The sequence below is a fragment of the Coturnix japonica genome, chromosome 2, assembly GCF_001577835.2.
Source record: "Coturnix japonica isolate 7356 chromosome 2, Coturnix japonica 2.1, whole genome shotgun sequence".
Taxonomy (NCBI): domain Eukaryota; kingdom Metazoa; phylum Chordata; class Aves; order Galliformes; family Phasianidae; genus Coturnix; species Coturnix japonica.
In genome coordinates, this window is record NC_029517.1 from 28,072,099 (window position 1) to 28,144,187 (window position 72,089).

The window sequence follows — 72,089 nt, forward strand, 5'->3', positions numbered from 1 at the left end:
TGCATTTCCTTGCTTAGAGCGTTAAGTCCAAACATGACTAATATGAGCTGTGTAGGAACATGGAAAAGGTGTAGCTTCCAGCAGGACTATGTATGGTTTGCAGGCTTGAAGGTGTGTACCGCTGCTGTAGCAAGAACACTTGTAAGAATCACACTAAAGGGATGTCAGATATCTCTAGGCTTCCTGTTAATATTGCTACCATATCAAGGGCAGTATGTTGATGTAAGGAGGTGGCTGCTAGAGGGAGAAGAGGAGAAAATGAAGTGCCCCGAACATCAACGTTTTTTGCTATGTGTCTGATAATATAACTTTAGAGCTTTACCAGAAAGCAAGGTGACATGAATCAGAGAGAGAATATCTAGTTCAAGAATGTATGGCGTAAAAGAGAAGAAACTTCTGAGAAGTGTCCAGCGTGTCTGACAATCCTGAAACACCTGCAAACATATTCTTCATTTACATTACTTCTCTAGTTCAGGCATTTGGAGTGGAGACTCTTTATTCTTGAACCTTTTTCTATTTCTGCCATTTGTCTTATTTTCTTGAATGCATTCAAAGCAGATAAGGTTTTCTCTGTACAATAGGCCACCTTGCTGATCGACAGGTCTTTGTGCTGTTCCTGTACAAGCTGGACTCCATTGTCTTTTTGCACAGACATAGACCATTGGCTACATTTCTGCTGGCACTCAAAGACAGTGTTGGACATTCTTCTTTCAGGCGTGAGAACGTGTACTGCTGCTTGTAATTATTGCAAGAGTCAAAGGTCACAAATGATTTAAAATCATTGGTTTCTATTTCTGACTTGTTCTCAAGTACTTTCTAGGCAGTGTGCAAATCACCTGTGGTTAGAAAATCTTTAGGCTGTAGAAGATTTAGAGAGGTATTTTAAGCTGTTTCATAGTAAAATATATCAGCTGAGGGACTAGAATTACTATGGCAATTCAAAACACTGTTTTAACAAGAAATAGTCATCCACATCCTGTTCTGCAAGACAGATTAAAAATGTATTATGAGAAGCTGATAAGCATATTGGAAATGGAATAGGTACTAGTGAATACCCTCCAAATAGAAATGTAAAGATATAAATGAACTAAATAAAATTGGAACACGCAGTTAGCGCACAGTGCAGTCTAAAGCACAGTCTTGGGGACTCTAATTTATTAAATACTTATGGTTCACCAACCAGGAAAGATTTCAATGAATTCTTCTCTATTTTATGCCCCACTTAATATTTTAGTCTGCAGCATTTTCTCTTGGTGTTGTTAGAACTTGGAAAATCATTAGTTCTGTTTGTCTTCTTCGGGTGGATGGAAAGACAGGCACAAGCCAAAAGTGTGGTCTTACAACCCAGAAGGCCAACTGCATCTTGGCCTGCACCAAAAGGAGGGTAGTCAACAGAGAGAGGGAGGTGATTATTCCCCTTTTGCTCCACTCTGGATGATCTTGTCTAGTGCTTGGTTTAGTGTCTGGCGTCTCTGCCCATGACAGATTACAAGATGATCTTTAAGGTCCCTTTCCAATCCAAGTCATTCTATAATAAGACTTGTAAGGCAAAAGAACACTCATCTAATTAGAAGTAAATAGGAAAGAGTCCAGTCCTGTCTTAAGATCTTTATGTCTCTCATTTTGCTTATTGAACAAGAGTAAACACCAAGGCCATAACATGCATTAACTGCAACAAGTAAGTTAATGGATATCAACAGGGAGATGGAGTAATTCTTCCTTTCAAAATGTGAGTTACTTTGGTTGGGACTGGCAATATTAGTGGCCAAATACAGTCTTATTTTCCTCTGACTATTTTAGTCTGGTTTGGACTTTCCCCTTTTGTTAAAAATTGCCTCTAAATATTCATGTAGAATCAAAGATCCCAAATTCATTTCATTTACATTCTTTTAACAGAGTTGCAGTGCATCTTAAAATGGCTGGAAGTGGCTTGAATAGACTTAGAAACCCAACAGCTGGTTTGATGTCACAGGGACTAGGTGAATGTGCGCTTCATTTCTGTGCAGCTGCTTTCTTACAGTTATCAGAGTGGGAAAACTGCTAGTCATGTGGACAGAGGGGTCAGAAATGGTGAGTGTACAGTGGAAAGTAAGTAAAACCTATTTGCCCAAGGTACCATTCTAGCTCACTAAGTCTCATAGCTGCCAAATTGGTTTGGAGCCTCAGCTGCAAGCTGGCTCACCCTGGCATGGGGTCATGGTTCACTGCACACCCTTTTTTCCTGGTCTCCATCACTGTATAGTTCTCCCTCCTTCCTTCCCTGCATATATTCTCTGTTTCTGCTCAGCGGACTCATGCTGGGAGCCTAGGCTGGAAAGTTCCCAGCATCACTAACTATATGTAATTGATAGACTCCCTTTGTGGCTACAGGATGCCCCATGCTGGGCAGCGGGAGGCTCACTGGGAGAACCAGGGGGGGAGATCAGTACAGAGCCTCCAGCTTGTTAGCCATGTAAGGAAGCAACAGAGCTATGTGAAAGACTGATAACTGAATAATTTGTAAATGGAACAATGTTCTTTTTCAGTCTTTCTTGCATGCTTGCTCTCAATGTTGTTCAAGCTCCCCTCTGCTAGAAGCTGCACTTTGAGTGTGCCACATCCCAGTTCCTTTAGAGGAGTGGTTGCTCTGGTTGGACTGATGATCTTAGTGGTCTTCTCCAACCTTAATGATTCTGTGATTCTAATTTAGGGACATCTGTATAGTGAAGTCAGGAAAGAGATCAGAAAAGGGAAGTGTTCTGTAGCTCACAGCACCACTGTCTTTGCAAAGTCCTTCTATCCTAGGCTGTTTAGGAATACCATAGGTACAGAATTCATTTTGCCCTGCTCAACTCAGTTGGTTGTATTCACTTAGATTGCAGGCAGGCTGAAATTTTACAGTACGCACTCCAGGCTGATTAATACAAAAGCTGTAAGTGGAAAACCTCCCGTGTGACATGACAAATGCTTTTAGAACTTTGTCGCCTGGATAATTATTCGCTCTCTGGTTCTGGTCAGGTTGGGAGGTTAGAAACCAAGATCCCTCCGGGCGGGCGGGTGCTGCGGCTGCCCGGAGCCGCCCGCTCGCGGCGTGCTGCTGTCCCCTATAGGGCAGGCTGGGAAGCGCAGCGCCTCGGCTCTGTTACTGCAGCATCACCCGCGTTATTCCAGCAGCTCACGGTGCGATCGGGATAGTTATGTCTGGTGGGATATTTGGGGGTGGTCTTGTGCTTTTCCAACGCGTTACCGACCTACACGTTACCATTTATTTTTAAAGAAACAGTGCTATGCAGAGATGAAGAGAATACACATCTGTTTTAAGTTCTGTTTTAAGTTCTTTTTTAATCAGATCCTTAATTATATCTTGCTCTTTTGAAAGTACATCTGGTCAGCAGATTTAGGTTTTTCAAATGGAAGTTATCGTTTACTTTAAGGACTGTATTCCTATGTAATTGCTTTTTAACTGTTTAGAAGAACTGCTAAATTTTAGACACTGAAAGATGTTGCCCAGAGCAGCCAGTAGTGGATACCCCATCCTTGGAGATGGTCAGACCAGATGGGGCTCTGAGCAACTTGATCTGACTGTAGGTGACCCTGTTCATTGCAGGTGAGTTAGACTAGATGGTCCTTAATGGTTCCTTCCAACTCAAATAATTCTATGATTCTGTAATCCTATGAATTCTCTGATCTCAGTCTTTATGATTGCACTTTGCACACTGGTGCTGATTGCTCCCAGTAAATATCTTTTCAGTTCCCAGCAATTATGTTGGGGGGAGAAGGCAGATTGCAAAGAACACAACACTTTATTGCTTGCGAATGAAAGTCCACGCAGCATCGACACAGGTTGGGCAGCGCCTGATTTAAGCAACAGTCAGGAAATGAAAAATCTGAATAGGAGACAGGATGGGTTGGGAAGTGAGAAGAAAAGTGAACCCAGAGCAAAGGCATAGCATAGAAAGGTGTGGAAACATAAGAAACTTTGACAGTGTTGTAAGAGAAAAGAATCAAAACAAAACTAGAAAAGTAAGAGTGGTGTTTAGAGTTCTGAAACATAGTGCAACTGTGCTGGCATTGTGAAGAGCAGTGAAAGATCTGTAATTCAGTTATTTTGTCATAATTAGCTTTTAGCCTTCCTGTTTCACTATTTAGGAAGCATACTGAATGTTACTGCTTGTTACACATTACCTTTAATGTTCTATAATATTCTATGCAAATATGGCATTATATCTACGTGATGGGGAACAGGGCATGGAAAATTTCTGAGTTTAAATGCTAAAGGAAATCCAGGGAAAAAATCAGGGTGATTGAGACCCAGGGTGGAAGACTTGAGTTCCCTGTCTATTTTCAAGCCAGCTTCAAGTGCTTTTCTGTAGGGTGCAGTTCACCTGGGGGAGGAGGAAGGTGAGCTGCAGTGCCAGAGTGTGCTATGAAGGCTGGTGTGAGCATTCCATCTGCACTGCGTGGGATTTCCTCTTCCTACAGAAATCCCCACTTATTCCCGACCAATGTGGGGGTGAAGGGCAAGACAGGCAGTGAGTCCAGACATAGAGGGAAACAGAATATTAGGAATGTAATTGTTTTGGATGCCTTTGACTGGATGTCACCTTGGCATGAAAAAAAAAGGAAGAAAAAAAGAGGAAAAGAGCCCTCTTCTGTCTCAATACTCAAATTGCTGAACTTGGATACCCAAAGATCACAAGCAAAGAACACTGTGCAGCAATACCAAAACCTGTATTCTGAGCTGAATTAACATCCAAGAATGCCTTTGTAGCTCACTTGGCATAAAACATCATCTAAAGTATTTTAAACTAGTTTAAAATTACTTTATAATCATGTCTATCTACATTCAGTGGCAAAAAAATCTCTCTTACTTTCAGCTGGTTTCATGTATCACCAGAGCACAGGATAAAGAAAACAAATTAATTAATCTATCTCTTTTATAATAACTCAAAGTACGTCTGTGATGTATGTTTTTTGTATTTATTTTGCTAACACTGTTTTTTACTCTGCTCCTTCAAGACACAACACTAAACATCAAGTAAGCATACCAAGGATAAATTAATTACGCTTTTAGCAAATCATTCTCCAAAGTATTTTATAACCGTGATATGGAAAAGAAGCCACAAATAACTTTTTACCTTCTCCTCTTGCCTTTTATACTCTCCCCCTATTTTCAAGTTGAGGTGCACCCAGTCTTGCTTGATTTAACTGTTTAGTTAGTACGGATCTACACCTCAACGAAAGGTAAGAGGGAGGACTCAGTAAAGCTCCTGTTGAAGTTCTCCTCATAGCAGGCAGCGCTTGCTTTTGGCTGCTTAATGTCAGTCAGCCAAGGTCTAAAATAGAGACTGCATACAAACAAATGACATTGCCCAAATATGTTCTTTCACATTTAATGTAGGCTTATTGTTCACTCATCTTTGGGACTATTGAATTTGAATGGTGACAACCTGTTCTTCACTACTGGTTTCAAGCTACTTTATGCTTTCTAGTGAATGGCAGTTAAATCAGATTTTGTTGCTGTATCAACTCATTTTTATTTGATTTTTTTTTGTAATAAGGCTAAATTAGCAGGAATATTTTCCATTGCCTAAAACCCTGAATAGGCATATATTGAAAAATACAATGTAGCATTTAAAAATAAAAAATAAATTAAAAAAAAAAAAGAGATAAATGAATGGCAGAATAAATAATTTATGCTAATGAAATTACTGCAATTAGTAGTTCCACAATGACCCTTTTAAAAGCCACAGCTGTTAATGTCAGGAAGTGCTGTCACCGCTGACCTTATCATAAGAGAAAGTGACAAATTGGAAATGCAGGGAAGACCAATCATCAAAGAGGTCTGTTCGGGAACGATTAGTGTTTTCTGAAAAACAGCATGAATTACAACCAGCTGCTCTCTGGCTCAGCGTGTCTCCCATGCTGTGCCATTTTGTTAAGCTCGGTAACAGTAGTTATTTTGCCCCATTGAGACAAGTTGTCTCGGGCCACTTCCAGCTCTACCGGAACCCACTTCTTTCCTCGCTGATTTACAAATGAAATTGTTGTTAGAGGGCTTTCCAGGGCTGCTGAGTAGAGAACTCTCATAAGGATCATGTGTGAGAAGGTTATCCAAGCCTAGGAAGATCCGTACGGCAGGGTGCGCGTGTTGTACACAATGGGAAAGGAGAAAAAGGCTGTATGGGATGTCAGTGTGAAGCCAAGTGCTGCTCAAATCTGCATAACATGCCCATTCCTGCTGACCAGCCTTGCTATTATAAACATGTGTTGCAAGTGCATGTAATATAAGTTGGATTTAAGCTGGCTTTGCTTCAACTAATGTATTTTTTTATTGTTAGTATTTACAAAGCAATTTGTTTCTGCTTTCCCAAAGTGTAAATCATTCTTTGTTTAGTCCTTGCATTAATTTCTGCTGTAGTAATTGCAGGTGAAATGTGTATTCTTTTAAACTAGATTTTTAAAGTCAGAAGCAAATAATGAGGTTTCTCACTGAGAAAAATGGCAAGCCTTTCTGCATCAGCCTGATTGTAATATTAATGATGTAGGCTTAAAACATTTTACTGCATCAACAACCACTCGTGAGCGATTTTCCCAAAGTTCTCTAAGCATTATTGACAATGCTTTGGTAAATTACGTGTGACTTTCCTAAGAGTTGGTGTAGCTCATTTAATTCATATTAATTGATTTTTAGGCTTCCCTTGATTAATTGAACTGGGTTAGTCTTGTACAGAATGCAATAAATAATCATTAAAATGAAGGAGATGTGACTCCACAAATTATAAAGTTAAGTATGCTAGAAGTCACAGAGGACAAAATGGAACTTGGTTGCAGTGATGGAGTTTCCTAGTATTTCCCTGTTAATTTAGTATGCAGTATCCTAGCTTAGACCTGCATATGGATACATTTTAGTAGTCTAGGTAGACAGGATCCTTTAAAATGAAGAAAAATGGATTTAGAGTGTTCCTTTATCCCAGGAAAGTATACTCTTAAAGCTCCTTTTTCAGAAATCTAAGGAAACGATCAGCCTGTAGCAGGCAAAGTTACCAACCTGTTTTCCCCTCTGCTCACACTGGGCTGCCCTGAGGCCCTTTTGGTCTGAGCTGTGGGCATGCTGCAGGGTAATGGATAGCATCAATGGAAGGGAAGAATGCCCAGTCCAGTTCTGTTTGATCCAAAGTTAATGGCATAAAATAAATAAACAACAATTTTACTGGGAATTTGGCAATATTTCAAGTATGTGGAGATCAGGTTTTAGGGTAGCCACCGTATTTCCATAAGGATATCTTTTTAAGCAGGATTTCCAGAGGTGGAATAGAAAATTCATGTATTGTATACAGAATTATGAAATAGTTAATGTTGGAGAGATCACTAAGATTATGTGGTCTAACCATGACTAACTTTATTAATTCTGTATAAGTAATGATTGACATCATCTCTGCTTTTGGATTTTAGGAGTATTTATTAAAAAGAAAAGTACTGAAGAACTTTGCTCCAATGGGGATGAAGGGCGTTATGAATCTCAGCACAGGATTAACTAATTTATATGGAAAAAAAAAAAAAAAAAAGTTGGAGGAGACTCATTTAGGTTCAATGTTTTTTATATGCTGAAAGAATTACATTTTAGGTGGACTTGGAAGAATATTGTTATGATTGAGCCATTCTTAGCATCTTCTGTTGCTTTTGAGACCTTTCTTTGCTCTTTTTCATTTTGTTCTTGTTCCTTTAGTATGTTCAGCCACTCACTCAGGACTCCATTTGCAGTTTCAGGGCTTACGCCGTGCAGTGAGAGGATGGTGGCGGGATGTCACATAATAGCTTCATCTTCTTGTGATTTGGCTCTTTATTTGGGTGTTTTTGTGCATGGCCCATGACCAGCTGAAGGATAACAAAGACAGGTGGAGCCTCTATATCAGCAGTCCTCTTGAGTCAATAGCTCAATGTCCAGGTGAAGATCAATTAAGAGTGGGATTTTCAGGGGTCAGTAATGGGTCAGACACAATTTAACATCTTTGTTGGTGACATGGACAGTGGGACTGAGTACACCCGCAGCAAGATGGTGATGACAGTTGTGGTCAACATGCTTGAGGGAAGGGATGACATTCAGAAGGACCTTGAGAGGTGGGCCTATGCAGACCTCATGAAGTTCAACAAGGCCAGGTGCACGTGGGTTGAGACAATCCTAGCACAAACTGGTCACAGATTTTATTGAGACTGTATTGAGGAAAAAGAAATTGCAGGTGTTGGATGATGAAAAATTCAACACAAAGCCAACTTCTAGCCCAGAAAGTCAGTGTGGGCTGTGTCAAAACAAACATGACTAGTGAAGTCATGATGGTGATTGTCCTCCTCTACTCTGCCCTTATGAGACCCTACCTGCAGTACTGTAGTCACTTCCAAGACCCCCAACACAAGAAGGACAAAGAGCTGTTGGAGTGAGTCAAGTGGAGAGCCACGAAGGTGAGAGGCTGGATCACCTCTCCTGTGAAGACGAGCTGAGAGAGCTGCAGTTCTGCAGCCTAGAGAAGAGAAAGTTCCATGGAGACTTTATAGCAACCTTCTAGTAACTAAAAGGATCCTGCAGGAAAGCTGGAGAGGAACTTTTTATGAGGACATATAGTGAAAGGACAAAAAATAATGTCTTTAATTTAAAAAAGGGTATAGTTGAAATAGATGTAAGGAAGGAATTCCTTACTTGTAGGGAGGTGAGGCACTGAAACAGGATACTCAGGTAACATGTTTATTCAATGCTAGGTTCAGTGGGGCTCTGGGACACCTATATCCTAGAAGGTGTCCTTGCCAACAGCAGAAAGGTTGAAACTAGATGTTTTCTAAGGTCTCTTCCAACCAAAACCAGTCTATCATTCTATGCTGAAACACCTGGTCACAAAAACAGTTTCAGCAACTGGATGGACATTTGAGCACCTGAAGGAGCTGTGCAGTAGGTGCAGTTATACTATTCTTATGCAGTTCTCAAAGTCATCAAATTCTGTGAGCTATAAATATGGAGCTGTCATACAGAAACAAAAGGTGATGCTTTTAATAGAGATCAATGAAGTGTACGTGAATTTTGTTTGTAGTTTCAGCATCTTGGGGCACATATTGTTGGAATCTCTCAAGAATGATAGCTAATGATCCTGACTCCTGAATAATGCATTATCTTTTTCCCTACAGATAGAAGATCTAAAGTTCAGACTTACTTCACAAGAGGCAGAATTGCAACTGAGAAATCAAGACACTGAATCTTTGATCCCTAAGATAGGGTTTCAGACTAAGAAAGTGAGCCAAGAAAAGGCCATTGTCAAAAAAAAAGAGGAGCAAAAGGTCGGTCTAATTCCCCCGTTTAGTGCTGTTGAGCTATATTTAGCAGAAAATAAACCTTTTTAGGTGAATAGTTTTGAACAACTTCCTCTCCAGGGAGCATAAAGTCTAAAGAATTATTATACTTACACATGTAACAGCATTTCACACCGTGATTACCACTTGACCTTTCTTTACATTATGCCTTTTCCCAACCTTTTAGCTGTTTTAATGAGATGAAAGAACAATAAATACTGAGCTCATTCAAGCATTTAATGGATGTGGATCTTGAGAATCAGACCTATTTGTAATACAGTAAAGGTCAGAGAGTCATCTCTGAGCACTTCAGATTTCTAAAGGCTTTGAGGCTGTAGGTGAATTGAACAACTCGTTTGATACAGAAGTCCATTCCAGTATATTGCAATATTGCAAGGTGCAAGCCTTGCATTTTAAGATTATAATGGAATTTCTAATTGAATGCGTCATCAGTGTTGAATCTTCTTCCTCCTCCTCTCAGTTCAGTCTATAAATATATTAGTAATCAACTTCTGCTTTGGAAAAATTTAGTGTATAAGCTCTCATCACAGGCTTGATAGAAATGCACAGTTTCATCTTGATTCAAATATTTTAATCTACAGTTGAAAGTGTAGTTTTTGAAATAAAAAACCGAAGTATTGAATGCTATAAACTGAAGCTCCTCTGCCTTTAAATCTGAAAGATTCTTTCAACTCTGGCATTTTGCAATAGAACCTGATGTCCATTGTGTTATTTATCAGTACTGCAGGGAGAAAATACTAAAGAACTCACAATAGCTGTTCACATCTGATTTTGAGCTATGGAAGCTTTAAGTTGCCCAGAAAAATTGTAAGCCTTTTTCAGATGCTGGTGAATTGGGAAAGCTATGCTGCTTAATAACAATCAAAACTTTCATTCACTTCTGTTTTGTTTTGTTTTTTTTTAAACATTAGCTGATATTTAGTACTTTCAATAATAACCTTGTGCATCACCCTAATGTTAATGAAGGAAAAGTGGTTTTTTTGCCACTGACATAAATGAGGACTGGGTCAGGACCTTTATATTTTTCTGCATTATGCTGATTATGGACTTCAGCCTTTCACTGGTCCATATCTCCTGTAGGGATCAAATGTTGCTATGAAGTTTCAAGTCAAAACAGTGCAATTAATTAAACTTAAGCAAATTGGATCAAAAAGCTCAATGTCCTAACAACCTCTTTTCTTTTGTGCTTTTCCCCTGTTGGTTCTACGAGCTTATGATGTTATGATTTAGGATGATCAAAAAATAAAGCATTCATTGAGCAACTAGGTGAAACACACAGAGTGACTGTCATGGGATAATAGTACCTTTGGGGCACTTTGTTTCAGAGACGACGTTCAGCATGTAGCATTAATGATAACCATATTCTCCTGCTCATTGCTTTATTGCACTTGTGAAATGTTTTCACTGGAATTAAGGTGTCTTTTGTACTACATTATTATACGGCTAATGGAGGCTTCTAAATATTAATCTTCTCCTATAATTTTTGTTACCAAAAATCCCCAAGATAATAACCCACCAGCTAAGTAATTTGTGATTATTCTTTAATTGATCAAAATTCACTGCCCTTTTAAGAATTATTTGGCTTTCATGTTCTTCAGTTTCAAACAAGTTTATAAGGATTTGTTTGGTTTTACAATATTTGAGCCATTAAATGTCCTGAAAATATTCCCCAAAGTGTTGCATTACATACAAAAAGATGAAGAGTGGAAGTCGCTCTAGATCACACTCATCGGGAAACATGGAAACAGTTTGGATGCCCTGTAGACATGACTGAGCTACACACCCGTATAGTGATCAACAAGTGTCTGACTACGAATGTTGCACTACTGAGGTTTAATATATATATCTATATCTATCTATCTATATAACATAATAAAGAAATAACATTGTTTCCATTTTATGGGTAGTTTGTGTGCTTTAATGCTTTCCAGCCAGAGAGATTCACAGAGGAAAATGCATATGCCATTGCCTTTTAAGATGGGAACCCTTCCAGAAGAAAAAATCAAACAGAGCAAGTTGCAGGTGGGTACAGGACAGTGATATTAGCTGGGGATTAGGAACAAAGATGAATCCACACTGACCATCTTTTCTGTTTTACCTCTCTCAGTTGAAGTATGCTGTTTGCAACTGCATGTTTGAGGTGCTATGCTCATGGTCTGATTGCTAAGGCCACATAATAGGGCTCGTTCATTCCAGCTTTTCTAACAATTTGGCCAATATTTAATATCTCTGTAGTGTAGAAATTATTTATGTGAAGGGGACTAAACTTCTGGAGAAAGAGCGAAAATCTCTTTCATCTCTTTGCGAAGGGAAATAGATTTGAGTAATACTTTTCTAAGTGTTACCTGCAACCTTCCCTTAAGAAAATGAACTTGTCCTATGTTTGATTTGAGTGTAAACTCAGTAAATAACTAAGAGTAAGGGAAAAGAGAGTCAGAATTGTAATGGAATTTGTGTGACTTTTATTAACTGTTTGTTTTAATGGAGAATTCTGTCTCATGTAAGAAGTGCTGCCTACTTGGAGTGATGCTTTTTCACCTAGTTAAATCCTAAATTTAATCAAAGGAGCATCTTGACTAAGATTTAATTTTCTTCCTTAAAGTTAATTTTGATAGCATGGGCCTCAAACTGTCTTAGAGACCATACAGATCAATCCAGAGCTGCAACTGTATATGCATTATTTAATTATAAAAAATACACTGTCACGGAGGTGCAAACCAATAAGTACTGGGAATTTCATCCTAAAAACTACACCAGTTCTGTTCAGCACTTATCTTTCACAAGAGACAAAGATTTAACTTTATTAGTAACACTTGATTGATTTTTAATCCTTGTTATTTCCATGGCTAATGTCTCCTTGTGTCCCTTCTCATAAGCATATACATGGAAAGTGCCCCTGACAGTTGTAAAAATAAATTTTATAAGGATCTTACATTCTTATTGAGGCTTGTTATTGCTAATGCACAATGCTTGATCCAAATATTAACATCTTGATTGTTGTGATATCCTCTTTCTCTCTAATTACACTTTGTTTAAGCAAGACCCAACAGGAAACATGGCTGCGAGATGAGCATGAGGTACAAGGATAATGATAAGCTTGTATAACCAACGTCAGCCCCAGGCAATATGTCCTGAGAAATATGCATTATAATCTCCCAAATATGCAACTGCAGATGTCATAACGCCCTTCAGGGAAAATCTACCAGATAGATTTGCACCCATGGAATCATAATCAGCTTTTAAACTGCTAGTTAAGTCAGTGCAGGAAGTTGTGGAAGTGCCCAGATTTCACTTAAAACTGAAGCAAAGTGATGTAAAGTCTGAGCCACTGCTCAGCAAAATAAATAAATAAACAAATACTTTTGATAAATCTTCTTACACTGATATATTTAATTTCCAAGCCTGAAATGAAATAAGTATTGTTTTCATACAGGATATGTTTTTTTTTTTTTGTTCAGCCCCTTATTTGAGCCCTGCAATTTCAGATTTAGCACAGGAAAACTAAAGGAATGAAGCAAGTTTACCAAAAGATGGAGGCTGTTTTGACAAGTCTGATGCATTTATCTATGCCCAAGAAATACAGAGAATGTTTTACTTTGTAGGGAACACCACAGTGTATGGCTAGGACTGACTATTGGCTCCATGCTTTTTTTTTATACAGAATGAGGTAATAATAAACTCAGTAAACTGTTGACTTGTAGTGATTGTAGACAGCCAATTTGTCAGCACATCCCTCTGTCTCCAGCTCTTTATCACCTTACACCTGTTAGGTATGAGGCTTCCTCCTGAGCACTTGTTTTGCAAAAAATAAAATAAAATAAAAAAATATTTTAAAATCTTCAGTTGTAGCTTTTAATACAAATCATAAAAGTCATTGTTTTAGCAGGTGGCAGCAATACAAGCAGAAATCTCTGGTAGTCTTTATGGGAAACTTAATGGCCAGTGGGGTATATAGGACTTGAGATTTGAGGGGAAAAAGGATACATAAAAACTGGTAGCAGACGAGGAGAAACTAAAAGGATTTATCTTTTCACAGTTTAATTTTCTGGGGATAAGAGCTGATTCTGCTTTGTTCTCTTCTGTGTGAGTTTGGTGACAAGTCTGAGCCACACTGAGCACCATGAGAATTTATTAATAGGAAAAATAGATTAAAAGACAAAGGGAGAGAATTTTCATGATATTTATCTCACCTCTAAAAATTTCTTACACAGTCACAAGATATGTTTGTGAAGGCAAATTCTTCAGGATTTGGAGGGAAATAACATTTTTCCTTTTACAGCATAACGTTTCTAAAACAATAACTTTGTGCAAGATTTCAGATTTGCATTTATGATGAAAGTAGCTTCTGGTTCTTTGAAATGGAAAAGAAATAATGCACTGGAGCTTCTTTTCTTGTGGACTGATAACTTCTTAAAAGCTTTAATTAACTATGATAAGGAGTGTATTCCTGGATTATCAGTAGAGTGAAGTTCAGAAACCGAAGTCTAGGAAGTTCTGCACAAATGTGAACAAGAACTTCATTATGGTGAGGGTGACAGAGCACTGGAACAGGCTGCCCAGGGGGTTTGTGGAGTCTCCTTCTCTGGAGACATTCAAGACCCGCCTGGACACCTACCTGTGAGATGTGGTGTAGGGAACTTGCTTTGGCAGGGGAGTTGGACTCGATGATCTTTGGAGGTCCCTTCCAAACCCTATGATTCTGTGATTCTGTGGAGTTCAATTAGTTGTTTCTGTATCAATTCCTCTCTCTACTAGCATAAATGGGGAAATTTCTGTTATTTAAGGTCTTTAATATCTTAGCTGATTTTAGTGTTCTGAGGAGGAATGCAGCAGCAACCTCCTTCCAAGGAAGATACTTAATACTTAACAGAATGGATGTGTATTCATTTTTAGTAAAAAGCAAGACAAGAGGTATGGCTGTCCAGATCTTTTCAATTTTCATTATGGTTCAACAGTTGGGAAATATTCACCTCCAAATGTGAGTGTTTAACTCAAAATGTCCATCCAAGTCTAGCTGTCTAGAGTGTAAGACATAGAGTTCATCATCTGTGAATCCCCTGAACACCTGGCAGCAGGATTCCTCCATTTCTCCTAGCATGACAGCAGATTATCATTTAGTTAAGAGATAGTATACAGATAATCAGTTTAGAAATCTACTTAAACTTAATGTCTGTCTTACACTTGTATTCTAAAACCATGAAAAAGTTACATATAGATTAATTTAAGCTGAAGAATAGGCCCTCCTGAGAATGTACTTTGTTTTGCTTAAAATATCCTTATATAAGCTATAATTTCATATCCTCTTGACTCTATGTACATATTGAAAGCAATCTCTACATGTTTCACTGATGTTCAAAAACAAATATATCTAATAAAAGACTAACAGGAATATGTGTAAATCTTTCATCAGAAGTTATTTGCAAATTTGATCATGAATTTGAAACCAACATTTTGTCTGATGTATTTGTGTATGTCTTGTCAAGGTGTATGGTGAAGTAGAGCTGAAATGCTGCACGTTGGTCCAGGCCAATACTAAATTAGCAACAGCTAAAGAGAATCTACGTACAGTCAGGAAGAAGCTTATTGTAAGCAATACTTATAATACTTCTCTAATATCTTGAGCCCATTTCATTTATCTATTTTATTTAGTTAGTTTTGTTTTTAATCAATTTTATTTCATCCTAGATAAAGTATTAAGGATATATTTACACTGAGCATTGTCATTATTTTTTCCCACTGTGCAATATTCAGTGGTTTTGGTGAGAGAGCATGAAGCTGCTCCTAAGAAATGGCTGAATATCCTGAAAGCCATCTGGACATGTTATACCAAATAGATTAGTAAAACAAAATGAGAGTTGGTACAAATAACTGGCTATGATTTTTTACTAGATATGTATGCCCGGTGTTTATAGGCAAGCTAATGGACTATTAGAATAACTACTGTAAAGGACTATGGCACCTCAAGCTCATCTGTGCTCATGTTTGTCATTAAAACTTCATCAAATTTCCTCTGTTGTTTTTTTTTTAAAGGCCTCCAAACACATACACATGTGCACACACATTACAAGTGGAAAATTTGACTATGCACTTTTACTGAAAAAAATCTTTTCTATTAAAGACTGAAGAGAAGATCATGATAAACAGCAAGTACCCACTGAACATTTCTGAGGGATTATTTGTGGATGTTTGTTAATTATTCATTTAATGGAGTAACTGCAGCACAAAGCGCTCTTGAAACAAAGACACTTTTGGTATCTTGGGAGATGGTGGGTGGAAGGAGTTCCTCTTCTGCAAGCTAATTACTCTGATATCAACACAACTTCAAATGATTCAGAAGACATGGCATTAACTGAGTTTAGAAGGCACTGGCTTGACTCTTTCTGTTGTGAGTATTTAGACCTGGAATCTCAACAATTTAAGGGATCAAGAAATAAATGAAGGCTGGTTTATTTCATAATATGGGCACTGTTCTCAATCTTTTCTCTTAAGGTATAAATTTAAGAGAATGAAAAAGATTTGCTTTCATTGGAACTCCTAGAAATCTGCAGATTACGGTTACTGAAAGTTTCATTTTTTCTTTCAGCAGTTCTCAGTTAGTTCTCTTGCTATCATGGTATCCAGCTTTTCCTGTTCTGGAGATGCAGATTTAATGGTTGAAGAAAAATAACATTCATCAATCTTCCTCTTCTGGTCTTCTCTGCCCCTCACCCCCAAAATCCCATCAGCTGGTACAACATGTATTTTGGCCTACTTGTGATATAACCTTCCTGTGACCTGTTAAGATTAAAGCAGCTCTACCCTAATAGATATTTACATTAAAAAATATCTTGATTGAAAAGCCATTTTTATTACTGCATATACGTACACCAACGGATGTCAATTAAATGCAAATATTTTTTGGACAAAATTGCCCTTAATTACTTTTTGTTATTAATTTTAGTACACAGCAGTCAGGATTTTTTTGTTTGTTTGTTTTTTAGTGTCCCTCAGAGGAAGCACTAATATATTCTTTGTCTGACAGTATCTCCAAGAACCCTTTCTTATTTAAGGTAATCTTGCTGTTGACTAAGTTTCCAGCTTTAAGCCTAGTCCTGTCTTTATTTATTTGCTTCCACTTCCATCTCTTCATAAATTTTTTGGAGTTGATTAGCAGCAGTTTATTTTCTCAGCTCTGCTGGGTTCCTGGTGGGAAGAAAGTACTGCACAACAGAAAAAGCTGCCGTTTCCTCTGCAGTTATCTGTTTCCTGTGTTAGGATGACATTTTTCACAGCCATTTATTATGAGTTTGGTTTTGTTTTTGGTGGTTTTTGCTAACTGCTTTATACAACCCATACTGCATGTTCTGACAGGCTTCCTTTTGCAAGGTGAGAGGATCCAGATAACTGATTCATAGTACAGCTGACAACTTGATGAACATTTTTAAGTCTGTCCTTTGCTTCTTAACTTGTGGTTTTCTGGTAGGTATTATTCATAACGGTATGAGCTCCAGAGCTCACAAGGCTGTTGAATGGAGAATGTTGCGGTAGATTAAATTCTCTGTTGCTTGATGCAACAGATATTGGAATTAAAATAATGAGATGTTCAGGAATACTTCTTGATTGCTGAACATTACTTATTAGATGCATTTGTGGGCAAATGCATCCATAAATAATCTCTCAGAAATGTTCAGTGGGTACTTTCCGGAAAACATACACAAGACCCCTATGTTCAGCCCACAGGAGAAGGTACTCGACCAGTGTAAATCCTTTTGCATTTGCACCAAACCAAGCAAAACAGAAAAGAGAGGTTCTGTCTGTCGTTAATGAGTGTTAGCTTCTCGATAGTCCTTTCCAATCTGGAGCTAAAAAAACTGAGTAAGAGCAATGAGTCAACTACTCTTCTATCGTGTTTCTTTTGATTCAGCACATTAAAGTGACATCAATGTTTTCTTATCATTATCCACACATCAATCCATATGTTCAGTTGCTCCCTATTCTTCAGTTTTTTCCTTTTCCTTTTCCCTTCTGCTCATTTATTTACTTGTCTCTTTCCAACCTTCCTCTATCTAATTTTCTAAAGAATGGAGATTGGGTCTGAGTATCAGTTGTCATCAGTGATCTCTGGTCCTGCACTCACTGCTGTGCTTCAGTTTCTTTCTGTTGGTTGAAAGAGAGAGGAGGGTTGTACATATCTTTCATGGGGAAGTTTTTGTGGGCAGCAATTTTCAGTTATGATAATTGGTGCAGCTGTTGGTAATCAATAATACATCTTCAGCAGAGACAGCACAGTAAAGTAACCTCCCTTCACTTTTCATGGTTTCCAGAATATATCTTTAAATGACAAAATAAATTATTATCAAACGTGGGCAGTATTGTAATGAGTATTGTCACAGTAGTTTTTTTAAACCCAAATACATGCAATCCAGTACTACTACTAATGCTGTATGTTGTTTTAAATATTTACAGAATTTTAAAGATGATTGAAAAAATACTCTTTGTATGGTAATAACTGCAGATCATTAATGTGTGGATTGGCACTCAGGATATCTGCCCTCTTTCCTGCTACTTGTAAAGCCATCCTGTCTGCCCAAGAGCAAATTGCTGGATCTTTCACCGCTAGGCTCCTTTTAAAAAAATTAGCTGATGATTTTTTTCTTGCATTTTTTTTTCTCTTTGGTGCAATTTTAAATGATCTGAAGAACTCAGGAGATAGTTACAATGTCCTCGGACATCTAGCCTACTAAACGTGAAGTTCTGTGGGGACTTCAGAACCCACAGTAATACAGTTCATTGTCATCAAGCAGAAACTTTTCATTTAAAATCATCTTCAAGCACCTGCTCTCTTTCATTTAAACCAACTTTTTGTAGGGGATTCCAATCTCTTTCTTTTTTTCCTTTTTTTTTCTTTTTATCCTTTGAACTTAAAGGTGCTATCCATCATTATTATTATTAATACAATATGTTATTTGAAACAAAAGTAAATAAAACAACAACAAAGCAACCTTACACTTTAACATTTAAAAGAATCCCTTCACTGATTAAGTCTTGGATAGCAATCTGTATAAGCTCACAGCTTCATTTGAGGAAGCAGTTGCAGAGAAAGACAGACAGAGATTATGTCAACCATCCAAACAAACAACTCTACTGAGGTAGCCAATGGGTTGGTCAAGGGATGCGAGGGAAGAAGACTTTGCCTGAATGTTGTAGTTGTGTGAGTTTTGAAATATTTGAAACGTTCTGTTAAACATGGAAGCAAATTTTGTAGATGCTGTAATAACAAAATGCTGGGAGTTACACCTGAGATGACCCTCATTAGGAATCTTTTAAATGAAGGGGAAAAAAGCAGCATAATAAGATCCTGAGAAGCAAAATGTGCTGCACTGCAACTGTAGAATACTAATCTGCATTTCCTAAAGGAAAAAAAAAAAAAGCAGATATTACTGAATGACTGATACTGGCACAATTGCTAAGGGGAAATCTTAATAAGTAAGGCACCACATTTATACATAACTGAGAACACATCGTGACAGCCTGGGCAGCCTCTACTTAATGAGCAGAAAGACTGAATAATCCTCTAGGTCAGGATGGAGTCACCCTTCATCTGCCTTCGCTGCACTTTTGATTGTGTGTGTGTGGCAAGCACCATTCAGATGTTTGCTGCTTGCTTCTGTTTTTCCCTTCTGCAGAAACCATCTATTTTTAAATAAGAATGAAAAGCATTTACTTTAGAATTGTGCATATATTTCCTTGTGGTTATTGCCTTTATTTCTAGACAAACATCATCAAAGTTAACACATGCTTCTTTAATGGTCACTGACCATTTAAATCAGCCGCAGCATTGATGTGCAGTCACTCCTAAGTCTTATGCAAATCGTCTGTCTTGGTTCATCCTCTAGAGTTTTATTTATTCCTTTTTCACAAATATGTGTAACAGTAAGTAAGAGCTACAAAGAATAACTACAGTACTACACTTCTTTCATAAATGTTTTAAATTGGATTTCATCAGATCATTGTGACCTTTCTTTCCAGGATCACAAAAAGAATATTTTTGTTTCTGCAAATCTCTCAGCAGAAACTGGCATTTAAAAAGATCAGGTCAGTTTGTAAGAAATGTGCCACTGAAGTATAAAGCTAACAGTATTAAGAAAGAAGAGAAGAGAAGAGAAGAGAAGAGAAGAGAAGAGAAGAGAAGAGAAGAGAAGAGAAGAGAAGAGAAGAGAAGAGAAGAGAAGAAGAGAATATTCAATTAAAACAGGTCCATTTTTGTTCCCAGATTCTAAGATTAGTTCAGTAAGAAACTTGAAGTGTGTGAATAATCTTTGCGTTGCAGAACAACAGTGATGTCAACAGTGTGTACCAATGTTATCTGCATATGAAAATTCATGTTTTTCCTAACATGCCTGAGTCAGTCTCTGCAAACTTAACCCAGCAGATTCTCAAAGCCTTTGGAGACCCTATGGAAGCCAATGTGCATTGCCGATAGGTAGTACTCTGGATTGGATTTGAGGCTTTATGCATAGCTTTTTTACAACATAGAAGTTTTTATTATTGATGTTTATGTGTAAGTTAAGGGGGAAAATATTTGAAACAATTAATTGAGAATGTCACATCTTTTCTGCTGAGAATAAATTCTTTTTGACTAGAACAGGAGACAGTTATGTTCTGAAAAGCATCAAGACTGATGATTTTGTCTATATAGCATTGACCTGGAAGCTCAGCCATTCAGACTAATAAATCAGGCAATTTATATTTAATCATTAACTAACTCCCGAGCTGAACAGCTGTTCAAAATTAGAAATGGGTCACCCCAGCCAGGATGACATTACAGGCAATCTATAATGCATTAGAATAAAATTATAGTGATTTTTAACTGTCTGGAAATTTATTACACTGCATGTTCCAACTCTTAAACCCTTGTTAGCCAGTGTCACTAGTGATTTATGGTGCTTGGGAGGTACGGTAAAATTACTGAAGATTTAAATAGACAATCATTCTATGTTTAGTAAATCTTCAAATTCCAAAGCTATTCTGGAGAATGAGGTGGGTGCTCTTTATTGTTTATGACTTTCCAGTCAGTAACAACAAGAGGAGAGAATGTATAAATCAAAAAGCTCTTTCGTAAATGAATGGATTTTTGTCTTGTTGCCTTCATTTAATGATTTAGGGAAGAATCCAGTGACTTTTGTAGGAAAAAAAATGGCTGTCTAAAATACTTTGAAACAAAACTCTTTCATACAAATACTGGTGTTATAGATTTCCATGGAAGTAGCCCTTTACTTGTCCCTGGTTGAGTGGCTCTTACTAACATAACTGGGGCTTGGGAGATCTTCACACACTGACTTGCTGCATTTTCATTTTTAAAAATTTCAATGCTAACAGTTAAGCACTGTATTTTAGTGATAATTCCATTTCTTCATGTCTTCTGTACTTCAGTAATGTGTTCCTACTTTAGTAAATATTTCTGACTGTTTGAAAAACATGGAAGGAAAATTATTTATAAAAAGCAGCTGTAACAGTTGTTCTGTTACTTTCTTGTTTACACATACAGATTAATTTTTTAAATTGAAGACGCTATGGGGGTTGCTATCTATTCCAAGGTTCTCTTTGATTAGAACAAGTAAATGCCTGGAAAAAAATACACTTTGATTAAGGCCATCTCTTTGAAAAACAAACGTCTGTACTGATAGTGGGTAAAGGACAGTTTGTTTCCCTTCTTTCCTTCTGGCCCTTGGTTTACATAAATCATTCTGTTCTCTGTAATATGGTTTCCTGATTCCCCTGATGCAAGAGAGCAAACTGTGAAGCAACTTCTGTTTTATCCTGGTTTCTACTTGTAGGAAAAATGTTTCTACAGGTGTTTCAAACAGTACAAATCAGGAAGTATACTTCAATTTTACATCTAGAATTTCATCAGTTTGAAGGCGACTCTAATACATCTTCAAGAACCTTGTATGTGTGGCACTGAGGGATGTGGCTCAGTGGGTATGGTGGTGATGGGCTGAGGGTAAGACTTGGAGATCTTAGTGGGCTTCTCCAACCTTCCTGTTTCCTCTCCCCTTCTTATGTTTCTTTTCTTCCTGATAGCCTCCTTTTCTTACACTGCCCTCTCTGAATCTGTCCAGAAGTGACTGCAATTGACTCAAAGCACCATCACCTTGTTGTATCTGTCTGCACATGCCAGATACTGCCAGTGATGTAGTATGCCTGCCACACTGTACCTGCCCTAAGCAAAAGCACTGATTACGTGAAGGAAGGAAAAAAATAGGGGGGGAAAAAAATAAAATGCTTTTAATGAAAAGTTCTATCAAAAAAATTCAGACTCAAAGGGTTCAAATTACCAGCAGAAAGCATGAATTTTCTCAAACCTCAGAGCCTTAGGAAATTTTTCCCTGACTGGCAGAGTACATTCCCTGTAGTACTTTAGTTTTATTTTCAGTGTGAAGATTGGATGTTCTGTCACTTCCAAGTTGTTCAGGAGATGATATTTTCTAGACTTTCTCTGCAGTCTGAAAATGTGCATTGGAGCCAAGCTGTTGAAAACCTCAAAGCATAAAAGAAAACTGTGTGGATGTTACATCAGCATCAGCATTTGCGTCTGTCTTTGGAGTCTTCACAAAACCATTTAGTCAGGAACAGATTTAACATTTCTAGATTCTTTTTCTAAAGTCACAGAAGGCAAAATTTTACTGTACAAATTGGCAGGCTCCAGTGAGGAGTCTGATTTGCTAAAGTCACAGTCTCTCAAAAGTATCTGTAATACTGTAGTATACTAGTACTAGTATACTGTAGTATACTAGTATACTGTAAAGTATCTGAAAGTATCTGTTCGTGATTATTGATCGTATTTAAAAGAGGCTATAAAATACCTGTTACAGTATGATTTCCAATGTACACATTCCAGTACAAAATAATTTCCTCAGTATTTTGAGGATAATGAGGAGGTAAGAAAAAGAAAGTTCCTTCCCTTTCCAATTCTATGAGAGCCTCTAACCTTTGGAGCTGTCACTGCAAATCTTTCTCACTTGGCTGCTCCAGTATTTTATTCTGTGGCCTACTAAATATAGGAGCCTTGTATTTCACCTTTTTCTGCTACTTCATTCATCTCTCAAACAATGCTCATACAGGGTGGCTGTAGCACGATGTGGTGTGACAGTCATAAACTTATATCATGTCTGTGTTGCTGCACACTCTGTACTGGGTTGTTCCAATGTCACTAATTTCTTCGCAGCACTGCCACCTTGTCTTTTTTGTCCATCTTCACTCCTTTCTTCCTCACTGCTGTAGGTGCTCCCGACCTCTTCCAGCTTGTTCCATATTTCATGTTTGCCACAAATCTCAGAGCTGTACCTCAATTAGTGCAGCTGAAGATGCATGTGAAGAGTGGAATGCTTTCCACTATTTTAAATCACCAAGCTAAGGCTCAGATGAGCTCTGAAATACACAGTTAAAGCTGAATCCTGACTTCCCAAGGTCAGCACTCAAAGCTTCAGTGTCATCTTTTTGCTATTAATTGCTTTTTAAGAGCTTAACCACAATGAGTTTGAGTGGAGCAATGCCTTGCTTCCCAACTAAAACTCTGTCTGCAGATAAAGTCCTTTCTAAGAACTTCCTTCTACCTTGCAGCATAACACTGATAAGTAGAAAAAAATACCCTCACTTATAATAGCAGGACCCTCAAAAAAAACCATCATTCTTTATTTTTTTAAGCATCCCATAAAACAGATGGAAATTTTAAAAATAAAAATATACCGTAACACTGTACTTTTTAAGAAACCTTCACTGAACAGCAGTGAAATAAAAAAACTCTTATTTCAGATTTGATTATTTTCCTTCAAATAGGAAAGAGTGGAAAGGAATGAGAAGTGGTATACCACATTATATATAAATGTGGTATATGCAGGAGATATGTACGTTAAATGTTTACAAGGATTTGTGTCTGTCTGGTCCTTCTGTGCTTCATCAAACATGAAGTTTAATTTGAAGTCAGGGCTTAGACACTTTTAGACAGAAGTTATATATTTTTCCTACTCTGGCAGCTGTGACATTTCTGCCACAGAAGCTTCACTGGATGTACTGTATTTTTCTTTTTAATATGAATGTGCAAATTTGGCTCAACTTATGTACATATGTAATGATTTTTGCATAAAAATTTTGCATGTTCTCTGATGTTAGGGTGTATTTTTAAGATAATCTCAAGTCTACAAGCCAGCTCATAGGACTATATATGTCTAAGGAGGAGGAAAATTTTAACAGAAATGTATTTAAATATTTGAACAGGGCAGATTTTAGACAAATACTGATGATACTTTGTTGTTACAATTCAGTCCAGGCATGACAAATAGGAAAACCTTGTATAACATGGTGAAGAAACTGGTGGAAATTTGCCCTGTATTTCACTATGAAAAAATTATACACTGATTCCAGAAATACAACTCAAGAGCATGTTTGAGCATTGAATTTGCAATATCAGAATACATACACGCTGAAATTTATGATGTATGGCTTTACTTTCTCAAACATAAATGAATTTTATGAAGTAAACAAATAAAAATGCATTTCTTAAAATCCAAGATTAATATATTAAACTGATCCATTTGTATCTTGATTCATCAGGGATCTTCTTTAATACCCTGCCAGGAAAATCTTTAACTATTTCAGCACAGTTGTCATTGCGCTGAGTCCCAAACAGGGAATCAAATGGACAAGGAATAAATATAGAGCAGACTTTAAAGTTACACTTCTAGGAAAGAAGGGTTATGTGTGTGCTGAATGGCTGGCTTTCATGCTCACTGAACTTCCTCTAAGTTTTATGTTTGCTCTGTGTTGGAACGCGTTTACTTGACTACTTGGAATACTAAAACACTGCGGCTTATTTACCCATAGTATCATTATCCATTTCAAATGGTGCTTAAAAGGAGGCACTTTGTTGTACTGTGTTCAAGTGCTGAGGAGAGAATAAAAAACAAGCTGGGAAGGGCAAATCAATTTTCCATGGTAAAGTGCAAATCCTGAGGGTATGACATTGCTTATTCTGTACAGTGTGGTCAGCAGAACCCAGCACGTGCAGCTAAAGGAGGCGAAAATTCAATCCAGAGTACTGCATTCAAGGCATGAGGCAATATCTGGTCCTTTGCAGATACACAAGTACAGTTTTAATTCTTGTTGCTTTTATTGGATGACGCATAAGTTGACAACACTTCCATGCAATTATCTGTTCATGTCTTTTTTCATATTTACTTTGATTTAGGGAGATCTAAGTCTTGAGCTGCTCCAGTTTAAAGAGTTATCTGAGTTTATTTTACTGAATTTCAGATAGATAAAACACAAAATTACACAGCACAGCAAATGGTCACAGTAATGCCTCATGTTAATCATTTATCCTGTCTGCTCCTCTTTTTGACCACCTGCCCTAGTTATTTCCCCTTACCCAAACATAAATGTTTGTGATTTTCACTCAAACTTTGCAATACACTTCTGCATAAAGCTAGCTTGTCCTAATTACTTATCTTCCACAATTATCTGCCTATTGAAGCAGAGCTCTTTCAAGTTACTCAGTCTAACCATTTGAGAAAATGTTTATTGTGTAGAAATCTACAATAATTAAGTATTAACAGATATTAACATGTCAGTATTTGCATCTGATAGGATAAAAAAATAAAATCTTCTCTATTCTTGAACTGGACTTGAAATATAATGCAGATATGTATGAGATTTCCTCAACTCAAAGTGCAAATGTATATCTCTATATTTTCAAATAGATAAATAAATAAATGAAAGAACTCGAAGAACAGAAGCTGTCCCAAACTCTCAGTGGAAAGACAGCAGTGCCCCGACACGGAGATGGGTGTACAAGTGGGAGATTCAGATTCATACCAGGTAATTCAAGACTGATTTACTGTGTCTTCCCTCTCCGAAACTACTGCATAGGAGATGTAGATGGCACATGGCAAGCAGGAAAACAACGTGTTCTGACCTTTTTGGGATTTGCCTATGAATTTCAACTTTTGTTTCTACACCTTCCTTTTTTTCCCAGATATTTTGGGGGAAAAAAAGCTATCAAAATTAGGCAATATCATCAAAATGACTTCCTATGATCTAGTTAAGGTGCCTCTGGATAAATTTTCATGAATGATAACAGGAAAAGTCATTGTGTTTATCCACAAGCACTTTGTAAAGAAACATGTTAGACTGTGATGTCTTCTATCACTTTACATGAAAGCTTCCAGTGTAATTGTTGAGTCTTCCATGCACCTGTCAGCCTAAGGACAATACTGATTTAAGTGACATGAGTAAACCTGGTAAACCACACTGAATGTTTGATCTGGCTGACAGAAATGCCTTGTTATTTTCTCCACTCAGTTGTGAATTTATTTTTAAGTCTTAAAGGCCTCTCCTACTCTATTTCTGTTTTCCGTCAAAGCATTCACAAAGTAGACTTTTCATGTTTGAAAACACAATCCTATTTCTGGTAAAAATTAGAGATATTCCTAAAGCATTTCTTGAGAGGCCTCAAATAATACCCAAAGAACATTTAGACTGCTTGCACAGATTGAGATTATTTAAGAAAAATATGTATGTGAAAGATAAATAAATCCAATATCTAGTTTTAGACAGGTCACTCAAGATTTTTTCTCCCCCCTCCACCATCCAGAATTTCAAGCATTGGTGCCCATGCTGTAAATTTAAGCAACATCTCACATCTACTTGAATATATGAAGCCACTGGAAGGTGCACTCCTGCCTTGTGCCAAGACTTGAAAAGAAGTTCTTTGGGTGAGTATTTTAGCAGCACTACCTGACCCGGTATTCCACAGCTTGCTGAAGATGTGGCAAGTCTCCTTTGTGAGACACCAGTAATACATACACTCCTGTATTACCAATGAAGGGGAGCTTTCCTCATTCTGGATTAATTTCTGTTATTTGTTTATTTTTGTAGTTGTGTCAGGCACTTTGGTATTTTTTTTTCTTCCTAATAAAGAAAGACTAGAAAGGTATTTGTGATAGATATTGCGCAGTCCAGCAGTTGAAGTTCATTAATAATTGGAATGTTGCAGAGTATGAAGTAATGAATACTAATTACTCCTTTCATGTCTGACAGCACCCTGTGGACCAATACATCAGTCCAGACTTTAATTTGGTTCTAGTAATGGTTTCATCAATAGTACATTAATTCTGTGTTTGAAAAGATATACAGTTGAACCTGACCCACACAGTAGATACCACTGTCATAAAATGGCCACATACTGACAACAACTGGATAATTACAAATAATTAAATCCACTGAGCTTCAGACAATCCTAATTTTAAGTAAAATATATCTTATCGTATCAATCGACAGAAAGCATAGCCAGGGAGATTTATCAACTTGTACTCCTTCCAAAGCAAATTTACTGGCCTGCATATTAGAGAACTTGCTGTTCTGTGAAGCAGCTTCATAAAATTCTATTTCTCCCCATGTTGTTTACCAAGATTGTCTTTGCATCAGGCTCAGATATTTTGTACCACTTTGGCCATCCTTTTTTAATGAAGCCAAAAAAAAGAGACACTTACCTTCTGGATACTTCAAATATATATATACATCTGCATTTTCTTCAAAACATGGGTGACTATAGAGTGAATGGCAGGTACTTGTTACCTCTGAAAATTAGATTTTTTACTGAAGTGCCTTAGCTAATAGTCAGAAGACAAAATAAGTTAACTTCAGACCTTATTTGTCGCAGTACATGGCTCTATGTAAACACAGATCACACACGCACACACAAAAGGTAAATTTTAGGTGCTACTTGGCACTATAGAAACATATGCAAAAGTGATTTGGAATGCACACACTGAGTTTTGTTGGAGCAAACAGCTCAAGGCATGGAAGTAAACAGGTGTTAGTTCAGTACTGTGTTGTTGGGTTTTTTTTTGGTTTTTTTGGTTTTTTTGTTTTGTTTTGTTTTCTTGCTATAGACTGCCAATTCCAGAAGAGAAATGATGCCAGTGAATAGGTTTGGTCTGGACAAACTTTGATATGAAATGCTTATCTGCGTATTTCCTAACCTGCCTCCCCAGATCTACTGTTTTGGAGATAACTGTATGTAAATGTTAGCTAGAATAGATCAGTGTCATTTTCACTCGCAAGGGAGATGATAGAGGAATAAATTCATTGTTCATAAGACCTCTGTTTGCACTCATATGAGCTGCTACACCCACTCAGATCCTCCACTCTTTCACGTAGTAGTCATGTTTCTTCAGCTGTAAGACTGAGCTATTCAGAATTGTTCAAGATGTCTTGAAATTTGATTTATGTGCAAATGTTGTTTGAATGAATAACTTTCCATTCTCATGAGGCATGACTATTATCCACATGTATGATCAGCAAGACATTTCCTTTGGTTTCACTACAGGGATGGCTCTCTTTGCCTTGTGCATCTTGCTAGCTGTGCAGCTCTAAGGCAGCATTCTCCCACTGAACAAGTTTGACCAACTTACACAGTGTGCCTACTGAGACTGCCTAATAGCAGCTTCCTTCTGCATTTGTTTTCATCTGATTTGTTCAACTACCCTCTCTATATTACTTGTTGGAGTTTGCAAGTCTTTTCCAGAAGCTTTTAATTTTAAGCAGCTGGAAGTGAAAGAAAGGTTTCTCTGGAAAATGTGTTTATCCCTCTTTCTTCATACTGAAAAGTACTGTTTCCCTTTCATTTCCCTTTCTTTTCCCATCCAAGATTTTATCAGTTATTTTCTGTTGTGGTTTAATCTGGCAAGCAGCTGAAAACTACACAGCTTTTTGCTCACGCCCTCACCTCCCAGTGTGATTTTTTCCCAGTGGGTAGAACTCATAGGTTGAGATTAAAACTATTTACTAAGACAGAAAAGAAAGAGAGAAATAACAGTAATGATAATAATAGATTATATAGGCAGACCTATATACAAGGGATGCTCTGAAAGCACTGCCTCCTGTCTCATTGTGTTGATCCATGATGCCAGGCAGATTTTGTGGTATGACAGTAGAGACTGAACCTTCCCATCAATATTCTGTTACGTTTTGTTGCTGTGTGACAGATGGCAGCAGAGGGGCAGTCTGACAGAACTGTGTCTGACATGGAAGTGCATGTGGAGCAAAAGGCTGGAATTGAATCTCTCCATGTAGAAGAAATGGCACCCAGTGACATTTATTGATTTTTGCTGAACATTTCTGGAGACCAAACAGTGGACGTGAGCACAGTGAGGTGGTGGGTGTGCATTTCAGTGTTGGAAGTAATAACAGTGGGTCACCTCCACTGGCACAGGTTTCTACAAGCGCTGCACATGGGCTGTTTGTTGCTGGTAAGAATGCACAGCCAATGGTAGGGACTATGTTGAAAAATCAAGATTTGTAGCTGATAATTCACTTTATATTTGTACACTTTATAACTCTGAGTTGAACTAAAGTGTTTGATAAGAATTATTTTTATATATAAACTTGAGCCATTTCATGCTATGAAGCTGTGACTGTATGCTCAACATATTCTTTATCTTCATTCAATGCTCTAATTGAAAGTATTACACTTTGTTTTTTCAGGCAGCACGTGCATGGGGAAAAGCAATTATTGTGCTGAGAACTCAGATTTTGGCAGGTCAGAACAGACATTGCACTCATTCCTGGGCTTCTCACAGACGAGATCTTGATGCCTGCATTAGCTTCTGTGCTGTATTCATTCTTAACACTTATATAGAAAATCAGTTATTCCTTAATATTTACACAGGATTTTAAAAGTGCTTTGGGAACCACTTTTGAATCCTTTAATCTATTCTATTGTGATCCATGATAATTCCAGCAGGAAAACAGTATCTTTTAAAATAACAGAGAACTCGATCTTAGATGAATTGCTCTGAGTATTCCTGGCTAGAATGATGATGCACTAATTTGGTCCATTCTACCTGTTTCTGCTGATGGAATAAATGATTTTGAAGGGAAAATTATCAAAAGTATATTTATCTTCAGTAATTTTTTGGAGTTCATTTTTTGCTATGCCTTCCATCAGGGACTTCCATAAATTGAACCTATACATACTACATTATTTCAGAATCCAGAAAATAAATTCTAAATGATGCATTTCATTAATAAATAAATAAGTAAATAAATAATAGTTCTACCGAGTCTCCTTAACTCTTTGCTTTTAGTTGTTGCTTACCCTCCTTGATCCAAGTGAGAGCAATAACATAATGTTTATTTTTCCCAGATCTGATCACAAAGCCTAGAATAGTAGCAGTGATAAAACTGAGTCATTGTGTAGTTTTTGCCTTTCATAAATGACAGTTACCACAAAAATTGATAATTTATTTCTCCTGTGAATTGAGAACCCATAAAGTAAGCAGTGTTATTCTCTTAGTAATGTTGTTTTTGTGGGTTTTTTCCACTGTCAAAGCAAACTAAAAGTCATCTTTTGTCAGATTTCTGCTTCTGTCTTTTACCTTGTATGTTGAAAGCACAGCAAAATGGCACTGTATTGAGCTGTAGTGTTCCATCATCTCCATTTGCAGACAATTTTGAAGGCTGTGATGAGGCTGCAACTGAAATCTGTGTTGAAGAGCTGAGAGGAGAATTCAGCTTCATCTAAGGAAGGCTGCATGTCTGTGTAGTTGAATGTACTTAGCTGGATATGGCTATGGTGTTTGTGAGCACAAGTCAAGAATGCCCATCTCCAGTAGATTGCATTGCATTAATTAATGCATACATTATGCACACATCTAATGTTGCTTTGTAGAGTCATGTGTTTCCTAGCACATTAAGTTGTTCTTAGAAATTCATTTGCAATGTATAGTAATTGGCTGCCTTTTCTTCCTGGTCCTTGGTGAAATGCAAAATTGCATTCAGAACATCATTTTGTTAAGCCTCTGTTTTTTGGCTAAGTGGATGCCAGAAGTAGGCAAGAACAGTAAGGGTTGAAATATATGGCCCTGATTCTAGAGGTGTACTTTGATAACCTAAAAAGAAACCAGTATTTATGTTTGTAGAGATTTGCTTCATTCAGGCGCTGATATGGCTTTCCTGAGTTGCATTTCATTACTCAGCCACAGTAGTATTGCAATCACTTTTAAATTGATTTGGTGAGGAATCACTTCATCACTTCACTACTGAAGTGGCATCACTTCAGTAACAGGCTCCTGTTCAGCTGATAAAAAGTGAACCCAGAATGACTCATTCTTTCACATCTGCTTAGTGCTGTAGGATTTCTTGCAAAACTATTTCAAATGATAAAAACAAAACAAAACTGAAAAAAACACCACTATACTTAAAGAAACAATAGTAAGAACTAACAGCTATGTGATAAAGAATTGTTGGAAAACATTCCTGAGCTTATGGTAAGCAATCAAGATGGGTAAGTTTACCCCTAAGCCACCAACTCTTCAGCACAGCAGTGAATAAACTCATGTCAGCTGTATGTGCAAACGAAACTGCCAGTTAAGAAATGCTGTATGTATTCCTCATATAGTTTTGATGTTTTCAGTTATCATCGTTTTGTTCCTTAAAATGCAGGCACATAAAATTTGGTTTGCATCTGTTTCTTGTGCTGCCAAAATTATACAATACTCATCTTTTGCAATTAGAATTTTTATTATTTCCTCCGTTCCTATGCAGTTTATTCCTTCTCAAGTATATCCAGCATGAAGACAAAACAAAACAATACAAAAAAACCCCAAACAACATCAACAAAGTGAATTTTACAGGAATTTCCATCTCATCCTTCACACTAAGCTGGCTAACCCTCCCTACAAGACAGAGCTGAAGGCTCAGACTACCCTCATTATTTTCACCATCACCAGGGACAGGCTGGAAGAACAGCTGTTGGCTGAGGAACAGTTTCCTGACTTGGAAAAACTTAAGGTAAAAAATAATATATTTTGATCTTTCTGTTGCTCCTGAAATTTTAATATGCCTGTTTGTGACTGGTGTACAGTAATTATTAGTAACCCACACATTAAAGAGATTTTAAGGGTCGGACACTGTAAACTGTAAACTGTTTCTATAGATTTGCTCAAATTGGTGCTTTCAGAGAGCTGTGCTCGACCTAAAGCTCTGCTAGAAATTAAATTCATTGTGATGTTGTTCCCACATTTCTTTCTACTGCTCAGTTTGCTCTGTGCATTGCCTTTAATTTACAGTACAGGATTAAAACCTTCTGCAGTGCTTTGTGCTTCAATGATCTTGAGCCAATAAGTGCAAATAAATTTCATGCCAGTCCATAAGAGGATATGATGGCACTGTTAAGACCTGGGGCACTTGGTTAATAAATCATAATTTATTCCTGCAATGATGCAGTTCTGTGGTTGTTGCAGTCATAACAAATACACAGCCATTTATGAGCAGTAATACTTGAATAAATGATTATAAGGGGGACATTGAGCAGACTGATCTATGAGCTAAAAAATAAAAAATATACCTACAGATATGAAATGAATAACAAGAATGCTTCCTATTTCTCTAACATATTTGTCCATTTAACTCGTGCACTTTACAAACTTTACCAGCAAAAATTCACTGCATCTCTTTGCTGTTTCATGCAATGGCAAGCTACTACAGGGAGTTTAATCACCCTTAGAGTAATGATTGAGACCATGATGTGAAAACATCTGGCTATTTTTCTCTCCATCAGCATGTTATTCCACATGGGTCTGTATGCTTAGCACACCTCTGTCATTTAGGATTTTGGTGTGAAGGTCAGACCGGGGAAATCCTAAGGAGACCAGTCAAGCTATTGCTCTTTTATAGGGCCTGTACAGCAGGGCAGACTACAGCCATTCTTCCTCACCCTGCCTGTTGCCAAAGTGGAGTTCTTCAACCTAGAGCTACTCTTGATTTTTTCAGCTGACACACAAATTACTGTCTGTCATCTCTGGTAAGATCCCAATCCTTTTGAATGGTCTGAAAAAGAAAGTTAGGAAAGAGCTGAAGTTCTACGCTGTGCTGACTGTGCTCTCCTTGACAATGACCTTGACATTCTTGCTTTGGTGTCCCAGAAGCTCTCTCCTACAGAAGTTAAATTAAATCAACAGATGTAATTAAATGGAAAATGCAGCTCACAAATGCTACAAAACAGTATTTTTAATGCTATATTTTATTGTTAAATGTCCTTCTCTGCTAGTTGGTGCTGGCGAAGCAGAAGAATCCCTTTGAAATCAAGCTCAAGCAGCTTGAGAACAACCTGCTGCTCAGTCTGTCAGCTGCCTAGAGCATTTTTGTAGATGACGGTGAACTTCTTACAGAGAAATTGGAATCAACTGGAGGAGAAATACAGTGCAAGGTAATAATTGCTGAACTGATTTTAACAACCTGAATTCACCTGCAATATGGGTATTATGAATTATTTTTTAGTAAAATATTCCTATGAGACAGAAGCAGACAAATTCCTGTCTGTCCAGCAAGTTCTGTCCACCCACATCTTCATGGCTTCTTATTTATGGTAAGGAATTGTCACATAATCATTTTTTTTCCCTTTTGAGCCATCTCTTTACTTCATTAGAATAGTCCAGACAGTATCAGCCCCATCTACCAATACTCACTGAAATTACACTCTCTTGATTTGGTTTCACAGTGCAAGAAATAAAGCGCTGGGCCTCCAGCAGTGAAATCCAATGTATTGATTATTATTTGTACCAGATGATTAGGGTGACAATACTGTGAGTCTGAAAAAGGACAACCCCATGTGACCTCTTGTTGGCTTACAACACAGTACTCCATACAGGTGACTCATTGCTGGCTGCCTCCATTCTGATGAAGCTTTATGTCTGTGTTTCTCAAGCTTACCTGCCTTTTTTACTGCCATCCTGCAGGGTCAGAGAGGAGGAGTTGTCAGGTGAACAATCCATAATGGCAAATCTTCTGACCTACTAATGCTATGAGAAAGGACTCAAAATTATTGGCTTTTTTGAGTGAGGGGAAACACCTGCTGAGTTAAATAAGGCAGAAGAAGAGTACCGCTGTTTGCAGCACTTGCTCCTGGATTGCTGAAAGTTTCCTCAAAAGCTTCTTGGCAGAAGTAGTTCAACCCCCAGAGCCTCATTTTTTTGACAGCTTTGGACATCTCTCCTTAGAAGCCTACATTCATAAACAAATTGATTATCTTGCATGCAGGAAAGCAAACAAAATTCTGGAATATATGCAATTAAAGTCAGAAAACAAACAGAAGAAACCCTATTATACACAAAAAATATCTTTATTGACATGCATTTGGTCCATGTGCAAGAACCATTTCAGTTGTTAGAGTTTCACAGCTTATTTCTACAAAGACTAAAAATTTCCATCAAAATAATACTGAATCTATCCCTCTATCACTGTAAAAAAAAAACTCGTCAATAAAGTAACACAGAAATAGCAAGTTTCCCAAAGGTTTGTGACAGCTTGCAGTTGGAAGGGGGCCTAGAAAGATGACATGGGCGGGTGTGCACAACTTGTACTTCTGCCTTTCAAGACATAAAATAGATACTTAAAGATAATTAGATGGAATTCAGAAATGTTTTCTTTTTTTGGTCAGGCATTTTAAAATGATTAGTAGCCAAGTTTATGTAAATTATCTCCAGTGTTCAAGCTTTATATTTTTGCTTGTTTATGTTCCCCGAATCTAAACAAAAATGAGTGCTGATATCAGTCAGCTCATTTTAAAATTTAGGAGAATTTAGAATTCAGCACATAAATGAACAGCAATTCTATATTCTGCAAAAATCTATGACTGTCAGGTTGAGTTTGATTTTCAAGGTGATTTTAACAGTAAAGGCAAGTTCAGTTGTGTGTGTGTGAAAAAAAAAATGGTTTTGGAAAAATCTGTCAAAATCTTTTCTAACAAATATTTCTGAATGCCATCCTCTCTGCAATAGATTTCAAACCAGTGTTTTAATGCAGCCTTAAACCAAGATGTAAATTCTTGTGTCAGAGATTCAGAAAAAGCAGTCATAAGTGTCCCTGTTGGTCTGAGCTCCCTACTTAGTGAAACTCTGAGTGCTGAGTACTTTAAGGCTGAAGTGGCTCTGAACTAAGTCTGATGGCCTTTTTCAATTTTGTACACTGACAAGCTTCTTCTAAGAAATAAAGAGGTAGAAGTACTTGAATTGGATTTCCTTTTTTGATTCAGAGTTGAATGCACTTACCAGAATCCTGTTGACTTCCTAAGTACTCAGTCATGAAGTGCCTTTAGATTAGATTGTGAGAATTGCTTTTTAGTTCTAAATCATTTTTTTATGTTATTTCTGGAGACATGCTACAACTAGACTATCTCAGATAAAGTCATAAATTCCATAGGAATTTGTGGTGGGAATAGCGATGCTTTCAAAGAGTTGTCATTGCTTTTTGAACGTATTTTTCCTCAGCCATTGTTTATTGTGAGAAAATCCTGTTATACTATAATTTTTCCAGTCTCCTAGAAAGATATTACTGATCTCTGTACTTCTTATTACTATATTATGTGTTCCAGACAAGGTTTCTACATTGGTACATCTTAATATTTAAGAATGAGGAGATGGTGTAGTAATACGGGCAAAAATCAACACTATAATTTGTCCAGTCTCCTAGAAGGATATTGCTGATCTTCATACTGCTTCTTACTATATTATATGCTCCACACAAGGTTTCTACATTGGTACATCATAATATTTAACAACAAGGAAACAGCATAGCAATACAGGCAAAAATCAATACTAGAAATAATAGTATTTGTGGATGTGTGGTTTAGTAATTTAAAGTACACTCTGAATCCTTTGCAATTGGCTAAATCAGACCTTTTTTATGTATTCCTGAAGGTATCAATATTTGTTTTTCCTTCTCATTCTTTGCACAGAAAGAAAACTTTCCTGTGTAGCCTATTCTTACAGTGAACCTGCTTTAGGAGGGGCTTGGACACTAGATGATCTCCACAGGTCCCTTCCAACCCCTAAGATTCTGTGATTCTGTGAAAGTTTCTCATCTGCATTTTTGCCCTTGATATGCTTCTAGGCTATGGCAGTGCTGGATGCATTCAAGGGGTTAGATAGAGATAATGAAGTATCCACCTAGGGGGGGAAATGTGAGTGGACTCAAAAATGTCCAAAATGGAAGCACAAAAGCTTCAATGGGGGATACTAATCCGATCTTACCTCAGTTACTTCCTAGCTGTACTGTTTTAAGCTTCTGGTCCTAAATGGTGGTCTCATAGGCCTGATCCTTCCCACCACAGCATTACTGTTCTTATCCAAGATATGTGGAAGGCAAAGGAATGGACATACAAAAAAGCAGTCCAACCACTCCTTTGTTTTTCCTTCCATTTCTGGGCTTGGATACATTTGATGACATGTAGATCTAGGTAAGCTTCTTATTTGCTTTTAATGCAAGGATCATGCAAGCATACTTAACTAAACAAAACAAAAAGAGAGCTCCCAAGTGAAATGAACCATACAGAGTCATATATGTAAGTATACCAATATATGATATTTATATATATGCTTGTATATATGTACCCATATATGCGTATGTATGAGTGTATTTTTACTAAATAGATCAAAGCCCTCTAGAACAATCTGTCATTAAAACAGAGTACACGTTACCATAGAAAAGTTGGCCAGGGTTTATTTTCAGCAGAAGATTCAAGTTCTGAATTTCTTCCACCCCCACCATATTCATTGGAAATTGGGTGGATGAAAAGTGTAAGGCCATAAGTGCTACAGTGTGAAGAAATGTTTAGACTGAGCATTCCTCTGCTTGGCATAATGCAGGTTTCCTTTGTACTGTTTTCTACCTTTTGACTAGATGAGGGCCAGAGGGCAATTTTCTCCATGCTCATGTAATCTTGTGCCCCCTGTGACTAAATAATGGTCATTATACAAACTATACTCAATTGTATAGAGTTCTGCCGCTTTATACTTAGGATTACTATTCCCTACAGACAATAGTGAGAATACCAGGTTAATATAGCTGTGACCTCACTGTGCTCAATTTAAACTCAGGCCTCACAAGGTGAGAGACTTGTGCATTTACCCACTGAACCAATCAGTTAAAAAACTGATGTGATATCTACCACATGTTGCTCCCTTTTTTATAAGGGAATTGCTCTGTACCCCCTGTTAGAGTTTCTAAAGCTCAGTAACAATGCTGAGCATCTATCAAAATGTCAAAAGGTTCATTATCTTAAAACCAAGGGAACAGATTTCTGCAGGCTTTTTCTAATACCAGCAATAAGGCCACTGTTGAGAGCTTGCAATTTTGCTTGTTGAAATTCTAAGGGTTTAGTGAAGTGCTTCAGAAGAAGTAATATGCACTGCACAAGTGATAGTGAAATTAATGGGGGCATTATCATTCTTTTTCCTTTCTGCTCTGCTAATTTTCCTATCTCCTCCCCTTCTGTCATTCATTCTCCCCCAATTATTTCTTTTACAGGTAAAAAGCTTCCAGTATAGCCTCCAGAATATTTCATATCTCTTTAGGACAAGGGCAAGAGATGGTTGCGGAGGAGGACTTGACAAAGCTGCCATGTATGGACTGGGCTTCTTCTACAAGTGAGTGTTAAATGGCTTCTCTGAAGGCAACTGTCTACTCAGTTGGAGAGATGTTCCCAGATTACAAACAAAATATGCAGAAGGTTACAGCAAAACTTTTAAACAAAAAAAAGCTAATAATCTTGTTCTTTCTTCGCTTTCTATTGCAACAGGATAAACATTATATTAATAGATTGTATGCTATGTTTTTCTTAACGTTATCTTTGTCGTCCCAAGAGGACCAGGAGAGAGAACACAGAAAGCCTCTGGGAAGTAGGTAGGGCTGTTCTCAGGAATATGCTTTCCACATAATTAGGAACTATAGTTCCATTCAATAGACTGTGATGGAGACCTTAATAGGTCTGACTTGCTCTTGGAAAGCTATGTAATTACTGTTGGAGAACTGCTCATCCAAGATAGCAACAACAGCTCTGGTCAGCTCTGGAGCACTGCAGATTCTGTGGCAGACAAAAACCCCATGCAATGCCCAAGCAAACCAAAACTCCTGGTATAATGACAGGGTTGACAGGAGCCTCCAGACATCCCTTCTACCCCTAGCCATTCTATGATTCTGAGAATCCCTCTCCCTAAAGTAATATCCCTTTGTCCAGAAATCATAGGAGAAATGCATGTCCTGTCCTTGATATTTAGAAGAGGATTACAGGTGATTTTTCCTCATCTGGATTTAAACTCAGCAATACATATTGTCTGTTCACCAAGTTGTCAGCAGTAAATAAGGAAATGGACTGGCCTCTGGGTTGATTACCGAGGTCACAGGGATAAGCAGGGAATAAACTCATCTCTTTGCATAGATGGATGTAACCTGTATGGATGTAATGAAGGTGCCACTAGGCCACTGCCACGGCATGTGGCATGAAAGTCTCTTTCTATCCCTTCATTCCTTTTTCCACATGTCAAGGGGTAATTCAGGAACGGCTCTTGTTATTAGGTGATGCAGTAGCCATAAAGCAAGAATGATATTCCTACTTTTTAGCTGGTGTGTGTGGAGTTATAATTCCCCTTCCACTGCATGGAGAGAGAAGATGGGGCATTCACTTCCTTGCACAGAAGTGAGAAGTCAGAGAGAACTGTATGGCTGAGCTCCAATTTGATTAAATTAATTTGTTAAATTATTAGTACTGTAAAAAACGTTGTTGATTGTGGGCTAGTAAATGGGTGTAACTCACATATCTCGATTTTAAATCTTGATATTTCCATCATTTCCCAGCAGGTGGTTTGGAGACTCTTGCTTTACTTTTATAAGCAACTTCTCCTATATATTCTTTGCATTATCAACTTATTTAATAATAAAATGATGCTTTGAGTTAAGTACCTTAACTTTGTTCTTCTTTGCAAACTCACAAAAACGATGTCATAAGGGTAGCAAACGTATTTGTCACCTGACAATAAACCGATTGGTTTTTTTCCAGCAGAATATTCATGCAGCAGCTAAGTGGCTGGGAAGCTTGGAAAAACTCCTTGATACAGTGAAGAAAATCACTCTGATTTCCATATCTTCATTAGTGTTGAACCATCTCCAGCCCCAGTAGAGCACACCGTTCGTTCTTCAAGGAATACTTGAAATCTGGATTAAAATTACCAGAGGAACTCCGACAAGGACGCTAGCTAATCTATACGCTGCCCTCTGCAGTTTTGACCGGGTAAAAGCAAGATGGACGTTTTTCATCCATGTTTTGTTTACTTTACCTGTGGGGAGAATTGATGGTGTTGATGACTAATGTGTGACAGACCAGAACATTGGGGTCTTTTTGCTGGCTTCTGTTTCTAAAGTAAATGGCAGTCATGGGATGCTATCATCTTCCATGAGTCTCCTCCATGTTTTCCATTCATACTGGGGGGAAAGTTGCGTTAATAGTACATACATACATGCATACACATTATTAAATATCTAGTCATGAATGTGCATGTCTATGTTTACAAAAATAGAAAAAAAGTGTATTTATTGTACTCACCTGGGTACAATAAATTTCATAAGACCAGTGGTGGTCTTATGAAAACACTTGGCCATGCACTTCCATTTGATCGTGCCTGCTAACTTTGCTTAGCTCTTAATTATTGCTGAGCTAGACCATATCCATGCTCACACAAAGTGAATTTATGCATCCAGATATTTTGGCATTGCTTCAGTACCCTGTATATGAATTCTTGTAGCTAGGTGTAAAGAAGGGAATATATGAGCAAGGATTACATACTGCTCCCTGTTCTGTCTTAAGCTATTTTCCCGTGTGAGCTCTGCTTGATAGAGGGAAGAAATAGGTGAAGGAAGAGGAAGGAATATATCCCTGTATGGTCTCTGCTGTCTTCCTTCCAAGACCCTGGTCCACCTTACTCTGAGGATCTTGTAGACAGATCTTCCCATCTGATGCAAGTCAGCCATGGAGGTGCTGGAGTAGCAAGTTTCAAGTCAGCAAATCATACCATGATAAAAGCAAACAAAACTATTTATTTTAGTCATCTAGTAAAGTATTCAGGATTCTTAAGACAGTGGTCATGGATCCAAGCCTGTCAGATTTCAAGAAGCATTTGGACAGCATGCTAGGAAATACGTGATGAATTTGGGGTGGTCACACGTGGAGCCAAGTGATGAATCCCATTATTCTTGTCCATCCTTCCAACCCTGGAAATTCGATAATACTATTAATATGTCTTTAAGTGTATGTAAGATACATAAAAGCAGGGCTTGGATGCAAGCAGAGTAGAAGTTGCTTCTAAAGGAAACTGTCAAGCAATACCTAGAAAAGCAGAGCTGTGCACTAAAGAAGCTTCAGTTATGGCAGTATGAGAACAGCTATGGCTTTGTGACTAAACAGACAATGTCTGCTGTGATGTTTTTCCTTTATATATATATATATATATATATATATATATATAACTTACTATAGTAATGCTTTTAATGTAAATCTGAAAGAAAAGGTTAGACAAAATTTTTAATAAAAACAATCCATATGCATCATTGTCCGACTTCAGGCTATTTTCAGTTCAAGAAATATACATGCATGTGTTTTAATTAGCTTATTTCTAAGCTCGGTACTTTTGGAAACACTCCTTCTCCTTCCTTCCCCTCCCCTTATTTTGAGCTACAGGTGTTTGAAACTTACCGCAAATTCCTGTGAAGACATTATACTTAACACATCTTTTGTCAAGGTATTTTAATTCTTTGGAGGAAAAAACAGTATTGAGAAAATCGAACTACACCTTACCTAGGTGGAATAAATTTTATGTTTCTACTTAAACTACTTAAACGAAACTTTAAGTTCTACTTAAACTCCCCCCATTTATTACTTTCAGTTGTTCAATAGATGTAATTCATAAGGGACACTTGTAAATAAGAAGGCGACCATCAACAACTTTGCTTCTGGGAAATACTGCCCCAAATAATGCACCATTGTTGCTCAGCTTTGTTTCTCTCTCTTCTGAACCCCAGACCTATGCATGCTCCCTTTCAACAGCTGAGGCAGGCACAGCTATTGATAACACTTCCAGCTGTTAAGTGGATAAATGTATTCCTTTTTTTTTTTTCCTTTGGCAGGATACCCTTGAACTGCGTGGCAAAGAACAGGGGTTTTAAGAGCATCCTTTTCTCTCTTTGTTATTTTCACACTTGTGTTGCCATCAGGCTCTTTTAGCCTTCCAGGCTGCCAACAAAAAGATTCCCATTCAATAGTAGAGATCTCACTGTTTTCATCAGAGTCCCCTGCAACTGTTTAGACAATCAAAGAGAGGTCAGACACTGTGGTCAGGTAAGCACACGCCAAGGTTAGTTTGTCTCAGTCAGCTGTTCCTACTGAATAATGGGGACACAGTTTTTCTCTGAAGCAGTTATTTAAATATCTGGCATTATGAGGTTCTGCTGCTGAGCATGAAAATAAACCAGATCAAAGCTTCTTTCTTATGTTTTTTCCTAGTGGTGGGTGCCTGAACTTTATAATATAGGTCAAACCAGTTCCACATCAATAGCTAAGGGGGAAAAAAATGCCCTTCATTATGTTAACAAAAACAGTGGTTTACATGTGCATATATGCCAAATTCATTAGGCAGGTAATGAAGCATTTGCACAAATGTAATTACATAGAGCAATTCTGACAGTTCATAACACTGCATTAATAATCACTACAATTAGTTCTGATGATGGAAGCAATTTACAGCACGTCACATGTATAAATAATGGTGCATTTCCTGCATGTGTCATAATTATGTATTAAGGATGCCACCTTGTTGTGACTTTCTCAGTAATGTTCCCCTTGAGTCGAAGTTAAGGGTAGATGAGTGATTTTATTTCTGAGCTACAGCACATTTTACACTTGTATAGTTTAAATACTCAGTTGAGGTCATTTATGTAAGTTCTGTAAATGCAGTGTCTAAATAATTGCAATAATTATTTATTGCTTAATTTCATGATTAGTACTGAACAGGTCCTCCTGTGGTCATACTTTAATGAAATATAAGAAATATTTATAGCTTTAAAGGAAAAAAGAAAAAAGAAATATTACCCCTTGGTGATATGCTTTCCTCTGTGTCTCCTAACTTGCAATTACTCTTAGAAATTAATTTTCCTTTTTAATTTTTCCCCTACTGACCTTTTTTTTAGCTAATAGGACATGAAACCAGCTTTCCTTTCTGTGGTACTTGGTGTCACTTTGCAATAATTGTTTAATTTTATGGTGATGATTTAATAATGTTTCCCATTTAGAAAACAAGTCTTTAAAATCAGCTGATTCCAAGTCTTAGTTTTCTTTGCTAATAAATCTCACTGCTCTTTAAGCTTAGTTCTTTTCAAACCACAATTCATAAGCTTGATAATTAATTCTGCTAGTTAAAGAGAGGGAGTATTCTAATGGCAGGAAGGACTAGAAAGGTCTGTAAGAGCAAGAATTATTTCAGCTCTCTCTTTGGTAATAATGTCTATTGGCCCTTTTCATTGTAGAGGTTAGTGATTCATTACACTGTAGCTTTATCAGCATTTTTTAACATAGATATTGTAGAGAGAGGAGTGAAAGGTTTTTCAGAATGCAACTTCATATGCATATGCACATGTGCCTATGTGTGTGCATATGTATATATTGATATAGCTCCCACTTTGGTACCCTTTGGGGACAAACTTGTTTCATACAAGTAGGGATTGAGCAGTGCAGCAGAAATCGCCTTGAAACGGTGATTGAGCACCTGGTGGGAAGGCAGGACCAACCCAGAGGAGCTCAGGTGCATACAACGCTTCTGAGTGACCAGAATGGCAGGCACCAGGATCCATCCCTTCCCAGACCTCATTTTAATGGTTGGCAGTGTAGGGAAGGGTATCTTGCTGGAGGTCCCTGTCTACCTGAGGCCTTGCAAAGCTAAGCAGATTTTTGTTTTGTTTTGTTTTGTTTTGTTATTTGTTTTGTTTTGTTTTGTTTCTGCATCCACGGCTGCTGCACAGGGGTTGTTCTCATTTGCTGCAGCCTTGGATTGTGCCTCCCCACTATTATTGCAGCACTTTCCATCACGCTGCAGCATATTACCAGGAATAATAGATTAGAATGCATTCGTTAGCCCATCAGCTACAGCAGAGTGTCCCACCTCCCATCATTGTTGGCATCAGTTTGTGCTGCGAATGAATATTTAACAACCTTGCATCTCAGTTGGACTTAATACATTTTCCCATTTCAAAGATGAATCCCACCATGCTAACCTCTGTCAACTAAGGTGAAGTGCAGGATGCCCAATCTTACCTCAGTGTCCCACTTTTTCACTCCACTTTCTTGTCCCTGTTTGCAAATACATGGAGCTGTTTGGTGTTGAGGGGGTGTGAGCTCTGGCCCCTCTGTATCCATCCAGCGAGCAATGGCTCAGGCCTTTCTGAATAGAAACAGACCAATTTTTCATAATTACAACAGCAGTTATGCAAACTTGACAGCCCAAAGAATTTCTAATACAAAGCCCTCACTTTTCTTGCAGTGGTGAAAATGTCCCTCTTATATTATGAGCTTTGATTGTTCCCATGTAATCAACGTTTCTAAAGGTACATGTCTGAATGAGCCTGTACAGAGTTAGAATACAGATATACTTTTTCAAAAGACAAAGGGAAGCAACCATTCCTTTGGAGAAATATATTTGAAATTTAGAAAGTATTCAATGTGTTTTTATTGCCGACCAAGAGAGGCAAGTTCATTCTGATTGCAAAGATGTTCCATTTTAGGCCAAAGATGTTGGTATTTTTCACAAGCAACCTCTGCTTTGGCTTCTCGTCACAAAGGTGTGACATTGCTCAATACATCCTGGTGGCCCTTTTCTTCCTTCCTTTCTTCCCTTTTTCCCCCCTTCATTCTCTTCCAACCAATTTAAAAGAAAGATGGCTTTGATTCTCATGTATTGAAATAAAGTTGCAGCAAGCAGACTGGAATAGAAGCAGTTATTCTACATGTTCTGTTCTGTCACATCATGTAATATTTAAAGTCTATAATTAAGTTTTTACTTGAACTGTTGGGAGGCAAATACTGCTCCCAAGGGCGTAAAGGTTCCTGTCTGGAAAAGCTTCATCACAAACTGGCATATTTTGCAAACCAAAGGGAAGCAAAAAGAAGCTTCAAACTCTGAGAAGCCAAATAAAGCAGAAAGACAGTAGTTCCTTGAATAAAATGTGTTACTGCTGTTAATCACAAAGCGTAACAGCAACATTACGTCTGGAATTCTACAATAAACATAATGCTTATGTGATGTGGCAGTAATGGGATTAATATTAATTCAATTTTTACTGAAGTTTTTGAATACATCCCAAATTCAAATGAAGTAGAATTTCAGTTACGCGGTGTTTCCTAGTGAGGCAATATAAAAGCTGCAATCAGATACAAGCTTTTTATTTCTCCTTTAAAAAAGGCACAGTAGGTTACCTTCTTGTCACTCATGAGGATTATGTTTTTAAAGATCTGAACGGTAAAATGCATTCACTTGTTAATGAGTTATGTTCTCTTATCTCATGCAGTGTTTTGAAAATGTACTTTTCTCCTTAAAGCTTTTTATGAGGGATAAGTTAGAAAATATGGCATTAGGCTTAGATGATACTGCTTTACACCGTCAGACAATTGCAGTCATAAACTTGATATTATTACTCAGGTATTTATAGGTACCTCTTGCTGGACTGAAAAAAAAAAAAAAAGAAAAAGAAAATGAAAGAAAAGAGAAAGAAAGCCAAGAAATCTGTGCTTCAGTGTAGTTACGCTCAAAACAACAACAAAAATCAGCAGTGAGAATACTTAACTATGAAGCTTTGTGGAAGGAAGCGTTGGATTTTCTTTTGTTTCGCCTTTATTCTGAGTGGCTTTGATTTATTCTTTTGAAAACTGATGTTGTTTCACCTAATGATCTCGGGTAGATTCTACAGGAGGATTTGGGTTATCTCTTGCGTGGCCACACCACCAGTGTGTGGGACTGCAGGCTCTGCTTCATACATTTGCCAGAATTACTCAACTTGTGTGTGTTAATAACTTTCGTATATACCTAAACCTTTTGAACACATTTGTTAAACTCAAGGTAAATTCATCTTTCAGGACTGGAGCCTTCTGGGGAAGTGCACAAGCTTTCTCATCTTTGTGGTCCCACCATACCACAAATTTGGCTGTCTGTTGTGGAATAAATTACCTGACTTGAAGCCAGCACAGTGATTCATCACCAGAAGATTTTGTCTGCAAGCGTTTGTGACTTGGCACATTGCTTCTTTAAATACTTTTGCAAGCACTTACTTGGCAACTTGGATTCAGTGTTTTGTAATAGTGCTTTGTATAGCCAGCCTAGTCACTTTATGGTTCAGTGTATCTAGGTCTCAGTTTTCCTATTTTAGTTATTCTGTTTTAAGATGTTACTATTTAGAAAAGCCTGGGCAGGCATAAAGATATGCTTTTTATTAAGCTGCACTTGAATTAATAGATTCCCCTGATGCAGCAGTCCAGAGTGGCACAACCCTCAACACTTCTATTTAATTGCTTAAATGTCTTCTGCTCTGGATAAATAATAGCATGGAAACATTATAAGTTTCCTTTCATTTTCGTGTTCTCAAAGCTGGGAGAACAGCCTACAAGAGTGCACATCATTTTTCATGGCTTTCTCACAAACCTGTTTCTATAGCTGCAGCTTTGTCAGATTGCCACTAGCTACTGAGTACTGTGTGGTTTGAGCTTTGCCTTTGAGTTTTGGTCCTGAGTGGCAGTGCATGGAGAGCACCTATGAGTCTAAGGTGCAAAACTGCCAAAGCTGCTTCTATTCTGAAACAAAGGGCAGAATTTCTAAGGGTACAAGAAGAAAATTCTACTTTTAGTTCTAAAGGTCTTGCATGGGAAATACTTTAGTCTGTTTTCGTATATGAACATCTACATAGAACTGTATAGAATGTGGATGAATATACAGATAAGAACCAAACCTAACTGATTCCCCTCTGCTGCTGAACTAGTCGCTTCAGAGAATATACTACATACAATTTGCTGAAATCACTCGAGAGCTTTTTCTAGTGCCCTTTCCAGACTTGTTATTTTTCTTAGTCCCAAGGTAAAAAGCTTTTTTGGACGGGAGAAAAAAAAAATAGCATGCTATGTTGGATCAGGCCATTTGCTGAGCCTGACTAGCTTAGGGAAAGTGCACTTTTCACCCTTAACTCTGCCATAAGGTTCCAGGCAAAATGAGTTTGCTCGCATCTCCCTGTCCCTAACGAGTGGGTTTTCATATGTCAAAGAGCCACACGCATATTAACGCAATTGGAAGGAACTGTTCTGAAGAAGAGGCTCAAGAGGAAGTTGCCATGGAGATGAGGAGGCTAAACACTACTGTACTTGTGACCTCCGCCAGGATGATTTCTCCAAATGACAGCAGAGGTCGTGGAGGCACACGGGGGAGCTGGTTCTGCCCATCCCTGCTCTGCATCCAGCCCCTGGGTGAGTAAAGAATGACTGCCTCCCGTTTAGGCAGTCCATTAACCTTCACAAGCCTGAACTTTCATTCAAATAATTGTAAAATAAGTATAGGTGGTGAAACCTGAGGAGAATCACTGCTATTTGTATGGCCTTTGGAAAGTTTAGGGACCCAACCCTGAGCTGGGATCCGCTGCTGTTTCAAAGAGCGAGATGGTATCTTTCCACTCTCTCTGCTGTAACTGGAAAATGTTACAGCACCAGCGAAAACAGAAACTTCTGCACTTGCTGATGGTCAAATGAATGCAAACAGGACAGATGTACATCTCCATTCTGCATTAGCTGAAAAGATTGCCTTGTCTTTTACCCACCCGTGCTGCTGCTGAATTCCTTTAGCTGTAAACCCTTTTACAAGGTGTGCTAGAATTAAGCAACACAGGTCAGCTTTGCTGTTCCTCATCTGAGCTACAACACAGGGACACAATGGTGGTGGGTTCCTGCTTGGAGCTCAGTGGGCTCCAGTGGGCTGTGTGCCAGGCTCCAGGAGTACCAGCACAGAGCAGTAAGTGCCACAGTCTGATGGCATTGATCTTTCACTCGAGGTGAATAACGGGTCTCTTTTCAACACCCAGGCACTGCTTTGAATTGGAGTCTTAAGGCACAGCTTATTATGGGTGAGGTTAGTTGTGCTGGCTCCAGTGTAGGTAAATGGCTGGTTGCAGAACCGAGATTACTTCAGAAATAAGTGCTTCTTGGTATTAATTTGAGCAGCGGCTTGTTGTCAACTGTTCTAAATGCCAAAAGCCTTTAAATTTTATTGTGATTTTGTGGAGAGGACCCTGCATTAGCAAGAAATGGCTCCTGTGAAAAGCACCACTTACAGTCAGAAATAGTTCACAGCAGCAATAACTTGAAAGTCTAGCTTAAATCCCAGACAGGTCTGTGTCAAGTTCAGAGCTCAGAATCCAGTGAAATCCTTACAGCACAAGAGCTGGGAGACTGGAAAACAAGTATGACTGCAGCAGCTTTTACCCTGTTCTGTTATCAGTCAGAGGGCAGGACCCTGCAGAGGACCTGCCTGTTCTATCAGAACAGCGCAGTTAATAGTTGGTTCAATACCAAGCTGGTTGATAACTTCAACTTCTGCTATGCAAGTTGTCACCAGAGTCCATCTCATGGAGGATAAAGCAGCAGGACAAAACTTCATGGAAGACACCTACTTTTGGAGAGATGGAATGGAGAAGCATGTTGTTCCTTTCTAGTTCAGCTTCTGGGTGTCAACAGCTTAGGTACTAAATGAGTTTTTTGCCTTGGTCTTCACTGGCAGCCAGGATTCTTGTATTTCTCATGTCCCTGAAGCTTGCATCCCTGAGCCTCTAGGTGGGAACCAGGGCAGAAAACTTCCCTCCCCCTCCCCATCGCACCCCCCACTTGCCACTTGCTGGGCACTCGTGCTTACCCATATCAACATCAGATCACATAGGTTTTGCAGAAGGGCATGCAACTGCTCTGCATACAAGCAGAGGCTGAAATTGAGAGAGCTGCATCACTGCTTATGTGCTTATGCTGCATCTGGCTTCAGCTCCTGCTCATTAGCACTGTTAGAAATTGTTCTTCATTTGCACTTTGACAGGATACTGCTAGAAGCCCCTTTTCCCTTGGTTGCCTTCAGGACTGAGAGGATAAAGTTCCTCCTTTCAGAGATCCAAGTCTCTTAAACAGCTGTACCTCGGTCTGAAAGAAAGCAGCTTTTTTTATTAACAGCACTGCTGCTCTTCCGTGTGATTTGAACTTTTTGTCTCTTATTTTTGAAATGAAAGAATAGCTGTTCTTTCTGATGTCAGCATTGTTTTCATTGTTCTCCAAACAAAGGGGGAGTTGATGTTTTTTCCATGCATGGAAGAGCTGCATTCCACTCCTGTGTGATGCTATGCCAGACACATGGACTAAGCTAGCACATCCATCCACACATGGCCTTGTCTATTGCTAAGAGCTCTGCCCTACCTGCCAACTGCAAACCGCATCTAATAGCATGCAGTTATTCCAGCGAGGTGCCATTCAACGTATCTTTTATGTTGTTTAAAACTTGCCTTGAGTTTGGTTTACATTGTGGAAGTGCTGAGCACTTTGCTAAAGCAAGACTTTGTCACCCCTTTTGTTGGCGGTGCTAGGGCTGTTCAACATATTGAAAGGTTCCTTTCCTCCTGCCACCAGTGGTCTCTACACAAAGGCAGGTAGATAATAAATTAGACAGTGCTTTTGGTCTGTTTTTGGACATCCCTTTGCCATCTCTCAGCATGCGCTGCTATGCAGTCTGCCAGATCCTTCTGTACTCTCAGTCTGCACTTTGCATGACCCATTCTGGGAATTTCAGTAGCACCCTTAACACGGGGTAACAATTTACAATCACGGTTTACACTCTGTTGTTACCAGTTTCTGACAGTGTATTAATACAACTAATGGTGATGCACCCCTATCTCCCCAAGACATTTTACACAACCAAGCACACTCACCCTCACTATGGCTGGTAACCTCTCTTATGCTGATCACCTACAATTGATTTCAGACACGAAGACATTACAGAAATAACCTGTGAACTTACGCTTATAGTTTCTGGCTCCTCCATCCACATACCTTCTCCATCCACAAGGAATAATTACTCTTGCACTGGAAGGCAGTGATTTATTTTGTCTTACAAAAGTAATACAAATACTTAAAGGCAAAAACTACTTCTGCTCCTGTTACGGTGACTGACCATCTGCAATGTGGAGAACTTGATGTCTGGATGCAGGACCTTGTGCTGCCAGCAGTGGGGTGACTTTAACTGGGACTCCTAGCAGAGTTGTCTCATTTTTAAAATCCTACAGCCCATTTCCCATAGATATATATATACAGTCACTGCTATCAGAATAACTGTCTCTTAAAAGCAGGGTGGGACCCATTCAAACTCACCTCCAGATTGTGCACAAGTGAGAAAACAAAGCAGCTGTGGAATTAAATGCTGATTTTCGTAGTTTAAAAAGGCTGAGTACAAGTTTTCCTGACTATTATTTAATGAAGTCAGTGTGTATGAAGCGGTATTATTGTGTTTTATTCCTCAATATTAATTCATCATTACCATGCTAAATGTAGAAGTCCAGCAGCCTGTAGATCCTCTTTGTGTAGTTGTTGCAGAGCATGGCACACAGAAAGAACTTAAGTTGCCTTTGGCTACGAGGCACTCGATTGTAGAAGGTACCAAAGAGACCAAAGACGACTGATCTACCAAAGGAAGGAACCTACATCAGCAGGCTTTTCATGGAAGATAATAAATTTAAATTGCTCAACCTCGATAAGCAATTGCAGGGACTGTAGGTCCCTTACTTAAGGGACTTATTTAGGTAAGTTCCATCAGGAGCTGGACTCAAGTGCTGTGGTCCTATGAAAGGTGCCAAGGAAGTTTAGGAATGACAACAGATTGCTGGCATCGGTCCGCTGTGACTATACATTTCATACCAGATTGATTCCTAATCACTATCTATACAGTGTGCACTTACACTATTGTTAACTGAGACTAAATGTGGTTGACCTTGTAGAAAAGCAGAGGTTCTGATCTAATCCAAAGGCTTTAGATTTCAGTCTCTGATACTGATCACCTACAAATTTACTGCTGTTCTTATCAGATATGTTGGATCATATGATTATCTATGCTATCTTGGATACACTTCTAGGTTTTGAGGATTTATTATTTATTATTATTTTTAACAACTAATTGCAAAATCATCCCTTTTTCTTCCCTCTGGGCACACAGTTATCACTCAGCTAAGCTGCTCTAACCAACTCTTTTTCATTTGCCAGAAGGCAGTACTTACTTGCTTGTTGTTGAGGAAACATAACAAAAACCAAGGAAACACTTGAGAATCCCTGAATTAGCATGAGGTATAATGGTATGCTCAGATGTGTGATACATGTGTGTAATAAGTATAGTTTTCACCTGTGCCTCCAAGAAGTCAACTACTGCAATAGATGTAATGTGGCTCAAGATATCCCTGAATGGAAAATATATTCAGCTGTAGAGCTCCAACCCATTTTTTAACTTTCATTTTTTAACATTGCACTTTTGGAACTGTATTTTCCTGACATTGAAGTGTCTGGTTTAGGAAGGACAATTAAGGCCTACAGTCAAAAGGTGATTTTAGTTTTAACCTGAAAAGGCTGCCAATTAAGTTACAGCTAATTATAAGAAAGGTATATGACTCCAATAGGCAAACAGGGAAACATAACCATTACTCACACTCTTCACTAGACCTGACAATCAAATCACAGCAACTCTTTTGGAAGAGAAAGTGAGTATCTGGAGTGATGATGAGCGTGTAATTTGCTGCTTTTAAAAAGATAACCTGAATTTTTCAGATAATGTTTTAAAATTACTCAAAAAGCAATGCTGCGAATCCTCCTCTTGTGATCTGCAGTTTCTTTGTGTTGGTGTTAGCAAACATAAGCCTTTCCTTAAGTTCCCACATAAATTCTCTTCAAGTCCACTATAAGCAATGATTTCTATGCAGATTTGCTTTAGAAGATCACAAAAAGCAGCTGTATAGAGCTCAATACTTCTAGCACTACAGAATACCACTTAAACTACATGCCTTGCAGGTGCTAAGTAAGACATCCAGCTGGGGGCCACAGCTAAGGAGCTGACTCCAACAATTCCAGTCACTTCTGTAAGAGTTATTACAGTGTATCAGAGGGAAAAGAAGGATGCTTATGAATATCTAATCCATAAAACCATAATCAGAGGGCCAGCTTTTGGACTTTTAAATCTGCAAAGCAAAGAGAAGACTACAAAATAGCAGGTACAGCATTTCTCTTGGCTGTTTAGCGCTAACCTTTCAAAAGTTGATACCGCTCACTGATTCTACTTCATAGTTAAAGCAAAAGGAGATAAGTAACTTTCACTGACAGAGAAGCAGATTTGCCTAACAAAAAAAACATTCCTTTGTATAACAGGTTATCATATGTTGTTTACTCATCCTCTAAGTGTTGTGTTCATGTGTTTCTCCATACATTTATTAGTGACCTGCTACATCATTCCTTCATTACACTGATTATGGGAGAGTAAATAGGAAACATCACAATGTTTGACTGCAGTTTGACTCATAAATTCTTTTCCTTGATTATTCTTTATTATCTCTACACAAAATGAAATACATATCTTACACAAATTTGAACATAATCATACAACAATACAAACGAGTTGTTTGAAAGCTTAGTTGTGTGTATGAAAAAAGATCCAACTACAATCTGCATTTCAAAAAATACAAAACTCTGTGGTTTAAACCAGTTAGCTAAGATAGCTTTAAGGTGGCTGGGTCAGGCAGTGAGTATATCACACACAACTGCTACTAAGCGTTTCGTTTTCTTTAATGGGATGTGATGGTTTTTGTTCTTTTCTCTACTTCTTTTTTTATTATTATTTTTTATTTTTCTTTTTATAAAACACTTCCACTTTCATGTTTCAGTGGTTAATTGCACTTCGGATTTTAAACAAACAAAAAAAAACAATAAAATTTTCATCCTCCCACTGGTAGGTTTATATCAGCTTTGGCTGGAACGTAATGGCATTTAGATGGAAGAACACGTTCAGAAAGCAAAGGTTGGAAAACTCAATCTTTATGGTCAAATAGAAACACAAGCGTTTTTTGGGGTGTTGCATACTTGTTGGATTTTGTTTGAAAACAGAGTATGCTTTACAGGTAGTTGTTAAACATTCTTTTTGAAACTTCACACAATTGTGTAAGTAAAAATATTGCTCAAGTTAACTAAGTTCTCCATCATGCAGTTGTACAGCCCTGTTAGAAATTAACCGCTCTAAGGTTGAAGAGTGCCATTCCACTTCATGTATAGGTCTGTGCGTGTAGATTTCTCTACCAAAACATTTTCCTGAGAGATGTTTTGCATAAGACCACATTCATTAAAAAAATTCCACACATTGAAATGTATATGCTAAACTCTAAAATCCTATCTTATATAAAACACAGTAATAACCTTTTGAAGTCAAAACTTGTCAACATATTAAACAGTTGCAGGCACAGCTTGAGTTCAGTGCTCTCAATTGCCATCCACCAGTTGTTTTTGTAAACTAGAAAACATAAGAAAACAGTGTTAGTGCATTTTAGGAAATTCAGATTCCTCATTAACACACTATTTCCATTTCTGAAGCTTCCAAAACAACAACTCTATATGCTAGAAGCAACCCATACTGATTTCAAAACAGGGAAAAGCAAATTAGATGTTTATGCAGGGCCTAAATCTCACTTCAACAAAGTTCACCTCAGTCTAGGAGATTTTTATTTAAAGGAAGACGATCTATCCCTGGCAGAAGTACTAAAGGGCTTCAGCATTTCTAAAAGGCCAACTAGCACAATCTGCAACTTGCTTTAAAGTCCAGAAATTGAACAATTGTTATTAAAGCAAAATTCCCCATGCCTAAGAATTCTTTATTGAGAATCCAAAATAAAGAAACACACTGCACTTATTTGCTCTTTCAGAGACCAAACTTCACGCTAAATTTAATGTCAGACAGTAATAAGGATTTGTAAAGCTAATTTGAAATGACAAAGTCCAAAAGCGAAGAGACATTTGTGCCCACTAGGCTTCATAATGAAGACATTATAAAAGTGCTCAACTCGAGCTTAAGCAGCAGTCTTGGAGACCTGAGCTCAAAGGATGCCCTCTGGGCACAACCCTCACCTTTCCAGGTATTCTTTCACGTTGTCATAGCCATAGAACTTTGCCATGTGGATGAGCATCCCTGTGGCACAGCGACCATCACGCTTGCGGCAGTAACTGCAGTTACACACACCGCGACAAGGAGGACAGCTCCAGTCCTGCAAGGAGGAATGGGGGTGTCATTAAAGGCCAGCTATAGGTAGGGTTGTACTACCCTTTGCACTACCCTTTGCACTACTCCAACAGACAGGAATATGGCTTCCTTTTTGCCTTGTTATTCCGGGTAACCAACAAGTCAGCCAAACTTGTTACACTTTCCACATACTGCAGGATTAAGAATAAGATTATTACTACTCTATTTGCCTATTTCAATAGGTCTTAGTCTGCAAGCTCAAGCTCTCTGGATTACTTGCTTATTATTAACTCTAAACAGACAAATAGCACCTCCAATATTGCCTATCATACTCAGGGTTTTGGATACTATGACCTTGGATGTACCTTTGAGAGACTGGGCATGATGATGTTAGATGGGACACCATTGCCTAATAGGGGCAAGAACATTCTGGGCAGCAAGCTGGGCTTTAAACTAGATTCAATGGGGGAAGAGGATGTACTTCTAAGTGACAGAGAAGAGCCAGCAAATATTGTCACTACAGGAAGGAGCAGCAAAAAAACTCACATTTGCCCCAGAGAAATGTGGGAGGGCTCATCCAAGAAGGTAACACAGCCAACTGCCCAGCTGAAGTGCCCCTACAGCAATGCACATAGCACAAGGAATAAACAGGAGGAGGTGGAAACCATGATGCAACCATGGAAGCCATGATGTAACACAGGTCCAGTACTTTTCCCTTGCACTCCTACAAAAATCAGCATCAGTCCCAATGGTACTGCAGACCTTAGAGCAAAAAGCTTTAAACCATGACATTACTACAAACATACACTCAGCACAGCTCAATAATAAATCATATTATTAAAATTTTGTTCCCAAACCTGAAACAATACTTACTGGATCAAGTAGTGCTGATTTCACATCTTCCCCATATCTATTTCGAAGACATGGTCCACAAAACTGCCCTCTTACACCTCCACAGCCCTTGTTGCGACAGATGGTCTTTGTATCAATTGTCTTTTGTCGACACTGGTGGCAAGTACTGCCCTAAAAATGTTGGAAGGGAGGAGAAATAACCATGTGTGAAGGGCACCTTAAATGCTTATTGCTTAACATTCCTAATACATCTGCTGATAGCAAAACACAATCTTCAAACCAAAGAAAAATTCAGCAATAAATATCTTAGTAAGAACTGTAAGTTTTGTCAGTATTATCAATTACAGTATCTCACATGCTGGAAATTTTACAGAAACAGTGCCTGTCCTTATCTTTGGAGTCTCAGACTACATGAATTTCATAGTACAGTTCTGATTCCATGCCCCAGTCTGTCAGTAAGCTAATGTAAGGTTATGGCATACTCAGAAAATGACCATCTCAGCGGTGAAGAATAAAACATAGTAAGATGATCCTCTAGCTTTTGATGACTAATAGCTAAATCAGATAAAAGAAAGGAAGGATTCCAGCAATCTCTTTGGAAACTAGCAAACCCTTACAGAAATGTAGTTTTTCTTGAAGGTATAAAGAGCAGCAAGGATCACTGACATTTAGCTGCACAACCACAACTGCAACAATTAAAACAATGATAACGTAAGAAAATAAGATTTCAACTCCTATCACTAAAGAGCCATAGATGTAACAATTTCCATTTAATTCTATGGCAAGAAAGCATTTATTGGCAGAGGCAAAAAATTGTTGGGACTGTATTAATCCATGTGAGCAAGTCCACAGAAGCCTGTTAAAGCTTTCAAGTTGTGCCTGTGCAGTATGATACCAAGAGCTATGCTCTCCAGAACTTAAGGAAAGCACACGTTTTGGCAAGCACCAAATGTGCCATTAAAAGACCATTAATGGACACCATACAGAAAACATTAGCCACTTACTAGAACTTTGTCATAGATTTTGTCTTTAACAGTAATTGCAATGTTGTCCAAGTCATCCTCGGTAATATCCTCCACTGGACGGTAAGATGAATACTTTGATCTCCTCCTTTTACGCATGCCACAGTTCCCCTGTTAAACAAACTAACCTCAACATCTTTTGTCTGGTGGCATGAAGACTGTCACCACACGTGATGACAAATTCATTCACATACAATGCATATGTAACCTAGTGGGTGTAGACTACAGGCTCACAGATCACTGAAAGACCAGGGAGTAGAGTTGAGTAACCATCCAACTATCCCAGTCTGTTTTCTCTCCCCTACTCCCTAATCACTTCTCTACTCCATTTATTATTTAGTCTGTTTAGTTATTCCTTCTTATGGTTATCTCCTTGTTACTTCTACTCCCACAAAGCCCATTTTTCTGCTTCTTTTCTTTGCATTCCCTGCACACCTCCACTAACTTCATACTCTACCTCTTCCCTCACAAAATAAAATTATAGCCATTTGCCTTCCCCAAGCTTTGTTCACTCAATTTCCTACCATGTTCTATTCCACTAAAAATCTTTACTTAAGTTGTAGTTTAGTCCAGCCTTTCATTACTATCTTGCTAGTTAAATGGAAAAGTGTCTTCTATTCACTAAATGTTCTTATTATCTTTTATATATTCTCAATGAAGCTGAATCATGGATCATCATTATGCCCATCAGGAGATTTCCACATCTCACCTAATCCTTAGCCTCCCTCCTACCCCATGTGATACTACCTTTGTCCTTCATTCTCAGTCAGATCTGCTCTCTCCAGAACAGAGGGATTTTCATGTCATGTTTTTTAGTAGCCAAGTTCCCGCTATAATTGTTCATCTATGGACAGTGCTCTCTCTGTAAGCAGAACTGGGATTCCAGTGACACTATGTACAGATACAAAGTCTTCTTCATAGACTACGTGGTAAATAAAGCCAAGAACAAATGCAGACGGTTTGTTGGTGCCTTCACTCTCAGTTCAATTATGCAATTCCCAACTTCCCTCTGCTATTTCCAGAGAAGAGTTTTTGCTATTTTTCCCCGAGTCTGAAGATTCGGAAGATCTGCCTTAACACGCCACTGTCTTGCCACTCAAAAGCCTGATACATTTGGGTTCTAACAACTTTCAGACAACAAACAAACACTAGAACCTAAGTAAACTGTCTTGTTATGCCTGGACAAAACAGTAGCAAATAGAGCTCAGGAAATGGATGAAAGTTGAGGCAGGAATGCCTAAAGACAATTTCTATTGCTAATCACAAACCAAAGGTTCTCGTTAGCTTCCTCCAGGATTCATTTTATCAGTCTGACCTAAACACTGGCCAACAATCTATACAAATGTTCCCCTCTATGAAAAATATCAAAGTCTCTATGGAAAATATCAAAGTATTTGTGGCAAATACCACACTCAGGCTCCTCTTCAAGAGGTTTTCTTGTTTATAGCTTTGTAAGTGTTCTGCAAATCTGACAGCCGACATAGTAAATTTTTCCAAGGCAAATTTTTCAGGCGGACGAGCATTTCTTGTTGGGTTCATGCGACGTGTTATCTGGCCTTCAGAAAACGCCCTCCTTGGTATTCTCTTCTGTTTCTAGAATGAAGGAAAGAAATCTAGTAACTGTGATTTCTAGTATTTTTTCAGTTACATCTGTAGTGCTAAACACCAGGATTTCAAGATGTCTGTTCCACACTAGCGCTTTTATGAACTCATTCTTCTTCCACTCCTCATCCGTTTAGCCAAACATGACCAATATCTAGCAGATACACTATACCTTTTTGCTCCTTTTAAAAGACCAGTTTTCACAGATTATATTTCAATTAACATCACAGAACTGTACCAAAATTCTACGGGTGGCATATTGCGCTTAAAGCTAGATCTCACTGATCTTCAGCAGCTGAAGATTCCTAAGTTCCCACAATTATGAACAAACCTTTAATGAATAAGCCAAAGCCCAAGCTTTCTTTTGTATTTTCTCATCTTAGAGGGCCACGGAAAGAGCATGAATAAGTCTTCTCTTCTACATTTCAATGAATAGCAAGGATCTTTTGATAATGACTGAATTAATGAAACAGGAGTTCAGCATGGCCACCTACCATAAAAATATCTATATAAGTGTCAATCTATGACATCTGACAGCTTGAACAAGATGTGAGTTAAATCTGCTTGTCACCATATTGCCTTAGCAAGAAGTGAGTAACACTTCACAAGAGAGGTTGGAAGTCAAAAAACAAGAAGAAAGGAAACCAGACTGATGCCTTTTTGACTCCTCAAAAAAAGACACTAAATGATAGTAACATGCTATAGAAATATAACCATTCCTTGAATACACAGACAATCATTTAGCTACGGCTAATTCCAAGACTTCCAAAGACTCTGTACTTCTATTCCACGTCACCACTGACACACAACAGTATTTACAGACTGGTTTCCTGAAGACATGGCTCTTCAATTTTACCTGGCATCTCTTCAGTTTGTAACATGTGAATAAAACACTAGAGACAGTAACCTAAAGAGATCCTAGAGGGGTTGGGGAAGATCTGCTTCTGGCTAAGAAAAGCTATCACCACCCTAGTTTCATGTTGAACTGGTTGAATTTTATCAGCACTGGGAAGTGCGGATTTTAAAAGTCTGTAAAAGAAATATTACCTGGGAAATTTAAAAGGATCTAAACACAAAAGAAAGCAATTATCCTAATTTAATTTATCAAGTTGGACACAATGATCTCTAGAGGTCCCTTCCAACCCCTACAATTCTGTGATTCTGTAATTTGCATAAACACAGGTATTTGTCTAGTATCTCAAAAGAACTTTGGTGACAAAATTTATAAAGCAGCATCTAAGCTTGGTCTCAATACTTCTTCATACAATTACCTTATAAAATTGCATTTCCTCACAAAAACTACAGTATTTTAACAATACCAAGCGCAAATCCATACAAAGTAACCAAATCCATGGAAAATCCAAGCAAAACCTGGTGAAAGTGTTCTATCAAGAAGCACATTAATCAAAAGCATAAATATCCATCATCTCTAACCAGTACATGGCGCCTTACCGAAGGAGTTGAGGCAGGCGGCTTCACTGGGAATAGGTCAGGTATAGAATTCAGTTCTGCTAGTAACTGGGCAAGCTGAAAGCAACAGTAACATCATATTGAAAAGTCACTACAAACTTGCATATTTTTGACAAGCATCATCCGCTCTTTGTACGCACTCTGAGATATACTTGAACGCATTACATTTCAGCGCATGAAATGTCTCAATAAACACTTAAATAAAGTGGGGCTCAAAAAAAGGGGCTCATTTATGCATGAGTGAAAAAATAAATTCCACAGTTTTGCAGCTTCACAGCTCCCATTAATTCTTACTAGAATAAAGCAGCTAATATTATATTCAATATTGTCAAAACAACACTGAAAAAGAGTGTCCTCAACACTAACTGAGTTTACAATGGTAAAATTGGAATTGGAAAGAAGGGTGGAAGCAAGGAAGGAAGAGCAAGAAGAACACAAAAGCAGCAAAGAAACGGGGCAAGTAATTAAAACAAGTTTTTTTCTTGGCAGCTGGGCCAACACACACCCAATATTTGTACAAAGAGTACAAAGAGTTGGAGGCTGCAATACATCTCAGAACTGAAGGATTCACAAAGGACCCAAATTCAACACACTACAGTGCCAGATTTGCACACTACCAATTAAAATTAAGAGATCTAGTGGAATTTTAGACGGGGGAAAAGCATCTGGCAATGATCAGTCTCACTGCTCCCTTATCTACATACACACTTTCAGTAGCAGCAGCGAAGTATAACTAAACATCAGATCCTATATAACTGAAGCTATATTTATAATCCTTAGCAGTTTTGAGCAGGCTTTCCAACCAATGAGTGCAGTAGATCCCTCAGAAGGATCAGAATGGGAAAGTAGAAACTCTATTCAATAAACAGCAAGAACGACCTGAAGGAATCAGATGGCTTTCTGAAAGTTTCCAAACGTAAGCCTGTAACACGGATACCTGCAACAGTATTCACAGTACTGCTCATAAGTCTTACCATGGCTTTATTTTCTTTAATATTCATAGCTCTTTTAAGCAGAGCACTGGAACTTTCTTCCTGTGTTTCTTTCACATCTTCTTCAATCTGAAAGCAAGCCTCGCAGTTTGTCCTTCGCTTGCAATTTCTTTAGTGGAGGGTTTACTGTCCTTTAAAGGGAGCTTAGAAAAAGCTTGTTCAGGCACATTTTTCTCAGAAGACTTCCTGGTCGGAAACTGAAAGGCAACACGAAGACCAAAGCTTCTTCTTTTGGGAGAAATTTTCTTATTTGACTCTTCCTCCTCGTCTCCCTCAGTAGCCAATAAATTACCACGTTCTTCATCACTCAAGTCTGACTCCATCGCCTATGGGTAGGAAGAACCCCTGTTATATTTGCTGCTTTGACACACAAAATGTCATTTTTAATCCCTATTTATAGGCAGCAGATTCACTATCCAAGTGCTAAAAATACACCCAAACCAAAAAGTTTTATAAAGCTAGCAGCATTCAACTTCCCCCAACACAAAATCTGTGCATTAATACACAGATATTACAAACAAGGCTATCAGGAACAGCACTGCCTAGTGGTCAGTATACAAGGAGGGGGAGAAGTTCTCATTTCTAATATGAGATATTGCACTAAATGAAAGTGGGTTGTTTTCTTTTCCCTCTTTCAATACATATTATTCTTCAGTATGAATAATGAACATCACGGTGCATCACTAACACTGACTATTATTTTCTGTTTACACAGGGCAAAAAAAAAAGGAAAAAACCATCAATATATGCATACTGCCTTTACTGGAACTGCCTTCTTCTTCAGGTCCTCCCCATTTGAAGCACATCCTTCAAACGCATCAGTTTCAGAATCAGTGTCTTCAGTGAAAATCTTCTGCAGCTCTTTAGTAAGGTATCTGGGTTGGTATCGAATGCCCTGTAAAAACACCAGCCAGAAGCCATAAGAGTCATACACAAAGTAGTGACACAATTAGAATGAACATGTTCAAAGGCTTAACCAAGTACAACTAGATGTTATATACATATCATACATACCTGTGAAGGCACATTACAGGCAAAGCTTGTCAAAAGAAGAAAAAAAAGTAGAAAACATTCAGTTTCAGCTCTGAGTCATTTTAACTTATTGAGTTGTTCTTTTTTGTCATTTTGAGCACAAGGTTAACTGAGCTTGGCCTCGTGGCAGAAACTTGATTACTTTGTCCTCAACTACTACCCAATAAACTACCAGATTTCTTGTTTATAAATTATGAGTTTGTTGTGTTTGTCTCTTCTGGGTGCAGAAAAAAAAAACAACAAACACAACAGGCCTTAAATGGCTTTGTATTGAAAATATTAAAGAAGAAGAAAACGAAACCGAGCCACAAGCACAGGAAGAAAGTCGTCCTTTTTCAGTACATAGGAGAAACAGAACCCTTTTCTGGGTTCGCCACAGAAGTACTAAAGGCTCCTGGAGATGGAGTCTGTTCCTTCTCACACTGTTACACCATTACTGAAGCAACAGATATCTACAAAAAAGCACTCAACAGTCTTGACTAAAATCCCTCCACCTTCCAATTGCTCAGCTTCTCTTTAGTTCACATTTTATTGTTCGAATGTGTTCTAGACTGACCCACAGACTAGGAAATGAAATGCCAGTCCAAGAAAGAATAAAATCTCATTAGAACACTTCCCAGGATACAAATATTCACATACCAAATATAGCGCAAATCTAGCGCTTCTTTTTGACGCCTTTAAACACAATGCACTTACTACATCAGAACTGTATTTCCATACTTCCAATCAGAATTAGCAGACCATCTGTCAACTCATCCCTCCGAGTCCCCCGAAAGACTTGTTCAGAGTAGGAACACACACACGTTCACACCACACCTGGTTTTTTAAAGACTACAACATCCACTTAAGTTTGATTCCCCAATTTTCCTCTGCTGTTTCTTCCTCCCACCCAAGACACAAAAATGACCTTTCATATGATGCAATTGCTAAATATCTTTATTGTTCTCTTCAATTCCCTCCCATCCCTGACTTTAATTACACCCTTCCTTACGTTAAGATAGTATCTGGTGAAAAACAGATACAATACATTCAGTGGAAATACTTACAAGGGAATGAGAGGGGAGATTTACTGCATATGCTATTTCTTTGCACTTAAACATCTCCCTCGAGTCATTATGGATAATGAGAATGAGTTTTCTCATTCTGCTTTACTCTTTTGTTGATAGCTGTAGCGCAGCTGCTTGAGAAAGGAATAAACACAATAGGGAAGTTAAAGTGAAATTGCATTTCTTGGAGGGAAACAGAAGTTTGTATGTATTCTGTGTTTTCTTGAAATTCCACAAGGAAGGATAAGGAGTGGCTGGGGGGGAGAGAGGGAAGGAATCTTAATTGGTTTGTTAGCCAAAGTGGCTGAAAATAACACACCTAAAGCTATGCCATGTTAGATCAGTGATAATGATCTACACGTGACGAGATAAACATCAGGGATACCTACTGCAGAAACTGCTGAAACTCAGCAGAAGCACAGAGATTGTGGCATCAGTCAATATGAACGCATTTGTGACTGCCTGATGCATGAACGTCCCATCCCACCCCACCCCTATGAGGCAGCTGCTTCGCCTCACCATTCCAAAAAGTCAGAATTCAGGCAAAACTCTGTTTTAGGGCCAAATCTCTTTATTGTTTTCATCAATGACTATGACACAAAACTTGAAGGTATACTAAGTTTGTGAACAACAATAAAGTGGGAGAAGCTGTTGATTCCCTTAAGGAAGGGTAAAAAAGTCTTGCAGAGAGTTCCTGGCAAATTAAAAGGCCAATTTCCAACCACATGAATTTTAACAAGAGCAAGTTCTGAACTCTGCACCTGGAACGGGGCATCCCCAGCTACACTTACAGAGTGGGTAACAACAGACTGGAGAGCAGCCCCATGGAAATGGATCTGGGGCTTCTGCTGACAGAGGCTGAAGTGCCAGCTGTAAATTCTGAACACATCTCACTTGGAGCAGGGAATACTGTGGGATTCCTGGAATCACATAGTAACAGTACTTAGCTCTTACACGTTTTCTATCATAGGACTTTAAAATCCTTTGCAGCAGAGATCATTATCACAGCCTCCTTCTCACACACTAAGAAACGAAGGCAGAACAAAGTAAAGCAAGGTGCCTGCAGTCATCAAGCAGGCAGAAAAGCACAAGATCCCACAGAAGACTCTACCACCACTTCTTCATTAATCATTCTTCACACCCAGCACTAAGCCACAAGTGCAACAGCAAGCTTCCTTGGGTTATTTCAAGCCAACAGTTCACCCACTGAGCAACAGTATTACAAAGCGACTCACAGCTCAGCATATTTCACCTTTTAAGACACTACATATCGCCATCGTAGACTGTAGTTCTACTCCCAAACAGCTTCCACACTCAGTACAAATCTCTCCTGACAGTACTAGCTCAGAATCAGTACACACAGTACATACATCAGCAAGTCTCATTCTGTTTGTTTCCTTTGCTAACACATCTTCCTTGTATTTATCAATGTTTAACGTGATGGGCTTCAAAACAAAACAGACAATACTCACAGTAAAACCTCTCTTACAGAACGTCAGACCATACCTATTAAGTATTTAAACTCCTAAAAGACTAAAAACTTGCATGGCCAAAGGCACCTCCCAAGGTGACTAAATTCACCACGTAAGAGTTCAACAAGTTTGGCCCCAGAATCAAAAGAAACTTCTATCAGCAGAGTTGAACATTTCCTACCATCAAGTACTTCATCGACCATTCCAGGTAAGCCTCTCTACATCACAGGCTACTAAGGAAAACTTCAGCCAGCTCTCACCTAGGCTATGTTAGGATTTGTCGGAAGGACAGTGAAAAGATACAGACTTTGGGCATATATGAGCTTTATTTCACTCTTGCTCTGCTCTTCTAGAATCAATGTAGACTTCCAAATGGATTTACCATTGTTTGAGCAAGAGAAGAAATCAACTCTAAACAAGTGACTCTGGCAGGCAGACAACAGCACAACCCAATGCACTGCCACAGAAGTCACAATGTCTGTATTTGAACTCTCTTGGTTATTTCCTCACCCCCATCTCTTACAGCAAACTGCCAGAATCCAGTTCCATTGCTGTGATGGAATTCACACACTACAGTGCAGCCTTAAAAATGTGCACTTTAATAGCAAAACACACAAGGAGCTGTGAGCATCTTGTTATAAATTGCTTCCAGGAGCCACGACATTAGTTCTTGTGCTGTTGCACAACTGAGTTAGCCACTGCTGCAATTACCGTGTGCCTAATTCTTTCTTTGTCTATTACTTCTGCATCTGCACCAGAGAAGCCATTATGGAGGTGTAATTACCAAGCCTGAATAAAGGAAAAAAAAAAATTTCTATTGAGAAAGTTTATGTCTATGCATTCTCAAATACTGAAGTACTTACTTTAGTAATTTACTGCAGAACTTCAACAGTATGTAGTGTGTTGCTCCCTGCAGTCTGTCAGTGAAGAATCCCATTAAATCATTGGTGAACCCTCATTTTACCTAATGGCTTAGGTTAATGGTAGAGCACCCAATACATATAAAATGGACTTACTCCAGGAGTTCAAAAACTTACCAAATTAAGGCTTGTATCCCTCCCAAACCATGTCCCTATGCAAAGTCGGTAACACGATCAACACAAATCTGATCTCAAATAGCTCCTATAAGTAATCAGGACGTGAAATAAAGAGTATTTCTGCTCCTTAACATGGCTGCTAGCTTCAGGTATAATTTCTAATTCACTGTGAAAAAGCAACGCCTCCCAACAGGCCTTTATTAACCTTGAAGTCTGGACTGCAGGTTTGCTCACCCACAACAGACCAAGGCACGGGCACAGACCCATCTACACACACCTCTACACCTTCCTCTTGACGAAGTTACTCCTCTCAAGTCAAGGTTATGGCCAACGTAAGCAAACACACATCAAAGATGAGCTAGCTCTGGAAACTTCTGCCACCATGATTTCTCCATTATTTATTGTGCAGTACTCCAAGCCACTTCCTTCCTTGTTATTAACTTTCAACTAAAGCACATTCAGAAACTGATTCATAATCAGCAGCTGAGCCTATCATTTTAACTTTGCCAACGAAGTGTCACATACCAAGAAAGAAAATACATACATGCCTCAACAAAGCGCAAGTGTAAATGCAAGCACTTTAAGACAGTCTTTTTGCTACTAAACCTAAATAAATAAGTAAAATTAAAGGACAGGAAGGCTCAGAGGTGATGAACACTTCAAGCTCACTCTGAGAAAATATTTCAACATGAAGAAGCCCACAGGTTCAGAGCAAATGGAAGACTGCTGTAATGTAGCAGATTTTAGAAATAGAGTCTTTTGCAGATAACAGTTACAGAAAGTACTGAAATTCTAGTGAAAGCTGAAGATAATTCACAGAAAAAGTATCATCCCTGATAAGAAATGTTATGTCTTTTGAGTTCAGTTATTTTAGCACGGAAAATACCATGACTCGTTTCAAGTACTCACAAAACACTTCTCAAAAGCAGAATACTGCCAGCTATCAACAGCATGCTATCCAACTGTTTCCAGGATTACCACACCTGAGCATGTTTTTTCTCAGCAGGAGAAGAAAGTTCAAGCTATTCCCATCCCTGGCTTTCCCCTTCTCTAGATCTAAAGAAAGATCGCAAGTGCATACAGATCACCCTTGAATCAGACAGCTTTCCCTGAGAGGCACTACTGGGAACTGAGAGCACTTAGTTCATTTGTGACAGAGCTGTGACCAGAGGCAAAGCACGAGGAGTGAAAGCAAGGCTGAGAGGGATGTCAGATCTGCTGCTGGCACTCCGCATACAACTGATGGAAAGAAAGGCACCTGAGGTCTCCCACAGTCCCAAGGTTGCTCTAGCTGCTGTCCTCACAGATTCCTCCTGTGTTAAGTAAAAACAAGAAGAAAAGCCTGAAGCAAGATGTTTTACTTTCCACATCAACAGTGAGAATTCAGATGTCTTCACTTAAAACTCAACCTTACTGATTCCAAAAGCAGATGCAACTTCTCCTTCTGCAAGGCAGTGCCCAGCCAGGTCAAAAGGAGAACATGCCTGCATGCAAGGCCTTCACTTCTGGTGGATACCTGAATGCTACTGTCTGCCCATTAACAGGTTTAAATATTTCGGTCCCACACTTACACATTCTTCTATAACAACATGGGATCAGGAGAACATCATGGGTGAGAGAGCAGGGAGCGATCTTTGCTTCTACTAGGCAAAAAAAAAAAAAAAACCACAAACAAACAACAACAACAACACAACTAATTAATTAGGTCGTTTTCCTGTTGGAAGCAGATGGCTAATTTCAGTAATGCTCAAGCTTTGTTTATTCATTTTAGTCAAACTGAAGTAATCCCAGTTTAATATCAAATGAATATTAACAGAGCCCAAACACGCACAAACTCGTACCTCCATTTCCTGCTGGAAAACCTTGATTTGCTCTGAGCTGAGCACACAGCCCCAGGAACACCACCCGAGGGCTGAGTAGGATCCCAAATAACAACTGAAGCACTTCAAGGCTGACAATTACCACCAGCATCACAAGAATGGAGGGCCCCAGCCAGAATGCTGTTCTGTGCCAAACCAAACCCCAAAGCTATAGACAAAAGCCTCGTCTTTCCCACTGGAACCATAATGGCAAACAACATTGTACAGGAGCTTAATCTTAAAACATTATGCTAAAGCAATAGAAGGTCAAGTCCCATATGCAGGAGAATCACAGTCAAAAGGACTATGAACACCATTTGAGGTGGTGAGGGGAAAGAATCTGAGGGGAAAGTCTGAGGTAAGGGGAAAGAATCCTTGCCCCAGTGAGGTATCAGAAGATGAGGGAAGGGCCAGATGATCTCTGCTGCTTTAGGGAACCTGGGTGCACAGCATGCCCGTTCTCATGTCTGGGCTGCCAGGCCTGAGGCCCTGTGGGTGCTCCATCCATCAGCACTCCTGTAACCAGCTCCAGAAACTGAAGCTGCTGTGCCAAAGCCTTTCCAGTCAGCCTCTGGGACAGGGAACAGATCCAACAGAGCATCACAACTCAGTACAACACAGTACTACTGACTGACTTGGCAACTGCTTACCACAGGGGCATGCATTCACTCACAGCTGTTCTAACTGAGTAGCCTGCATAGGCCACATCAACTCAGAAACAGGGAAGCCTTGATCACTACCTCTTGGCTCCAACTGAGCAAACCCATAGCTCAGTATGCTGCAAGCAGTGGAAACTAGGTTAGGCCACAGGCCTTGCTGGGTCAGAAATGAGCTCCCACGAGGACCACGAGCACACAGACAGACTTTGCAGCTCCATCCAGGCAGACTGTGCCCTCTACACGCTGGGGAGCCTGAGTTCCCAAGTTGCAGAGCAGGCTCACACACCCACCAGGCTGGGACCAGAGCTCAATTTGGGACGCTGATCACATCTGCGACCGTTCATCAAACACCCACAGCATTCACTTGGTTCAGCCGTGTGTTTGCAGCACCACGGCAGCGACTCGCTTTCAGACTAAACCAAAAACATACAGAATTAGATAGACAGGCAGATACACGCTACTATAAAAGTTGTGCTCCCGGGCTCGCAGTGGCTGCCTAAGGCTCTGTCCCTCATTACACAAAGGGGACGCTACAAACCCCACAGCGACACCTCCGAACCCAACGCGGGGAGGAGCCGAGGGGCGCCGCGCCACGTGGAGGGGCCGCGCTGCAGGGCCCCCTCCGCGGACAAAGGCTGATACGGGCAGCACCCTTACCCGCCTGCCCATCTTGGATTGCGAGGGTTCTCACCTTGCCTCGGGTCACCGCTGCCCGCGTCACCGGGCCCGTCGCCGCCGCCGCCGCTCGCCCCCGCGTCACCGGGCCCACCGCCGCCCGCTTCACCGGGCCCACCGCCGCTCGCCCCCGACCCGCCGGCCGGCCCCGCCGCCGCCGCCCGCGCCGCACCATCGCACCAGGAGCCGCCGCGGGGAGCGGAGCGGTGGAGGAGGAGGGAAGGGAGGAGCGCGGGGGGCACCACCACCACGAGCAGCGGGAAGCGGACGGGCGGCGGCGGGGAGGAGCCGGCCCGTGGCGGCGGGAAAGGCGGGGGTGGGCCCGGCACAGAGGGGCGGCTCGAGGGGGGAGGGAGGCGCTGGGCCGGGGCTGTGCTCAGCACTGCTGTTAGTGGGGGTGTGTCTGTGAACGAGGGGAGGGGATGCGAGCTTTGGTTTCGCCAAGTGAAACGCAGGAGTTCGGGCTCGTGTGTGCTTGGGGAGGCCGTGGTCTGCCCAGAGCGGCCTAGCCTGGCTCATGGTTTAGACGTTTATGTGGTACAGGTGTGAAGTGAGAGCCTTAACCCAATGGACGTGATGTAACTTCAAAACGTTTTGAGCAAGCATAGAATCATAGCGTACCCCAAGTTGCAAAGGATCATCGACTCCTGGCTCCACACAGGACAACCCAAAAAGTCAGACTAGAAGCATTCCCAAGCTTCTTAAGTCAAGCACTCATAACTTGAAGTTATTTTACAAGTGATCTGTAAAGCTTGTGGAATCGTTAATGCTGGAAAAAAACCTTGAAGATCATCCAATCCAGTCACCAGCCCATCCACACCATGCCTGCTGACCACATCCCTCAGTGCCACATCTGTATGGTTCATGAACAGCACCTGGGATGGGTGACCCCACCACCTCCACAGGCAGCCTGTGCCACTGCATCACCGCTCTTCCTGAGAAGAAAATGTTCCTAATATCCAGCCTGAAAAGATGAAACCACTGTGAGGCAGAGTTATTTTCTTCCAACAGCAAGTCAGCGCTTCAAACTCCAAATGTCCCAGAATCAAATCAGAGACTGCCCTGCAGTCCAGCTGAAATCAACCCATGATAAGTGTCTTTAAAGGTTTGCACTGATAAAACCAAATCACATGATTTAAAATACTGTCAATCGTGACTTACAGTAAAAGACAGAAAGACAGTAAAAGAAAGAAAGTTTGTGGGAAAGTGAAGGACAGATGAGAAATGGTCTTTTCCTACCCCACTCTGAACAGTCAAATAAGCGGAGGAAGTGCTCCTCTGTGCTGTACAGTATCTGATACTCAGAATAACACACACGGATAGATTCCCAAGGTGGATTTCGCATTGAAATACCTCCAAGCTTTTATATTCCAGCCTAGAGGAAGGTATATGTTAGCAATGAATGTGAATAAAGTAGTTACAAGCACACAAAGACCTGTTAGGCAAAGCAGGCCATTTAAATGCCGGTATGCATTGCAATATCCACTACAGAGGCACCTGCAGTTGTCACTCAGACTGCAGAAATAAGGAGCTTTGCGGATAAGGTGGGGAGGAGTGGGTTCAGTAGCAGATGAAATGCAGGAACTACGTATAATATCTGCAAAACTGAAATGCAGACTTTTTACAATAAGAAAGAATAAAAATCTCTTGTGCATACGGAGCTCACGCATTCCCAAAAGATGTGTTTTATGCATTCAGTTGCTGACCCTGAATTCAGTTCTGTCTCTTGTCCCTAACAGTCTACATTATGAAGCACTTCATTTGTTAAAAGCTGTCAAGATGCTACCTTGGATTGTGAACAGCAGATTTGAAATGATTGTGTTGACTGTCCTGCGCTAAATTAGGGTGAGTAAAATTGCATTCTATTACAATAGAGACTTGCAACTATTATGCTGTTACAAATACATTATGAATCGCCTGGTAAGATCTGCTATTTTATACAATTTCTTGCTTTGTTTCTCTTTTTCTGTTAACTTTCCACTTCATTTTATACTTGCACAACCATTCACAGTGTTTTCCAGCCCTTTATGCCATCTAGTGCTCTTTATTTTCTTCTTTTAGAAGTGGGGTTTTGAAACTTCCCCTAGTTTAATTTGTCTTCAGCTGTACCTCAAGCACTTAGCAGCATGCATTTTCTGTCACTGAATTCCTGCCAATTTTCTTTACCTCTTTTCACATTACTTCAAAGTTTGTCTTTCTAACCCCAATAGCTTTCATGTTATTGCCCTGCCAGTGGAATCTCATCAGCTGCTCAGATGAGGTTCAGCCAGATTCCAGGTACTCTTCAACTTCAGCCTTAATATATTAAGCCTGGACTATTTCACAACGACTGGGTCCAGAATAGCTTCTGACCTTGCTCATCATCCTGTGAGAGCATTGCTGATAATGCCTCAGTCCAGGACTTCGGACTCTTAAACTGGATAATGAAACTCATAACAATAAGTTCTATTTCAGCCATGCCATTACAACCAGACTATAACTTTCCAAACAGAACAAATGTGGACTAAAGGAATTACAAGCAGCTCTAACTATGCATCCGGAATAGCACGTCTATCAATTTATGTCGACCACCTCACTACCATGCTGATGCACAGTAGAATTACAGGACAGGACTGCCATTTTTCCAGAGTGCCCTTGTAAATGAAAACTTCGTTTGCTGTTAGTTTCAAATGAAAGGGTACCATTCTAGGTTATAATTCTGGACTTTCATGCTGTAAATTCACCAAGCTGGATAAAAGCAAAAAGCAGTCATCACTCCTGAGCTCTCTGTTTTCACTGCTCCCTCCAATGGGCTCTAATTTGGGGGCCATTGTAGTCACGACTGGGGGTTTTGCTCCTATCTTCCTGCCACCACATTTCCCCCAGACCTGTCAAGCATTTTAAGTAGCATGCACTTTCCCACACTTCTCAATGAATGCTGACATACCTAACTTAAAAGGATTACTTTCTGCTGAGAGGAATTGTAATCCTCTTTTCCTGCTCTGCAAATCCTCTAGTAAGTGAAAAAGAAAGGCCAAGATCTGTTCTGCTGTGCAGGGCAAATCACCATCTCAGAATGTATAGAAGAAAACAACAAATCTGAGATTTACTTGTGGTCACGCTTGTCCAGGAGCTGTGTGCCTATGTATTAACTCATTGGCATCTTTCATCACCATTTTTGATGCTTTGATATTTTCTGTCTGATAGCTATATGAATGCACGCACAATTGCTACGCGAATGGTGCTCAGGACAAAACAAGTCTCTCAGAGTTGTCTACAAAGAGCAACAGATGCTGAATCGCCTTAATGCAAACACATTTTTTAATAAGTGGCATTCTCTTAGCAAACCACAGAAACATACTTTTAATTCATGTACAAAAACTAGCAGTTTTCCAAACCACAACAGCTTGTAGGTTGTTTTCAAAAGCCAACATGGAAAATGCTGGTGGAGGTGAGGGCTCATGATCTGAGAGCAGTTGATCCAGGAACATGAGAACAGATGTTCCTACCACTTTGATTTCCACCTGCCCATCTCAAAACATTTCCTCACACCTAGTTATTGTTCAACAAATTGGTTTGTGGGTGAAAATGAAGACAAAATTTGGGTGATCTCACTGAGCCATCTGAGTCTGAAGCCTTAGGCTATTCCATTACAATAGCAACCTGTAACACTGCCTAAAAGAGTCTTCCAGTTCCCTTAAAAGAGCTGCACAGTGGTATAAGGTTTCGGGGTAGAGATGCTGCCACTGACATTTTCATTGCTGAAAAATTTATGTCATTGTTTCAAGTTGCAAACTAATATTTTGTTTCCAATGATCCATAAGTAGATGAAACAGGATCAGTACCATCTTCCCTGCCTTTCATTTACACTTGGACAGCAAGCTGTATGCACAAGGCTGATGAACTCCAGCTTCCTGATTCCACACAGGAGGCATAACAATGCTGGAGATACAGCAGACTGAAAAGAACCTTGAAGGTGTTCTCATACCCAGCTCTTTGCCTGGGCTGCACCTTACAAAATGTATGTCTCTTGGGAGATGTAACAACAGGTTGTGGAGATCACAAAGTGCCGTTTCTTCTTCTGGGTTATCAAAAGAACAAAAACGTGATGCCTACTGGAAAGAAATGGTACCCACTGACAAACTAGTGAAACTCATCCTGATATAGGCAGGAGGCAGAAGGCGGGGGTGGTGGCTTGATGTGAGCCTAAGAGATGGGTTGTCAGGCTCCTGAAAGGTCTCTTATCAAAACACTAATGAAACTGTATTGTTAGTAGCACGCTTATGTTTAAGCCAATACAAACCTTAACACCCCCTAATCTAGGTAATATCCTGTTTAAAGATATGCTTTCCTGCATTAGGGAGGTTGCATGCACAGAGCCCTGTTCAGCTCTGGTAGAGCAAGATCCTATGCTGCTTTGAGCTGTGCTGAACCTCTTAGGCAGACATGGCATAGATTTTGCCACTGGGGACAACCTTACACCCTCACTGTTCAACAGGATTTACTGAAAGTGTATCATAGCACTGGGAAGACTGGAAGGAAAGTATACTGCACTAGAGATGGCCACCTCATCATCTGGTCACCATGAAGGAATCTTCCCTCCCATCAGGCTCTTTTCTGAGCTAGTACAACATCTCTGACTAATCTGACAAACTCGAGTTTCTTAAATCACTGTTATGCTGGTGAGAAATGATTCTGAGAGGTATTACTTCTGCTGTGGCTATCACCACCTCCTCTTCACTGAACTCTGAGAACTCAGCTTGGCCTGCCACTTCTCGAGTCCAGTCTTCCTAGTAGGATGAAGGAAAAGGCAGCTATCATGCCAGCCTACTTTTTCATGTCCTACCAATGGAGAGAGCTAGTGCCCTGCCAGCTGTATGGAGGGAGGTAAGCCAAGTTGGAACTGGATCAGTGCTGCATGAGGTAAGGCAAAGAGCTTGTGCTTACACAAATCTGCTCTGTGCTTGCATTTTCTATACGACTACACTATCCTTTGTGTTTCTGCATGTTCAAGAGAGGTAATGCTTGAGAATCTATATTTGGTATCTGCTAAGTGTTTGGGTTCCATAGAGATGTTTGTCCTTGCTTTCTTAGAGCACAGTAGGTACACAGCCTGTCCTGGAGGTCAGCCATGCTAGCAATTACCATCCTTTCCACCGTTCCCTGACAGAGGGGGGGGAAAAACTAGACTCATTTTGCTGTTTGCTGTGGCTTGTTAGTAAGAGCTCATCTTCTGTGCTGAGGGATGCAGTGGATTCAGTGCAGATAGTGTGACACTGTCTGCCTGTATGAGACTGCTGAATCATGGCCTGAAACCACTAATTAATCACCTGAGGCAAGGATGGGTTAACCTGGGAGCACGGGTGAAGGCAATTCATCTGTGTGACCAGAAGACCCATTTAGGGGCTGATTACCACTGGGGAGGATCTCTTTCGGGAGTCCCTTCTTTTTGGAGTTTTCCACAAGCCTAGATCCTTGGACACAGGTAAGCAACACTTCCTTGATAGTTTCTTTTTCACCAACAATAATTAATTCTTTCAGCCGTAACACTTGTAAAGAACTACCCTAACGCGCTATCTTTCAACCATACACTGTCTCACCAATTTCTGTCATCAGGCTGGTTATATGGCTTTTACCTGGCTGCCAGAGTGCCCTGAAGCCTTGTCTTTTTAGGCTCTGTTTAAACATGTAGGAGGTGTTGTCTCTGTCATAAGAAGTGCTCTGACTAATTCAGCATAGGTAGTGCTGTAACGTGTAGGCAAAGCATGAGCCAAACACCAAGGATACATAGCTGTTTCTTCAGGTTTTTGTGTTCGAGTTTCCCTCAAACCATTCCCCTTCATATCTACTTCTCTGTGCTCCAGGTTTAGCCTACACC

At 39.2% G+C, this 72,089-nt stretch overlaps 1 protein-coding gene and 1 long non-coding RNA gene across 2 annotated transcripts; one reads left to right on the forward strand and one right to left on the reverse strand.

Annotated features, from left to right (window-relative positions):
* Positions 1–30,857: 30,857 nt before the first annotated feature.
* Positions 30,858–36,879, forward strand: LOC107309146. Its single transcript, XR_001553093.2, has 3 exons — positions 30,858–31,167; positions 32,426–32,584; positions 36,682–36,879. It is a non-coding gene; the product is annotated as an uncharacterized LOC107309146 (long non-coding RNA).
* A 13,916-nt stretch (positions 36,880–50,795) lies between these two features.
* Positions 50,796–66,327, reverse strand: CDCA7L (cell division cycle associated 7 like). Its single transcript, XM_015853863.2, is given in 10 exon segments — positions 50,796–51,791; positions 52,403–52,539; positions 53,388–53,537; positions 54,371–54,499; positions 55,796–55,981; positions 57,443–57,517; positions 58,435–58,565; positions 58,568–58,778; positions 59,207–59,347; positions 66,249–66,327. Coding segments are annotated over 8 exon segments (1,047 nt in total). The 5' UTR covers positions 58,776–58,778; positions 59,207–59,347; positions 66,249–66,327; the 3' UTR covers positions 50,796–51,760.
* Between the last annotated feature and the right edge of the window lie 5,762 nt (positions 66,328–72,089).